General features: G+C 29.3%; 4 protein-coding genes across 4 annotated transcripts in view; 3 read left to right on the top strand and 1 right to left on the bottom strand.

The window, feature by feature from the left end:
* LOC135931310 (uncharacterized) overlaps window positions 1-2,020 on the top strand; it is an 18,723-nt gene extending 16,703 nt beyond the window's left edge. Inside the window, exon 8 of the mRNA XM_065468336.1 lies at window positions 492-2,020. Coding sequence (XP_065324408.1) covers window positions 492-1,890 — 1,399 coding nt within the window. The 3' untranslated portion in view covers window positions 1,891-2,020. The remainder of the gene's footprint in view (window positions 1-491) is intronic.
* A 15,846-nt stretch (window positions 2,021-17,866) lies between these two features.
* Window positions 17,867-25,594, bottom strand: LOC135930854 (putative uncharacterized protein DDB_G0282499). Its single transcript, XM_065467649.1, has 8 exons — window positions 24,696-25,594; window positions 23,084-23,250; window positions 20,986-21,204; window positions 20,782-20,857; window positions 19,978-20,055; window positions 19,235-19,428; window positions 18,267-18,535; window positions 17,867-18,159 (listed from the first exon to the last, which is right to left on the bottom strand). The coding sequence occupies exons 1-8, from the start codon at window positions 25,504-25,506 to the stop codon at window positions 17,934-17,936; spliced, it is 2,040 nt and encodes a 679-aa protein (XP_065323721.1). The 5' UTR covers window positions 25,507-25,594; the 3' UTR covers window positions 17,867-17,933.
* Window positions 25,595-37,090: 11,496 nt separating this feature from the next.
* LOC135931204 (eukaryotic translation initiation factor 3 subunit E-like) lies at window positions 37,091-45,309 on the top strand. The gene is made up of 11 exons (XM_065468150.1): window positions 37,091-37,219; window positions 37,321-37,429; window positions 39,265-39,530; window positions 40,397-40,522; window positions 41,368-41,492; window positions 41,673-41,790; window positions 41,879-41,980; window positions 43,401-43,510; window positions 44,105-44,207; window positions 44,364-44,573; window positions 45,179-45,309. Exons 1-11 carry the CDS (start codon window positions 37,130-37,132, stop codon window positions 45,209-45,211), a joined length of 1,392 nt encoding a protein of 463 aa, XP_065324222.1. The 5' UTR covers window positions 37,091-37,129; the 3' UTR covers window positions 45,212-45,309.
* A 14,779-nt stretch (window positions 45,310-60,088) lies between these two features.
* LOC135931421 (GPN-loop GTPase 3-like) lies at window positions 60,089-64,203 on the top strand. The gene is made up of 3 exons (XM_065468504.1): window positions 60,089-60,204; window positions 60,246-60,352; window positions 62,918-64,203. Exon 3 carries the CDS (start codon window positions 63,010-63,012, stop codon window positions 64,132-64,134), a length of 1,125 nt encoding a protein of 374 aa, XP_065324576.1. The 5' UTR covers window positions 60,089-60,204; window positions 60,246-60,352; window positions 62,918-63,009; the 3' UTR covers window positions 64,135-64,203.
* Window positions 64,204-72,089: the final 7,886 nt, after the last annotated feature.

The raw sequence follows: 72,089 nt of genomic DNA, 5'->3' as shown, positions 1-72,089 counted from the left end.
TCAAATTATTTTTAAGTAGAGGTTTAAGGGCTATCTAATGATACCAAATGTAGGTCTCTATCATTTATATTTTTTGAGAAATCTTTATTTTTATCGGTTTTTCGAACTGGGAATGGCACCATTTTTTAGCTTTGACCTATTATACTACTGGAACTGATTAGATAGAGCATAAAAAAATTAAATTGCATAGGTCCTCACAACTTATAATAATCAGCATGCTACGCTTAATTCGATTTGTCGTGAAATGATCCATGGATGTCTCAAAAATGCATCATGCCCCTCAAAGAGTAAGGAGAAAATGTATTTCTAAAAATGAAACCAAATACAAAATTAAATCAATTATTTTATGAAATTAAAAGCAAAATATTCCAAAGCAAAACATTTTTTGTGTTTGGTTTCTCCAGCTTTATTAGGCTTAGGAATTATTATAAGTATATATATTGTATCTTTCTAATCCTTTACTATTATTAAATAAAAATATACATATATAGATCGGAAAAAACGGAGGTTAAAGCCGAGGAAATAACGAACCTTGCTGATGATGAGCCTGCCAAAATTTTGCTTGAACCTAATAAAGACATTATTTACAAGCCAACAAAGGACCTTGAGATAATTATAAGTTCCTATGACAGGAACAAGAGATATTGGCAAGAGGAGTCCAATAGTAAACTTAGAAGTATTCGTAATAAGGACATTACGCCCAAAAAAATAAAAGGATCTTTCACCCCACAAAGCATGGCTACCTCGAGTTCTTTTACAAATGAATCGGCCAAGTTGAGAAATGATGAGTCTTTCAAATCTCCTAAGATAGATTGCAGTCTGAATAACATGGCAAGCAATAAAAATACATTAAATAATAAAAACGAGAGTAGCTTGAATAACATTATAACTGGCGAAAAACCTTTAGCTGATAAAACCATCCAAATTATTCTTACACCTATTGTGAATGATGATAGAAGTCCTCAGCAAGAAGAAACACACGACCTTCGACCAGAAATCAACACTTCAATTGCAAATAGTCTTAAGGTGTCACGTTCAATACAAACCAATAAAAAGTTACGTTTCTCCAACTCAAAAAATGACGACGTGGATGTAAGGGTCTTGAGAAAGAGGAACGCAGATGATGGAAGGGATAATAACGATGAAATATCATCTGTTACTCCTCGTGCCACCAAGAAAACGTTTCTTAAAGAGAAGTTAACTAAAACTCCTTGTAAAATAGCTGGTTCTTTTATTTCCCTCGATCATATCCAAGGTATTCCAGCTAAAATACTAAAAACGCCCAAGACATCTGCTATAATATCTAATTCTAATAGGGAAAATGCTACACCAATGGTTAAATTAAATAAATTAGTAACTAAACTTGATCCTGAAGTTATCAAGCTTGGAACCGCTTCAGCTTCTTCAAACTTTATCTGCAAGATTCCGCCGACTATACCCAAAAATCTTAAAAAGATCAAAACGCCTTTAAAAATATTATCTGATACTAAAAGTGTGTCTACATCATCACTCAAAAATAGAAAGAAGTTACTAACCACTGAAGTTACAAAACCTAAATTGGCTTCTCTCTCTCCCGATTTAATCGAAGAGATCTCTAACAAAATATCTGATTTTAAAAATAAGGTTACACCATCCGTTAAAAATGAGATATTACTAACCAAACTTCAATCTGAAGTTTCCAAGCCCATTTCTCACCTAATCAAAGGCACCTCAGATAAAGCATTCAAGGCGTCTAAAAAATCTGATGCTAAAAATAAATCAATACTGTATGTTAAGCAAAAGAAATTACAAACCAAGCTTGATAACGTCACCAAGCCTAGAATAGGCGATACTAAGGATAACTTGTCAGATGTTCTTGCAAGAACTTCTAGAAGAAATAAAAAGGCATAAAATAGTCTAATTTTTTTATATATCATAATAATTATAAATTTTTAAGTAAGACCCAAAATTTAAAATCGAATATTGTATAAATCCGATATCAATTTTTTCACACATCCATACGAAATAAATATGCTGTAAATTATTGGCTACAAATTTTAGTTTTTACTAATCATTTTTGGCATTAAATTATAGCGGATTACTTAAAATTTTCACCATTGGTTGACATAATTTTTAACAAAAATGGAGAAGATTGGAGTTAACCATTTTGTAAGAGAGTGTTCCATGACATATCACCCATTGTAGCAGACGACAATTCTTAAAATAGGAGCATATTTTATAAAAATAAAATTTTTAAAGCTCTAGCTCAAATAGAATCGGAATTATGGGCCTTTAAAGTTCAATAATGGCCTCATCTTGATTTGAATAATCTCAAATTGTAAATATTAGCCAAAGTCATAAATTATATATCATTTTATAGCCCTTAAAATTTTCCTTGATAAAATACAGATAGTTTTCTTTATATATAGAAAATATATTATAATTATTTTTAATAATGCCCTCTTTAAATAACATTTTATTTCTAAAGTTAGTTATATAAAACTAAATAAAATTTTAATTCCTATTTTAAACATTTGATGAGCTTTATCTTTTCTCAAATTTCACTCTTCTCAAAATAATTTTTATTTGTTTTACCGGAAATAACTGGTATACAAAATGATATATTAATTAGTGACTTTAGACTAAAAATATTTTTAGTAATTGAGATTCGTTAAAATTGGAAAAGGGTCTCATTGGTCTTTGAATGTCCATAAATCGTTTATTTTAGCTAAAACTTTAAGATTTTAATTTGTATAAAATGTACACACTATATAACCAATATGTCGAATGATTAAAGTTAAAATAAATAGATAAACAAACCCTAAACTTTAGTTTTTTAATAAGGGGTCCGTTCAGGTTTTTGCTTGGGATAAGTACTATAGTTTGGGTTTTTAGGCTTGATATAAAAAATACATTCATTTATTGCTATTCATTTTATAAATATAATTTAATTTCATCTCGGCGAATATTTTTTCCAAAAATATATATACCCCCTTATTTTTAGCCTTTTCTCACGGTTTTAATATAATTCATTATTCCATATTTCATCTACGTGTGAAAGTCGTTAACACGTAGATTTTTTATCTGAATAGCTTCCCATTCACCTAAATTTTCACTATTCTTAGCTACCCTTTAAATACCTTCTTTTTGTTAAAATCTAATTCTTTTTTAGCTAAAATTTTATTAATGCCATTCTATATATTTTAATTTTCAATTTATTAAATTTTTTATCTTAATATTAAAAGACTATATAAATAAAATACCATTTCACAGTTCCCTAAAAGGAACTATAATTATATCTAAAATTTCTATCTGAATTTTTTGACGAATAGAAATCTAACCCTAGTTTTCCCCTATATTTATTCCCTCCGATTTATCACTTAGAATTACCCCCCCCCCCCTCCGATTTATCTTCTCTTAGAATAAATTTCACCGATTTCATCATCTCCACGATATCCCCACCCTCCCCCGATTAAACATAGTTTTCATTCTCGGCAATATATTTCTTCACTCTCATATGCCAATATTCGCATAGTCCTCTTCTCTAGTTACTGGCACAAATACCCCATCATGAAAATACCCCCTAAAAACTACGCTATGGCAAATTCGGGTGATCAATCATACCCCTATGCCGCCACTCTTGGATTAATCTACAAATATAGTATCTTTACCCTTTCATCCATTATCACTTACAATGACTGCCAATTGTGACCCATAGAATTGTCATATTCTTAATCCCTCATTTTCTATCATTTTATTGGGCCAAATACTCCGATATTTGTCGTATTCCATCACCGAATTAGCCGCTCCTATATCAAATAACATGTACAGTTCTCTCGAATTTATCATCGACAAGGATCATGTACCAACCCCCTCTTGTATATCCCCTCCTATTTATTTAACTCTAGGACAGCAACCTACTTTTTCACTCATCGCCACGACCCCTGCTGCTATATATTCTTTGCCATCATACAGTCAAATTTCCAAATTCCCTCTTCACAAGTCCTCTTTTTCCGTCATCTAAAGCACACGTTTTGCTACCCATTTTCTTTTACGGGCTCGATTCTCGATAGTGCACGTTCGCAGCATTTTGCTCTATTCCACATACCGTACCTCACGGTTTTCGCCAATGACATATAATAATACCTAGACTGACGATTCATTCATTAAAATGCATTTTTTAAGCGTCGTTAAAAGCAAATCAGCTGGACCCGCCATTTTGGTAACCTTTATAATAATTATTTTCATGTTAAAAACTAATATTAAATTGATAACTTACTTTCTTATTATCTCGATGATGATCAGGCAATTCTTTAATAAAGTTTGCATCAGATATAATATAAAATTAGGCTCTCGTTTAAAATTTTAATATTTATTACAGTAACCAAGATGGCGTCTCTAGCTGATTTGTATTGACGTACACTTTTAATGAATGAATCGTCAGTCTAGGTATTATTATATGTCATTGGTTTTCGCTGATTAAACCCATACGCAACGGTTTTCTTATTTAATTTTCGTTAACACGGTTTAATTGTTATTCATAAAATTCCGACCACACGGCTCAAATGTTTTTTATAAGATTCTGAACACGGTTTAACTGCTTTTAATAAATCCGAACATGGCTTAACTGCTCTTTATAAAGAGTCTGAACCCACGGCGGCCATCACTATTATGTTACGTTACGTTTATCCTTTATTAGTCGGTTTATAGGTATTAGTGTTTTTCCCTTTCTAGAGTTCATTAAAAATAAATCCTACAAAATAAAAAAGAACATTAAGCAAACATAAAAAAAAAAAAGTTTAATAATTATAATAATAATTGTAAGAACAAAATTCGAAGAAACAATTATTATGATAAACGATAGAAAAAAAATAAGAATTTAAAAAATGACCGAAACTATAATAATAATTATAAAAACATTTAGCGGTAAAGACTATACAATAAACATGTCTAGCTTATAATGCATGCCACAAGGAGTAAGAATAGCCATAGCAATGTATTACAACCAACAAGTTGATGGAAAAATACAAAGAACAATTAAGTATAAATAAATTATATTACTACCTACAGAAACTTAGCAGGTGAATTATATAAGACTTCTAGACCACCTTCATTTGGAGAAAGAAGAACACAAAAATTACTTAGTTATTACAAACAATAAAAAAACTTTATTTTAATTATTGTAAAAATATATGGTGGATCTTTCTTACAGAGGCATTTTATGACATCAATTTAATTTATATCTTTTTAGTTTGCATTTTTTGACGCAAATTGCAATAAATGTAATAGTTAAAAATTAATAATAAAATGAAAACATTTACATTTTATTATATTATTGTGCTTAAATGCGTTTTTCATATTTCAGAGGGCTATTTTACAGCAGCGGCTTTCTAATTAGGTCTGACAAGTCAAGCTAGTAAGTTGTAAATTGTCCTTTGCCCAACTTTTTGTGAATCTTTAGGCCTAGTATTAATTTGCTTGGTCCTAAGATAATTTTGTGCTCAGTCTTGCTCTGCGCACCAACCTGAGGTTCAGATCCTGAGCAAAACCCAATTTATAGTTTTTTTGAACTTAGAAAAGTATATATGTTCAATATATATCAATCGAGAGCTAATCAAAAGATCTATTCATTAGGAGGATGAGCGTTTCCTCGATGGGCTAATATAAGACTATATTTTAATTAAACTAAATTATTATTCCAAGTAGATGGGTCTAGGTCTTTGGAGGTTGGAATATTTTTATCAATATGGGTAATGATTTTAATCGACAAAATTTAGTCGACTAACTAATATTTATTGAAAAATTTTTTAATTTGGATTTCATGGCTATTCACGACATGAAATATTTAAAAGTTTTATAATACAAATAATGGAAGAAGAAAATAGAAAAGAAATATAACTTAAATAAGGGATTGGTTTTGTTTTTTATATTTTTATACACAAAGAAAAATATTTTATTATTTATATAAAAAAAATTAATTATTAAATGGAATATACAAAATAAAATATTCGCAGGGTCCATAAGTCGAAAGGCTGCATGATATGAAAGCCAAAAACTAAAGAAAATGATTAATGAGAAATTAGCATTTTTAGATAGAAAATTTAATTCTGAGTACAATGATATAAAAATATTTGAAATTAGGTTTAAGATATTATCCGCTTCCCTCTGAATGTTTTCGTGACAAAAAAAATTTTTCGAACCGGAAATATAAAAAAATACATCTAAGCATTTTTAGACAGGAGATAATTACAATGATATAAAAATATTTGAAATTACGTATAAGACATTAGCCTTTTCTATCTGAATCTTTTTGCGATAAAATAGATATTTTTCGAACCAAAAACGTAAAAAAAATCACAAAATTTATATTTGTCAATTACTTCTTTATCAATGTTGAACAAGAGAAATAGCGTGCATACAAGAGACGAAATGGAAAGAACAGAAGACTTTGATGATTGGAGATGGGTATATATTGTACTATAATGGAATTGTTAGCAATAGACGGTGTCGGCATCATCCTCAGTCAAGATCTAAGCTCCTCAGTAGTACAAGTCAACAGGACTCTGATAGACTAATGAAGATAAAACTCTGCATTGGTCAATACTACACATCCTTTCAGTGTATGCTCCTCAAACGGGTTGCAAGGAAGAAGAGAAAGATGACTTTAGAGCTATCCTTGATGAAGCTATAGTGGAAATCCCTAAGGATGAGTTAGTCATAAATGCTGTTGACTTAAATGCGCATTTAGGGAAAGCAAGAGATAGCTACATAAGGCATCATGGTGGTTTTGGATATGGAGAAAGAAATGATGAAGGAGAGCAAGTACTGAAATTTGCGCAAGCATTCGACCTTGCCTTAACCAACACTTACTATAGGAAAAAGACAGTCATTTAATAACATACGAAAGTGGTACAAGAAAAACACAGATAGATAACATGCTAATCTCTCGCAGAAGATTAAAAGATGTAATAGACTTCAAAGTCATCCCAAGAGAAGATATCGCCGCATAACACAAGCTACTAGTCATGGATTTACACATCTTAAATAAATCCACTCAAAACAAGATAAAACTGGAACCATGCATCAAATGGGGCTAATTAAAAACAATGACAGATGCCTTTGCAATCAATGCAAATATTGAAACAATAGATTCCTCACAAGTCAGTGAAAAAATGTTGACACACCTTTCATCCAGATTAATAGACACTGCTAAATCGACACTAGGCTTGGCAAGGGGAGGCAACAATTCATACAAAGAACTATGGTGGTGAAATGAAGAGGTACAAACGACTATAAAGGAGAAAAAAGCCCTATATAAAATATGGTACAAATCCAAAAACCCAGAAAACGACAAGACTAATTACAAAAAATCCAAGAGAATAGCTACAAAGGCTGTGGCTATGGCCAAATCTATGGCATACGATGACATGTACGAAAATCTACATACCAAGGAAGGTCAAAATAAAATAGATTAGCCAAACAGCGAGAAAAGAACTATAGGGATATAAATGGAACTCCGAAAGTAATCAAAAATAAAGATGGGAAATTGATAATAAAGGAAAAAGAAATAATGAATAGATGGAAAGAATATTTTCAGGAGCTTCTCAACTTTAATCCTCACATACCACATCTAGACAAACACTCCCCATGTCAAAACCTTGTACAACCTATAACAGAACAAAAAATAATCACATGCCTTAAGCATATAAAAAACAACAAAGCTAGGGGTCCACACGATATTCCAATAGAAAACCTTAAAGCGCTTGGAATACATCTCCTCACAAATCTGTACAATAAAATACTTGGAAATGAAGAGGTTACCCAAAAATAGAGGCAAAGCTATTTAGTTCCTATCTTCAAAAATAAAGGGGATCCACACAATTGTTAAAATTACAGGGGCATAAAACTAATGTCACACTGTCTAAAACTATACGAAAAAATAATAGAAAAAAGATTAAGAGATATAAAAATAGGAGAGACTCAGTTTGGCTTTATGCCGCCTGGAAGATCAACAACCGATGCTAATACGCAATTAGGCAAATGAGTGAAAAATACAGGGAAAAGAACAAAAACTTTACATGGTCTTTCTCGATCTAGAAAAGGCCTTCGATAGAATCCCAAGAGAACCTATCTAGTGGGCGCTACGCCACAAAAAGGTTGCCGAAAAATATATAAGAATAATACAGGATATGTTTATGGGCCATACAACAATGGTCCGTAGCACAACAGGTACTTCAGCGGGCTTCACAATAGCCGAAGGAGTTCATCAAGGGTCGGCTCTCAGCCCACTTCTCTTCATTACAGTAATAGATGTATTAGGACAGTCTATACCTCAAACAGTCCCGTGGAATATGATATTTGCAGATGATATTGTGATACTTGCCGAATCTAAGGATGAAATGAAAGAAAGGAGTGTATGGTGATAGGAGGAGATGAAACAGAGAGTATTGATATAAATGAATGGCAGATATCGGCAATTGAAAGCTGCAAATATTTGGGCTCCACTATACAAACAAACGGCACGATAGAAAAAGAGATAAAGAGTAAGATTAATCAAGGGTGGTTAAAGTGGAGATCTTTATCTGGAGTGCTATTTGACAAAAGAATCCCACACAAATTAAAGGGAAAAATTTACAGTTCCATAGTACAACCAACTATTCTATATAGTTCGGAAACATGGCCAACCAAAGAATCAGACGAGAGAAGTCTACAAACTATGGAGATGAGAATGCTGAGGATGATTGCTGGGGTAACAAGAAAGGATAAAGTGCGCAGTACAAGAATACTAAGTAGTTTAAAGTTAGTGCCCATTAAGACTAAGATAATGGTAAACAGACTTAGGTGGTATGGGCACACAATGAGAAAGCCTATGAACTACATAGGAAATAAGGTTGAGAGTTTGGAAGTGATGGGCAAACGTAAAAGAGGAAGGCCAAAACTTCAATGGGGCCATAAAGTTAGTGCCAATATAAAGAAGTATATATTAGATAAAAGATTGTATGAATAACATAAAGTGGAGAGAGATGTTGAAGGAGCTTACCACCAGAAAAGGTGAAAGCTAAAAGAGAAAAAAAAAACTTCTTAATCCAGTACTACAAAAACTTTCTTTCAATTTAGTTTGGAAAAAAACTTTAGAACAAAAATATAATTTTAAAAATTTCATCTTTTTTTTCTATTGGAATATCGTCTGGACCCCTAGCTTTGTTGTTTTTTATATGCTTAAGGCATGTGATTATTTTTTGTTCTGTTATAGGTTGTACAAGGTTTTGACATGGGGAGTGTTCGTCTAGATGTGGTATGTGGGGATTAAAGCTCCTGAAAATATTCCATCTATTTATTATTTCTTTTTCCTTTATTATTAATTTCCCATATTTATTTTTGATTACTTTCAGCTCCGTTTATATCCCTAGAGTTCTTTTCTCGCTATTTGGCTAATCTGTATATTTTATTTTGCCCATCTTTGGTATGTTTGTCATCTGAGTTTTTGGGAACCATATTTTATAAAGGGCTTTTTTCTCCTTTATAGTGGTTTATGCCTCTTCATTCCACCACCATAATTCTTTGTATGATTTGTTGCCTCCCCTTGTCAAGCCTAGTGTCGATTTGGCAGTGTTTATTAATTTGGATGAAAGGTCTGTCAACATTTTTTCAATGACTTGTGAGGAATTTCTTGTTTCAATGTTTAATTGATTGCAAAGGCATCTGTCATTGTTTTCAACTTGCCCCATTAGATGCATGATTCCTATCTTGTTTTGAGTGGATTTATTTAAGATGTGTAAATCCATGACTAGTAGCTTGTGTTATGCGGCGATATCTTCTCCTGGGATGACTTTGAAGTCTATTACATCTTTTAATCTTCTGCGAGAGATTAGCATGTTATCTATCTGTGTTTTTCTTGTACCACTTTCGTATGTTATTAAATGACTGTCTTTTCCTATAGTAAGTGTTGGTTAAGGCAAGGTCGAATGCTTGCGCAAATTTCAGTACTTGCTCTCCTTCATCATTTCTTTCTCCATATCCAAAACCACCATGATGCCTTTTGTAGCTATCTCTTGCTTTCCCCATATGCGCATTTAAGTCACCACCAATTATGACTAGGTCATCCTTAGGGATTTCCATTACAGCTTCATCAAGGATAGCTCTAAAGTCATCTTTCTATTCTTCCTTGCAACATTTTGAGGAGCATATACTGAAAGGATGTGTAGTATTGTTTGACCAATGAGTTTTATCTTCATTAATCTATCAGAAATCTTGTTGACTTCTAATACTGAGGAGCTTAGATCTTGACTGAGGATGATGCCGACACCGTCTATTGCTCCATACAATTTATACCCATCTCCAATCATCAAAGTCTTCTGTCCTTTCCATTTCGTCTCTTGTATGCACGCTATATCAACTTTTCTCTTGTTCAACATTGATGAAGAAGTAATTGACAAATATAAATTTTGTGATTTTTTTTACGTTTTTGGTTCGAAAAATATCTATTTTATCGCAAAAAGATTCAGATAGGAAAGGCTAACGTCTTATACGTAATTTCAAATATTTTTATATCATTGTAATTATCTCCTATCTAAAAATGCTTAGATGTATTTTTTTCTATTTCCGGTTCAAAAAATTTTTTTTGTCACAAAAACATTCAGAGGGAAGCGGCTAACATCTTAAACGTAATTTCAAATATTTTTATATCATTGTACTCAGAATTAAATTTTCTACTCAACTTTTTAGATAAAGTGCAATCCAAATTTATCCAATAGTAAAATACTAGAATAAACAATCTTTTTTACTCTTATTACCGATTAAACCACAACTATCCAAAACATTTAACAAATGTCATTTGCAATAGAATATCTTAAGTTAAATCAAATCATCTTTTGATCAATGAAAATTCCTCAAATTATATTTTTACAAAAAATTTATTAAGTATACAAATCTTGATTTAAATCAAGTGAGACGGCAGGGGATAATGAATCCCCTACCATGAGTGATCACATGAATGGAATACCAAAATAACGGGTCCTTATAAAATAGCATTTTATATACATTTGCAACGAAAGCTGTTTCAATGTAATTTATACTTAAAAAAAAAATCAAAACAAGTGAGTTTGAAAAGGTTTCGATCAGAAAATGAGAAGAGCCAATAAATAAAGGTAGGGTTTGATCAATAAAGGCAAAGTTCAATGGAAAAAGGAAAAAAACGAATCGAAAAGGAAAATCATTATTTAATAATTATGTTTGTTTAAAAACTTGTAATTCTACTTAGAGGTCTGCATTGGGCGGTTTTAGCTTTTAAGTTTTTTTAATAATTGACGTATAATAATTTTCTTGGGTGGTTGTATATCCCTTGCTTCGTTTTGCGAGCTTCCCATGGTATGGATCAATAAACATTTGTTGGGGGCTAAGCCATAAAGTTATCTCACCACTTAGGGAAAAATTTGGCTAAGTCTATAAATGCAATAAGGGAAATATTTAGCTTTTGACAAAATTTTTATGATTTCTAAACATTTATTTTTGTTAATTTCTCCAAACATTTAAATGCATTATATTTTTTAGAGACATGCAGAGAAAACGATTTTCTAGGGCCTCTAACTAATTTCCCCGAGGAATTACTAGAATCCTAATTTTAGGCTGGGCATAATTTATTTATAAAATTTTAAAATATTTTGGCTGTATTTTGTAAATTATTTCACAGGGGAAATTTTATAGCTTAATTAAATAAAACAATGGCCATAAAATTTGACCTGGTATTTATAAATTGAATTAATACGCATGCGTTAATAATTTAATTGCATGTTTTTTTTTGTCACCAGATTTTTATAATAATCTTATGTTTAAAAATTCGATTTACGGTTAAAAAAAATTGATTGGGACAGTTACGGTTAAAAAAAATTGATTGGGACAGTCCTTAATTATTCTTTATTAATATGACAAATTTTTGGCCATAAAATTTGCCCTGGCATTTATAAATTGAATTAATTACGCATTCGTTAATAATTTAATTGCGTGTTTTTTTGTCACCAGATTATGATAATAATCTTATGTTTAAAAATTTGAAGTATACGGTTAATGAAAAAAATTAATTTTTTTTTTCAACGAAAAATTTTAATCGAATACAAATACCAAATTTTAAAATTATTTAAAGATCGCACGAAAATAAATGAAAGTTTGTTCAAAAATTCTTATTCGAAGTTATAATAATTTGTTAGTTCAATTTTATACAAAGCTTTGGTTGATGATTTTAAAGGTGCAAGGGATAATAATATACCCCCATAAACATATTCTATCATGTCAAAGCAAAATGTTTTATACCATGTTCTATGGGAGTTAGGGTTAGGGTTAGGGTTAGGGTTAGAAAAAAAAGATCCCGAATAAAACGTGGAGATTCAAGATCTTGAATCCCCACGTTGGGATTCCGAATCCCACATGATTCCATATTCCAATGCAACAAGCATTACGGATCTCAGTGTAATAGCTTTCGAATTAATCTTGAAGTAATTAATTTATACAAATGTATAATGTATATTTTTAATTATATATTTTTTTTTCTTAACAAATCACCACAAGGAATATACACACATCTGAAGTCGATCCTAGGGAAATGGCAGATGATTTAGTTTTAGAAATTTTATATGGAGCTAAAAAGTATTTGCTGGAGGACTTGATTTTAAAATGTCTGGAAGAAGTAAATAAGAAAACTGTTGATTATCATAGGGCTTTTAGAATATATTTAGCATCGCAAATTCATCCAGAAATCGATATCGACAATTGTTTTGATGTAAATATTGCTAAATTTGTCCATTATATTTAATAAACATTATTAATTTTAGTGTCTTAGATGTCATCATAGATCAATATTTGATTCAAACGAATTCCTAAACTCACCTATTGATCTAATACAAAAAAATATATCACATTTTTAAATGATAAAAATAAATAATACCGAAGCAAATTATTTTCGCTTTTTTGGCAATATGGGCTATTAAAAATTTTGGTGAATATATTAGCTATGTATTCCCATTATCTCAAGTAATATAATTATTAGAGCTAAAAAAAATAGTATATACAAATATTTATCGAAATTGAAAGGGGTGGTCAAAGGTGTTTAATTTAATATGGAAACCCAATAATTGCCAAATCACACAATAAAGAAAATCAACGTTATTGTGGAGCTATTACAAAATATAAAAGTGAAAATTTGTTTAAAATTACTTTTCATCAAAAACTCCATTTGGAAATTTTTACGCTATGTTAATACTAGGTTAAATGAAACCTTGCCAAGTATTACTTTTGACCATTCCAACTAGAAGTGGGCGCGGACCTAGTTTTTTATTCACGGTCCGCTCGCTCACGGTGGCAATAAAAAATATTCACCCACGCCTACCACTGAAAAATTTTTGACCAGACCCGTCAGCTCACGAAAGGCAATATTTTACGTCATACGTCATGATAAGCGCAATTGCCCTTTATCGCTATATGAAACAGCTGAGCTACGCTTGGACTATCTCGTCCCATCTAATTGGGTTAAGAAATTTGGGGGCAACCTATGAGATGAGCCCATCCACAATTTTTGGGCAGGCCGCAGTTACCTGTGCTCGCAAGAGGCGAAACCACTTGCTTAAACGCCTTCGGGAGATAAGAAGAGAGAGAAAAGCCCGTACCCGATTAAGTAAGATGTATATTATAGGGAGGGGTATTGGTAAATTTTAAGTTTATGGTCTATATTGAATTTGTTTACCAACTCAACTTTGCTTTTTGTAAATCCATGTGAAGGAATCTACTATCAATATTGAGATATAATGTTCATAGAATCTGTAAATAAATATGGTTAAAATATAATTTTATCACTTGAAATTTTTCTACCGGATCAAAGGCAATATTTTGATTCACTCCCGAAAATTCACGGTGTTTTTTTAATGTTTTCAAAACTTTAAATGCTATAATTTTTTTACACTTTCGTGATTTTGAATTTATTCTATTTATATTTCTTTAATTTTCCATAATCCATAATAACAAAAAAAATAAATAACATATTTATAAATCCAAATTTTTACTTGGCAAAAGAAGAATGTCTATTATATTTTTATTTCGATTGTGTACGCCTTTCCCCTAATAGGCGATTGGCTACAGAAAATAACCTTTCACTAGAAGCCGAATTTGCCAGGGCTGACAAAATTTTACTCCCTAATTATCTTCAAAAAAAGGAAAATAAATTTTTCTGCTTTCTAAAACTTCAAAATTATTGCCATTGTTGTTTTGTTTTTATGGGATGAATCTTATTGATTCACACAGCTTGGGTCGGTAGATATTGATGCTTCATCAGAATCATCTAAAAATATGTTTCATTTTAGAATAATGTAGGATGAATTAGGAAAGTGATAAATGACAGTTGGCATTGACTTATGCCTATCATCTAATTTTATATCATTTCTTTTTAAGATTGTTTTGTAAATATCTTTTCCTTTTCTTCGTCTATTAAAAACTTAAGGCTTTTGAAATTAGGATCTAGAATTAAGCTTACCTTAAGTGCTTGAGAATAAATTTTAAAGAAAAGAAAATAGAACAAGGAGCGCGCACCAGATGTTTTTTTACAAAATGCCTGAATTTTTTTTTTTTGTTTTCGAAAATTTTTCTTTTTTAAAAAAGAAACTAAAATTAAATTAGAAAAATATGTATTATAAATTTTAAAATTGCAAATTTATATTTATATAAAAAAAAAATTAAAATTTCCGTGATTCGCAGGGAAATTCATGTTCACGCCCGGGAAAAATTTTGGGAAGGCCCATCACCCCCAGAAATATTATTCACGGGTGCGGTCATTTCCGGTGAAACGCTTTTGGAAGACCCTGAAACACGACAAAAAGAGTTATTTATTATATAATTATATGTAACTCCTAGAGATACCTTCTATATTAATCACATTCGATTTTGTTCGTAGTGTTTGCTCAGTATTTCCAACCGACAAATTTACTTATTTAACATTATATATAGTAGTAATTTTTAACATTAAATAATTGACACCTTCCCTTGCCTTACAAAGTAAATATATATATACAATTTATGAGTGGACCGTATTCTTTGCCCAACCTCCTTTCAATCAGCCCCATAGATGTTTAAGCAATAGTCCTAGAAATATTAAGCGTATAAGTATCTGCTGCGGCTTACACAGAAACGCGTGAAGGACTCGTCGTTTTTTCCCCTATATTGAGTTTGATGGATCTGAGGATAACTTAGCGAGCTCTGTTGTTAGAAACTAGATGGCTTATCTCTGAAATAAAGTATTTCTTTTTTTGGAGTAATTTTAATGATATATCTCCCTTTTCCTATTGGAGGATTTTTTTAAAAAAATCTTATTATCTTTAATTTTCCCCTTTTCCTTTAATTTAATATTTTCAAACTTTTAAAGAATATTTTATTTGTTTTTTAATACCTTTTCGCCAAAATATTATAGCTTTCAAGTTCGCATTTAAATGACTTTATTTTTTTTATTAGCTTATAACTCTTATATATTGTGGTTTTAATACATGAGGCTAGCGATATATATAAATATGTGTTTTATAATAAAATTTAATTGTACGATATACCTGAAAGCTTATAAAAAATACATCTTTATATACTAATATATTCACAATTAATATATCATTTTGAAATAATAATAAAATGCAAATGATTCCGAACCAATAAAAATATAATAATACCTAGACTGACATCAATGAAAAACAGCTGGTGACGCCATTTTGATTATCCCGATTTATTATTAAAAATTTTAAAAGAAAAAGGCCAATTTATTCCTCTTCCCAACTCAAACTTTATCAAAGAATTGCCTGATTATCGAGAAAATGAGGGAAGCAAGTTACCAAAATGGCGGATCCAGCTGATTCGCATTCAACGACGCTTTCAGGTGCATTATTAAGAGCGTGTAATTGATCCGGACATATATACATCATATTTAAATATTTATTTTGCCCGTTTGTTTATTTTATTTATATTTTTTAATGCCTTTTAAAAAAAAAAATTTTTTGATTTTTCTCCATTTTGTTTTTTTTTTTTAATTTTGCATAAATTTCATATTATAATTTTTTTTTTGGTTAATATTTTATTGAACCACTCAATTTTCCCTCAGGTTCAAAAAAATATATATTTCTTGCTAATTAATAGGTGTTCGAGGTCCATAATGATTCCTTAAGAGTTTATTGCTCATCCTTAAGGAAGCTTTCAACCAAGGCAGCCCCCGGCTTTTTTTCCCTAGTGGAACATATACCATTTTGTCGTTCTCCAAATTTATGTGTGAAGGGGGGGGGGGGAAGGGGATTTGCACCAATACCCTTTATTTAGACCTGGCAAAATAAATGCTTATAGATTTATTAATATCAATGACATATAGTAATACCTAGACTGACGATGCATTTGAAAACGTCGTTAAATGCAAATCAGCTCGACCGGCCATTTTGGTAAACCATATTGTAATTATTCTCATGTTAAAAACTACTAATAAATTGATAACTTGCTTCCTCATTATCTCGATGATCAGGCAATTCTTTAATAAAGTCTGCGTCAGACTTAAGAATAAATTGGCCTCTCGTTTAAAAAATTTTATATAATGATCATGGGTAATCAAAATGGCGTCCCCAGCTGTTTTCGTTACACTTTTAACGAATTCATCGTCAGTCTGGATATCCGGTGTAGTTTAATAAACCGGGGGTCGGTCCGAATATTTAAAACCGCCATTATTAACTAAAAAAATTAAAAATGTAATATATTTTTAAAATAAATCCGGGGGCCGGAAAATATAAAACCTGGACCGGGCCGAATTTTTTTCAAATAAAGCCGGGCCGGTTTCTTCAAGATACCTCTACAGGTCTTTGTATAATTTGGTCCAAAACAATCATACTTGTTTAGAATATGCTACAAGTAAATATTCAGAAACCGACTAAAATAAAATATAAAAATCGACTATCGGTTCAACTTACACGCGCGTGTCGCATGAAATCCGCTAAGCAATGAGCCGCGAATTAATTTATTTACGCTTTCTTCGAAGAAGTTGAGTTATATTTTTAAGAAAAAAAATCTAAACTCACGGCTAAGAAAGAAAGAAAGGAAGGAATGAAAGAAAGAACATATAATATCTATAAAATTATAATCTAAATGTTGAATTACGCTAAAAAGTGTGGAACGTTAAAAAAATGCAAAGATGAGATATGAAAGAATGCTAATAACTTTTCCATAATCATTATATATAATCAGTTATTTTAGTCATCCTAATCCTAACCCTTAACCAACCCTATAACCTTATACTAGGATTATTATTTCTTGACAAATATTTTTTAAACCTATGTCATACTTGCACTTGGAATTAAGGTGTATTACTTATCCCATTGTTTGTTTATACTTCTTATAAAATAGACATGAATGCACATAGCAATTGTATATTTAAACAACATAAATTAATGTTGCCGCAAATCCATCTAGGAATCAGTGTTTTAATGAAAATATCAGCCGATAATATATTTTAAGAGAAATGCCATTGAGCTCGATCCAATGTCCTAGCTATAATGTCGTCATGTTGTCAATTCTAAAATAAATTCGGTGATGTAGACCCTATCATTCTAAAATATAAACATAACCTTATCAACATGTCCGTGTTTATGTGGGAGGGGGGGGGGGATCATGCAGGTCAGGTGTCAAATTTTTCGTGCTGAATTTGATTCGATATTAGATGCGAAGTATCTCTTCGGTGAAATGAGCTGAGCTGAGAACTTAGGAATCAAATTTGTTCCAGAAAAAAAAACTAAATTCTTGTAAAACATTATTTCAATATGTATTATTATATATATAACGACTAATTTTTCTCTACAACCATCATTTAAAATTTGTAGCTTATTCATTCAAAAGGTTAAAAATGACAAATATTTTTTTTCTCCGCGAGGATTGATATAAAAAACAATATATATATAATTTTTTTAAATATTATTTAGATGCTCTATCTCCAATGCTTTGAGTTTGAGTATAGGTGTCAGCCATCCCAACGCTTTGTCTAAGTAATCGTAGGCTATATGACATTGTTCCTTCAATACGTTTTCTATCACGTCAGATATCTCCTTATTGTCAGGCACGCGTTGCTCCTTTATGTCAATCATAATTTTCGTATTATAATCCAGTAGAAATTCTTTAAACGTGGCCACAATTCTGCAAATATATTTAAATATTTATTTAGCTTTTATATATAATATATTTCTTTCTCATCTATTGGCTCTAATATTTGTTATGACTATGACAAATATAATAATATTAACTTTTGCAGCGATCTAGCTTTTCCCAACATGACATCTCCCTTCGTGCACCTATCGACCGGAAGCAACAACAAAATTTGCCCGCCCTTATGCAAGTATTCGAATTGAACGACCATCAATTTCGACATCGACGATAAGAGGGGAATATAAATATCCATTTTGTAGAACAAGGAAAGTCCTTGGTGCGTTGGTAGGATAGAGTCGTAGGATGCCTTGTTTTCGATTAGACACTTGGATAGGTGTTTAAGGGTCAGGTCTACTTGAACGCTGGCCTTTTTAGTACGAATAAAACAAATCAAATGCCTTTATTATCTTGATACAAATCAATAATAACATAAATCTAAACTTTTGTTTTTAGTGTAAACGATTTTAGGGGAATCAAGATATAATACATATGTTTTAAATAAATAGGGATATAAATTTGTGGGTATATTATAAGCTAGGGAAATAAGGAGAAAATTTAAATTTCAAAAAAAAAATATATGCAACGCAAGCAAAAATGATTATTTTTTTCTCTCTTAGACTATCAGCCTATAAGATGTGCTTATTAAACGGCTCTCCAAAGAGACCTGCAGGTCCGGCCCTAAGCCCGGCCAGGGTCGGGCCGGTCCGTATTTTAGTTTTTTTAAATATACCCAGGTCGAGCAGGGTAACTACTAACACCCAATACTAGCAAAAATTCTTGATATTTTTCTTATCATCTTTGTAGATAGAAAATATATTTTTTTTACGAGTTAAATATTTTTAAATCGTGAAAATACTAGACACAGTATATATTTATAACTCCACAAAATAAATAAATAAATGAAAGAAAGAAAGAAAGACGGGAAAAAAAAGGAAAATAAATAAATGAATGAAAGAAAGATTGGAAAAAGGTAAATAAATGAATGAAAGAAAGAAAAACGGGGGAAAATGAAATAAAAAGAGATCCGAAAAGAATTGTGATAAAAATTAATTGAATTTCGTTTTACCGCTAACAGTTTATTGAAAACGTTAACGACGCTTTTAGACATGCTGTCAATGGTGTCAATCGGGAACAAACTAGAATTCAATTCGGTCAATCTTTCGATAAATTCTTCAAATTTTTTAAGATCTTGGGGTGGGATCGTTGCTTCTTCGTTCCTCGGGGACAATATTTCGTCAAATTCATCTTCGATGAAGGGACCTTATATGTTTGCATAAATTTAAAAAAATCGAATCATTTGATATCGGTATATGCCTTTATATAGAAGTTTACATAAAGAAAGATTTTCTTTCTTGCTAATGCCAAGGGTCATGAATAAATTATTCACTCTTCATTATAAAAAATTCGTATTTTAGGAAGGAATATCTAATATTATTACAGTTAAATATATATGTATAGTGTTTTGATTAGTGTTGTTAAACGGCTCATTTTGAGCCGATTTCTAAAAACGGCTAACTCGATACTTCATCCAGAAAAATATCACCTAAGCCTGAAGATTTAGCTCATAGAAGGAACAAAGGTCTAGACATATATTATCGAAATTTTGATGCTTGAGTTAGCCGTTTTTTAAATTCGTCTCACAAAGAGGCGTTTAACAACACTAGTTTTGAATATCGAGAAACTAGACTAGATTAATAATATCACACGGTACACTGATATGTTATAAGATTCATGGAACAAAAAAAAAGGCCTTTAAATGAAGAAAATCTCTTCTGTAAATATACGAGAATAATATGAAAACGATTTTACTGTTGTTGGTAGCTAATTTGCTGTATTTCTGGAGAGATTGCTTGGACAGCATCTCCAAGGCCTGAAATTGAACGAAGTCTGTAAGTGATATAAGAGTTTTTAGTTAATAGAATTTAGAAATAAATGGATTTTTTTGTCAATTATTATCGATATTCACAAAACCGGTCCGGTTTTAAAACTATACCAGTTAGGTCAGGAGAGAAAAAGGAAAAATCCCCATTCCCACCATCGATATTTTTTTTTTATTTCACAATTTAAAACAAAGTCGAGATTCAATGCCGAGTAGTTGGAAGTTAGACTAAAAAAAAGGATTCCATTTCCGGTTTCGAATATTCTTCTATTATGTTCACTGTTTTCTTAAAATGTTCTTAGTGTGGGTTTTTTGGTTAATTCAACCCATTTCTGTAACTCTGTTCCCGACCATTCCATAAACAAAAATCTTAGTAAAGTTACAATACATACAATCAATCAAATCATGATTTATTCATAAGATAATCTACGATTTCCCCATCCGCGGGTCGAGTCTAGCGAACCGCTACCTTCGTCCGTGCTCCTCGAAAAAAATCCGATAACTTTCGTCTCCGGAAAGATTTCGGGTATTTCAAAAACCGGTACCGAGTCGGTTTTTTAAATATCTGCCCGATCGTTTTGTAACTTTTTTTCATGGTCGGGTTTGACGCCATGAATAAGTTTACCCCATTTTTTTCTATATAAACCTCAACGCATGTTTGTGCCGATCCACGATATTTATTGAATATACAAAAAAAATTTTTATAGAATTGGCGCTAAAAAAAATTGTATCACCTGGACTACTCTCCATCAATTCGATCAAAGTTGGACTATGGAAATAGGAGCTCAGGTCAGGATGTCCATTGGAATTCTATATAATATTAATAAGTTATTTGAATTATATATCATTATTATAATATTATTTCTTTCCTTTCTTTCTTTTTTTCTTTCTTTCTTTCGTTCTTTCGTTCGTTCTTTCTTTCAATTATATAAATAAACTTTGGCATTATTTGACGGGCCATTCGATACCGAAACCTCTTTGAGCATTTGGGAGAGCGTTTGATTCCCGAAATAATCTCTCTCGAACAATTTGATCTTTTCGTTAAAATTTGACGATGACGACGTCGTTTGAGGCGATTCGGTGTTGTCCAGGGCTTCCAGAGTTTTCTTTCCGAGCATTTCTAAGGCATCTATCCCATGCGAAAATACTCTTTTACCCTGTATATGAAGGAGAATTGTTTAGATACAATTACACAATTAATTTATTAGTATAAGCCGGGGATGTAGCTTATGGTAGAACATTGCGGATAAATGAACCGCCTTGGGTTATTGGTGAACATTTTCCGACATTCCCAAAAGCGTGAATTAAAACGTAACGCGTTTTCGGAATCGCGATAATAGCGAAACAGCTGACGCGGGAGGATGGATCCGCTTCAGTTTTACCTAACCCCCCCCCCCAGATTTTTAAAGATTGGGAGATAAAATGTGTGTGTACACAAGGATGCCCAATAAAACCCCCCCCCTTTTAATGTGTAAGTTAGTTAATTTATATTCACCATTATCTTGTATCAAGTCGAGTATCAATTTATTTATTAAAAACATAGGCGGATACCGGATAAAATATTGGGTCCGATCCGATATTAAATTGGGGGCCAACTTGGGATGAGTGAGGTGATAACTCGATTTACCACACGCATAATTCTCACGTGACGGATCTAACATCATTAATTGACAGTTGAAAAATGCTCAGAATATTGTGCGGAAGCTTGTTTTTTTCCCCATTATTTATTCGCGGTTTTTTATGCCTAAAAAATATTTTCTTTTCTTTCGTTTTATTCATTTAAAGATGGATTACCATTTTCCGGCGCGGATTCTTTTTTTCAAAAATATTCTTCGGTCCGACCCGGGTTTTATATTTTCCGGCCCGGATTCTTTTTTTCAAAAAGATTCTTCGGTCCGACCCGGGTTTTATATTTTCCGGCCCGGATTCTTTTTTTCAAAAATATTCTTCGGTCCGACCCGGGTTTTATATTTTCCGGCCCGGATTCTTTTTTTCAAAAAGATTCTTCGGTCCGACCCGGGTTTTATATTTTCCGGCCCGGATTCTTTTTTTCAAAAATATTCTTCGGTCCGACCCGGGTTTTATATTTTCCGGCCCGGATTCTTTTTTTCAAAAATATTCTTCGGTCCGACCCGGGTTTTATATTTTCCGGCCCGGATTCTTTTTTTCAAAAAGATTCTTCGGTCCGACCCGGGTTTTATATTTTCCGGCCCGGATTCTTTTTTTCAAAAATATTCTTCGGTCCGACCCGGGTTTTATATTTTCCGGCCCGGATTCTTTTTTTCAAAAATATTCTTCGGTCCGACCCGGGTTATATATTTTCCGGCCCGGATTTTTTTTCAAAAATATTCTTCGGTCCGACCCGGGTTTTATATTTTCCGGGCCGGATTCTATTTTTCAAAAATATTCTTCGGTCCGACCCGGGTTTTATATTTTCCGGCCCGGATTCTTTTTTTCAAAAATATTCTTCGGTCCGACCCGGGTTTTATATTTTCCGGCCCGGATTCTTTTTTTCAAAAATATATTATATTTATTTTTTGATTTTTATAGAGAATATTGGCGATTTCAAATATTGGGTTATAAAATATAAGGCCGGGCCCGGATGTTTGTTTTAAAAAAAATTTTAGGCCCGGGTATATTTTAAAAAAAATTTGTTTCGAATAATTTTAAAAAAAAAAAATTTTCGGTTAAATAACTATAAAAATTTACATTACTTCATTTTTTTTTAAAGTGAATTTTTTTTAAAAAAATTCCGATACATTTTTCTTGGGGAGTTACAATTGGCATGCATTTAAAATTTGGTAAATATTAATCAGGAGTAGATTAGTATTTTTTTTTATTTTATATTTTCTTTACTGATCGCTCCACTAGGAGAACTAGTAAAATTTATATGTTTATTAGTATAAACAACAAAGTAAATTATTTTGGTCTGTAAATAGAACATATTTTTCTTTAATTAAAAACGATAAATAAATCTGTAATAAAAATGCTAATATATCGAATATATTTAATCGTGATTGAATTTTTTCATCTTACCATGTTTGATATGAAGCTGGGCGTATAAGTTGCTTCTTTCTTGGTCTGCACTTGTGCTGGTTTATCTTGAAGCGAGTAAGTTGCTTCTTTCTTGGTCTGCGCTTGCGCTAGTTTATCTTGAAGCGAGTAAGTTGCTTCTTTCTTGGTTTGCGCTTGCGCTGGTTTATCTTGAAGAATAATGATAAAAATAAAAATATTATATTTACATTTCGATAGGATAGGGGGAAAACGTCATGTAAGAAATTTAAAAAAAAAAAATTAGGTAAGTATAAATAATATAATAAATGGCTATACTTTTTGCTAAAAAAAAATTATGATATTTAAAAAGTAACGAAATAATGTAACGCTTTAATTATTTTGTTTACTCTTTAACTTATATTTTTATTATTATCTTAGATATTTTTTTTAATCAAATTTCCTGTTTTCGAGTTATTCGCTGATTGGTGGAACTAGGAACTGTTGGTAAAATGTCAGTTCCCTTGATGGGCAAAGCCCACTTAACCATTTTGGGATCGAAATCTGAGATTGTTTATTGTGGAAAAAGTTACTGCTTCCCAACAAATTTAGCATATCATCAAATATGCCGCCCTTTACTGCCTAAATTTTATGATATCGATCAAAATACTTTGATCCTATGACCGTCTCGTAAAAATGTCTAATTCTTGAATATATCACGTGATTAGTTAAACTCGCCACCAGTAAGATGCGCCCATTTAATATTGGGGATCTAATAAATACGCGGCATTGTGATCATACCTTAAAAATTTTTTTTAGAGTATTTGACAGTAATCTAATTGGTCAATTGACCAAGTCGCTGCCAACCCTAGAACCGACAAACATAAAACATATGTTCAGAGATGTACTACTGAAATATCACATCAGATTTTTTTTTAAACAAGGCTAGTCATTATATAAATTATTAGAAAAAAAAGTTAGTAAATTAGAGATGAAAATTTTATTTTTATAAAAATCCAATAGAGCCAAAGGCCTAAAAATATGTGGGACCTAAAGATCTCCAATAGAATTTATGAGGAAGACCTCATCTAATAATCCACCACCCGCTTTAACAAAATCCCTGATACACCTACCATTATTTATACTATGTTTATTTTTTATAATTTATTATGTTCTCCAAACCCTAAACACTTCTCTTTTTTTGACAAAGGGTTCACACCCCTGGTTTTTAGTTAGTTAGATATATCATACAATTGTAATTTAAATACATACTGAAATAGAGAATTTTTATATATAAATAATTTTGTTTTATTAACAAATAAAATTTGAGTCGAGACTTACAATAACTATAATTTAAAAATTTTTACAACAAAGATCATTTTTTTAAAAAAAATTTCATCTTGAGAATGCTGTAGCTTTTAGTCAAATTTTGCCTAGAATTCCTTCAATTTTTGGATTTTCAAAGATTTTACAAAAAAAATCTTGATATTATTTTCTCAAACTTTGTGCAAAAGTAACATTTTTGCAGAGAAATACAAAATATAATGACGTTACTAATGAAGATCTCTAGATATGTGCCATAATTTATTATATAAAATAGGAATGAACATATTAAGAGTATATATATATATAACTATTTAAAAATTTATTTATGTACCAATATTGGGTAAATTTTTTGAATCTTGGGCTAGAAGTTCTGGTGAAGGAATAGACATAGTCTTCTCCACAGATTCTAATATTGTATTAATATTTTTGGATAGATGATTAGTCAGATTTGAAATCTCTGAGAACATACTGAAAAATGAATCTCCTCCAGATGAGAGGTTTTGATTGGTTTCTATTAAATTTTTCTTCTCTTGAGATTTGCATGTTTCAGTGCCAAATGTATTCGAAAGGCTATCATTTATCCCTTTGTCTGTGGGTACATCTTTTTCTTCATCTTTTAAAATGCATTGATTATCTTCGGGAACTGTAGAATTTATATGATCAGTTTTGTTTTGAGTAATAGTTACCTTTTCATATTTGGCTTTCATATTTATACCTTCATTCAAGGCTTTTTCATTTTTATTAATTTCTTCTCCTTTGGTAAAATCTAATTTTTTGACATTTTCATTACTACTGGAATCTATATTATTATCATTTTTAGATACTTGATTTGATGAAATATCAATTATATCAGCTGTATCATTGTTATTGCTTTTGTTAAATTTTTTATTCTTTAAATGTCTTTTATTTGAAGTGTTTTTATTTTCAATTCCTCCTTCATCCAATTTAGCTGCTTTTTTCTTGCTTTTATCTAAATTTCCTGATAAATTACAAGGTATATTAGAACTATTCTTTTCATTCATTTTCTTTTCAATGTTACTTGGTGTAAAATGTGTCTTTTCATTGATTTCCTTTTCTTTATCATCTGTTAAATTTTCCTTTTCATCGGCACTCATAAATTCATCAGTATCAGTACCCGACATTATATTTTAGGAATCTCTGTTTCTCCTCTCAATCACACGTTCAAAAATATTAAGTAAACATATGTTTAAATGAATGGTGACTTACATTTATTTTTTTAACGTTGACGACGACATATTTTTCTTAAGTGCGTACGGTGTAACGTGATATTTTAACTTAAATTTAAATTAACTCCCTTTAGTAATACTGACATTTATGATTGACGTTTGACTGACATGTAATGTTAAAAGTTTCTAATATTTAATAATATTGACATTTATGACTGACATGTAATGTTAAAAGTTTCTATTATTTAGTAATACTGACATTTATGACTGACATGTAATGTTAACATTTTCTATTATTTAGTAATATTGACATTAATAACTGACATGTAATGTTAAAAAGTTTCTATTATTTAGTAATACTGACATTTAAGACTTACGTGCAATGTTAAAAGTTTATATATTGCAATATTAACACTTATGACTGACAGGTGATGCTTAAAGTTTATATGTTTAGCATATAGACTCTTATGAGTGATAAATAATTAAAATTTTCTAATATTGAAATTTATGAGATAGATAATATTTTAATTTCTGATATTTAGTTATATTAATATCTAAGTTATACCTATAAATAATTTAACGTCGAAAACGTCAGAGCTTAATTTTAAAAAAGTTTGATTGAAATCTATATACACATGGTAGGTTATATTTATTCATATTTAAATATAAATTACATATCATTCATCAAATGATTCAATATCGTACTTTTTATAAAAATATCTATTAATAAAAAATATAAAAAGCTATATAATATAAATTAGCAATAGAATAGGACTTAACTCATCAAAAAGATGGCTAACTATTGTTGTTTTTTTTATAAAAATAACTATTAATAAAAAATATAAAATGCAATAAATATATTGTATAAATTCGCAATTGAATAACATTTAAGAAAAAGATGAAGTATTAAAAAAAATATAAAATGCAATAAATATAATTTAAATTTGCAATTGAATAGAATTCAACTTATAAAAAGGATGTCAAACTATTGTACTTTTTATAAAAATAACTATTAATAAAAATATAGAGAATAAATATAATGGAATAAAAATATTAAAATAGATAATCACATTGATATAATTCTAACAAAATGATTGTTATTTACATTGCATAAATAAATATTTTCTTTAAATATTTTAATATTAATAAAAAATTTCATGGGCGAATAATAAGCCCACTTATATTGGGTATAGATTAATATATTTGTCTATAACAATGTGGCCATAGATAATATTTCTACCTCTGTTGCCCAGACACCGTTTCCATAACATTTCTGTAGGTATTCCTCTACAGGATATCCTATAAATTTTCCCATTTTCAATTTGAAATCTTCGCTCCTCATAAAAAGAACGCATTCCTCCTAAGGTAATTATAATTTTCCTGGCTATTTGATATCTCTTGACTTATACACCTATAAACATGGTAAATATTTAAATATTATATATAGATACTAACCTAAAAAAACAGTTCCCATCACCCACAATATGATCTGTTGTGAAAATCTCTTTTAATATACCACATTTTATCTTGGGATAACCTCCAATTACTTTGATTGAACCGTTTAGAGATATACATTCCAGTTCCTTGTTGTTGGCAGAAAAAGTTCACCAATTTTCTTTTGGTATTATTGCTTCCACAATAATTTGGTCATCTAAATTTGATAATTAAATAATAACATTTATTTATAAATATTACTACCCTGATCTTGTACACCTATATATCCTTCCTCTCTCACTATACTTTTAATAGCTATTATTGGATCTTCACCAAAAGTATCTGTATCCAAAAAAATATATTAAATAATTTTATATATTATACCCTTTCTCTTGACACTTTTTATTTTAGTATCCTCCTTTCTAAATTCCAACCCTAGAATTTTAGATTTATCAAAAATAAAAATTTTTCAATTTTTAAAAAATAAAACTTTCTCCTGAAACTTTTATTCCACAGGACATTTCTTTAAATAGTGCTTCTTCTAATGAAAATATAATAATTAAAAATATATTTTCCTTTTTCCCAAATGCATTTGTTTACCTTCTCCTTCTCCACCTATAGTTTTAAGAAGCCTCCAAACTTAATTATTTGTTCAATATTATTTTATGAATAAACTGATATTACCTTGATCTTGAACACCCTCTATAGTTTCACAATGTGCAATTTTTTTGACTGTATCTTTACCATTAAAAAAAGTTATATTCATATATTTAAATAATACCTTTGTTCCCCTCTATATAGTGCTTTAAATTACTTATATTAGCCTAATTTTTCCTGTTGAAGAGGATAATTCTACATTGCCTAAATATGTATAAATATTTTGTTAAAAAATAATAAATTTACTATTAACAATTTTAACAATTGTATAAGGGCCTACCCAAGGCTGCAACATTTTCCCTCCTTTCCTGTCAGCCCGACCCTTATTCCACACAAGCACTTTATCATTTATGTGATAAAGTGCACTCTTAGCAGCATTACGAGTTTTATAATCTCGTTGCTGCTTAATTCAGCTTTCCCTATCAATTGAAAGAGCTGAGTATATTGGTACTGCTTGATGTATAAATTTTTAAAGTTATAAATTCTTTCTAAAAGTGGTGCAAGCTTTTTGGGTCATATCAGGTTAAAACTGAGCAATATTAACTACCTGATTATGTTAAAGTACATTTTAGAAGTGTTGCAAGCTTTTTGGGTGATATCAGGCTAAATTTATTCTATATTTTAAAACAATATTCTATTAATTGAAAGAGAATTTTATATTGAGTACTGTATTCTAGCTTATAAATTGTGGAATTTATCAGTAATATTCATAAAAATTTAGAAACAATACTTAAACCAGTTTATATAATTATGTTATAAATAGTGTAAATATACCTTTCAACTAGTTTATCATGTCTTGTTGATTCCAAAGTGACCTGATAATGTCATTTCTGTGAGATTTGTCTCACATACTCCATGGAATGAGACTAAAAGTTTTTGTTGTTGGCTAAAGAGCGAGATAACTTCAGCATGATGTAGACGATGGTATAATTTGTCATTCTCTAAGAAAAACTTGGCATATGACTCTAAGGTTTCTTTTTAAGCCATGATCGCCGACATAGGAGTTTGGGTAGGTTTTGCATTTAACTTAATTATAAATATCATTGATAACATCGAGATTCACTATTTAATATTTTTATATTAAAATAATAAAATATTTTACTTTTTACGTGAACAAGTTACTTTTTGAATAGGATGTCTAATTTCACAAATTAGATAAATAAAATTAAAATTCGATTCAAAATTTAAATTCAAAAATCAAATTTAATATATCAAAAATTAAATTTACAAGAATTTCAGTAATATTAAAAAAAAACTGCATGATCATATAACTCTCCCTATCAATTTACATTGTAATTAATATCTTTGTTACTAATCAACTCCCTCCTTAACACTATTTATCAAAGGGGGAGTTAATCTATCATAGTTATTACTTAACTCAGAGGTATGTGTTATGTTCTACCCCCCCCCCCTTATTTCTTTTATTTTTGTTTCTCCTTGTTTCTTTTGAACGATTACTGAATATGCGGAAGCTTTGATAGCTTTGGCCTCACAATGCGATCTAGGCCCCAGCTGGGACCTTTTCCTGTCCTCCCAATTCGGAGCGGGGATACAATCCTCCGGAATAAGAGGTCACGTAATAACGTCCGATAGTATGACGTTTAAAGGAAAGTTAAAAATTGCGCAAACCTGGGAAATGGCCGAAGCGCTTAACCAAAATAATGCGACGAACCACGCCTACAGCAACCAAATAAACATACCCACAAAGTATACGCATGTACAAAACACCCCGCAAACATTGGAGAATTATCATCAACCCCCACATTGAAATTTCCCACGGAATGAAAACCCAACCTGTTACAATTGCGGAAACGTGGGGCATTATAGATACAATTGCCCAATAAAACAAACTTTCAACAATTATTACTCCTCTCAGTATACTCCTCGAAATATACCTACGACTCAACCCAATTTCCCGGCAATCGCCTACCCAGCGACTAACAGAGTACTACTCGAGACTAAAAAGATTGAAAACAAGGAGTACAAACACATAAACATGATGACAAATGAAGCGGATATCGACAAAAACTATTCATTCCGGGTAACGGTAAAAATAAATGGTATACCATTAGAAATGGTTATAGATACAGGCTCAGATGTAACAATCATTAATAATCAAACGTATAATGTACTTTTCAACCGTATCCCAATGGACGACACCAAGGTAGTTCTAAAATCATTTTCAGGACATGACATTCAACCCATAGGGCACTTCCCGGCAATAATAAGCTCCAAGACAGCACACATTCAACAAATATCCTAGTAACTAATAACTCCCCCACCTCCATAGTGGGTAGAGATGTTCTAAACAAGATACCCGAGATCCTACAAGACATCACCTACAAGGATCAAGAAATTAAACAGCTTAAAAAAAATTTCCCACTTTCGGATACCTTAGGAAGTTTCCCAAGCAAAATAGACCTTAATCTCCTTCCCAACGCACAACCCCAGTTCGTTAAACCCCGTTCGGTACCCTATGCACTAAAGTCACAAATTGAACAAATACTTAAGGACTGGGAAAACCAAGCGATTATTAGTAAATGCCGATACAGTAAATGGGGATCTCCAGTTGTGCCCATTCAAAAGTCGGACAATTCCATACGCCTTTGCATTGATTACAAAGTTACTCTGAACCCATGGATCAGGCCCGAATGTTATCCTATCCCCCGAATCGAAGATATTTTTGGAACACTACAAGAAGGTACTATTTTTTCGGTCATAGATCTAAAAGAAGCATACACCCAAATACCAGTCACAAAAACTACAAGCGAACTGTTAACAATTAGCACCCATCTAGGCCTATTCAATTTTAATAGACTTCCTTTTGGTATTTCCTCCGCCCCAATGATTTTTCAAGGAACGATGGACATTGTAACAGCCGGTCTAAAAAAGACCGTCACTTATTTAGACGATATTCTAGTATCAGGGAAAACTCCGGCGGAACACTGGTTCAATTTGCATCAGCTCTTCACACGATTGGATGATTTTAATTTAAGAATAAATCTAAAAAAATGCAAATTAGCGCAACCCTCAGTGGAGTATTTGGGCCACATCATTAATGCAGACGGGTTAACTCCTAGTCCTAGAACAACAGAATCTATCAAAAATTGTCCCGTTCCAAAAAACGTTCACGAAGTGCGATCCTTCATTGGTCTCGTTACCTATTATGCAATTGTACCAAACATGTCTACCATAGCTAAACCGTTATACGATCTATTACACCAAGGGGTAAAGTCAACTGGAGCCAAACCACATCTGACAGTTTCAATTCCATCAAGACCCTATTGATTTTCCCCCAAATCCTTTGCAACTACAACCTCAAAACCACCCTCACTCTATCTTGTGATGCTTCCGCTTATGATTTAGGAGCCGTTCTATCACATCTATGGGATAACAATATCGAGAAACCTATAGCCTATGCTTCCCGAACGTTATCGAAGGCCGAAATTAACTATTCCACCGTAGAAAAGGAAGCCTTGGCCATTGTTTTTGCCGTTAAGAGATTCCGACAATTCCTGCTAGGAAGACCATTTATCATAAACACAGACCATAAGCCCCTACTAGCCATATATGGAAAAAAAATTGGGATCCCAACCATGACTTCCGCAAGATTACAACGATGGGGAGTAACATTATCGGGCTTCAATTTCAACATCCAATACAAAACAGGGCCCACAAATACGAATGCCGACGCTCTTTCCCGACTACCGCTCCCTAACATCGACCATCAAGATGAAACCGAGGTAAACCAAATTCTACAGACCCGTATTAAAGACCTACCCTTCACTAGAGATAAAATAGAATCCATAACAATGCAAGACCCAGAATTATCACAGATCAAAGAAAATATACGAAATGGCTACCCCCCCCCCCAGATAACAACCACCGAATTACAAGAATATTGGAACATAAAAGATGAATTGTCAATAGACGGGGAGATAATTGTCCTGGGAACCCGGTTAATCATTCCCAAAACCTTACGACCCGCTATCTTACAAGAGATTCATAGTGGACACCCGGGAATTGTTCGAATGAAGGAAACCGCAAAGATTTATGTCTGGTGGCCCCAATTAAATAAGGATATCACAAAAATCAGTGAAATATGCAACCGTTGTCAACTATTCAAAGAAAACTTCCCCCACCCGTCTCCCGCACAGTGGGAGAAATGGTACACATCGACCTCGCTGGACCCATACATCAAATACATTGGCTAATTCTAGTAGATGCCTATTCCAAATGGCCAGAAATAGCCCGCTTGAATAACACTACATCCAAGGGACTCCTAATAGCGTTAGAATGCATTTTTAATCACCTAGGCTATCCGCGAAACCTCATAACCGACAACGGACCCCAGTTTGTCAGCCACGAATTCAACCAATATTGTGAACGCCATGGAATAACCCATGTCTACACCCCCCCCCGTACTCCCCCCAAAGTAATGGAATAGCGGAACGATTCGTACGAACCTTTAAAAATGCTATAAGAGGATTTCCCCGCACAGAAATTTAAACCCAGCTTACCAACTTCCTAATAGCCTATAGAAACACTCCACATCCAACCACGAAGCAAACCCCAGCCATGCTATATCTAGGACGCAAGATCAGATGACCATTAGACCTCCTCCATGAAAAATCAGCATTTCACACCACAAACTACCCGGTTCAGCCCGATCTAAGGAATGGGGATCTAGTATGGGTGCGAACACCCCCAAGCATTCCTAACCCACGATGGGGAAAAGGAACTATAATAGAGGTTCTAGGATCTGTCGTTTATTACGTGGAAACAGCTCAAAAAGCCCGACGATACCATCGCCGAGATATCCGACTTCGACGGGAACCCGAAAATCAAGAAGAAGAGCGTACAAACAAATTCAACAACCTACCACCCCGGGATAGCCATATTTAAGAGGGGAGGAAAATACCGTATTCCCACAAAAACACCTTTCTTTTTTTTTTGATTTTATATATATTGATTATTTATTTTTTTGTGGTCTTCCACCTATTACAAATCCCTTTTTTTTTATTATTAGTCGTTTTTTAATCCGCTCTGAACCAGTGGTGCGGCGAATGCCGTTTTAGTTATTTTATTGACTTAAGGTAGGGTTTACCTTTGTTTTTAAATCCGCTCTAAACCAGCGGTGCGGCGAATGCCGTTTTAGTTATTTTATTGACTTAAGGTAGGGTTTACCTTTGTTTTAAAATCCGCTCTAAACCAGCGGTGCGGCGAATGCCGTTTTGGTTTATTTTTGGTAGGAATTAAAAATGAAATTGGCGCCGACGGCCGGGTAGCCGTATTTAAGAGGGGAGGAGTGTTATGTTCTATCCCCCCCCTCCTTATTTCTTTTATTTTTGTTTCTCCTTGTTTCTTTTGTTTTCCCATCTTCTTTTATTTTGTTATGAAATTAATATATTATACCTTATTTTTATATTGCATTTGAAACTGGTTCTTACCAGTTTCATGAATGATTATATCGCGATTAAATAACAACTTTTTCTTTTCCCCCTTTGTTTTAAAAATTATAAAGGTGGAAAACAAAACACCATTAATCATTTTAATATTTTTTTTTTGTAATAGAATTTCTTTTTTTTAATTGTAATTTCTCTGATTCGAATAAACTTTAAAACTTACGTTGTCCAAGTGATTCCATGACTAAATCGATAAAACCCGGCCCCCTGGATCCAGTCATTGACCATCCCGGACCCCCGATCACGGACTGTATTATTCCCCTTTAGACTGGGGGACCCATCGGTTCAAATACAACAGTATGTGATAAGGGGAGTTAAATAATCACGCTGCACCGACTCTGGTTGGTGGACTTGAATGAGATGACTACCTAACCTAATGAGATGACCAAGAACCAAGAAAATTCTCTAGCACGTTCTTTCACTCCAAAAGCTTCTTTATTCATGGTGCCCCGGCTCTGGGTGTTGGACTGGAATATGATAACCAGCACCTAACCTAATGTGACAACCTAGAAAGAACTGATATGGAAGTTGAACGATAGGCTATGAATTCTATATAGTGAAACCAATGATGATTTACAAATAATTCTAAAATCCACGTAAGAAGGAAAGTTATTATAAATTAAATTTTATGCCGAGATAAAGGCATGGTATAAATTAACTTATTAAAATAACTTAAGTAAATCAATCATAATGGACATATTTGAATACATAAAAGGCCTTAAAAAAATATTTACTTAATAATGAATTAACAGTTGATTTTCTTAGTGAAATGCCTATTGATATTTTTCATATTCTTGAATTATGACCAATTGTGTAAATTAATTGAGTTATCTTATTTTTAAATATAATTAAAAATATGACAAAGTTAAACCATTAAAAATCCTAAACAAGAAGATAACACTAAGTCTATATCAAAATGTAATAGAAACATATGTATTAAAAGATTAAAAAGATAAAAATCATATAAATTGATTTAAAAAATTATAAAATTAATATAACTCTTATAAGTAATACTTAATGTGATAAAAAGTTTTTGAAATTTAAAGCTTTGAAGACTAAAGGTTATGTAAAAACTAAACATCTTCATTTTAGAAAAATATTTAAAAGATGTGATGAGGAGATCATTTTCTAAAAATTATCTTATGAAGAATTATTATTTTAAAAAATAACTTTTTGAATTAAAACTAGGGTGTGAAATTTAAATTTTTTATTAAAGAGAGGGAAATGTGCATAATATTTATTCGCATATTTTAACCTCAGGATTGAAAATATTAATATATAAATATAAATATAAATATTTAAACATTAAAACGCGAAAAAATAAATGACACTAAAACGCGAAAAAATAAATTGGACACTAAAACGCGAAAAATTAAAACGCTGAAAATATTATATAACAATCTTATTGATTTATCATTCTTCACTTTTTTATATCCAACTGAATGAATTATTATTTCTAATTATTCGTGACTGACGTATGATAATAACAATTTTGAAAATTGATAATAATAACAACTGGGCAAGCTATATGACAAATTCACAATTCATGAGGACAACTTTCGTTAAGGATATCAAGCTTACGATTTAAACAAACCAACGACTAGGACAAACCAACGATAGGGACAAGCCAACGATTAAGATGACTTATGCGACAACTTGCTCTCTAGGACTGCTTAGATGAACTTATGGGAAGGTTTTTTTAGAAGAGGGAGAATGTTATATTATAGAAATTAATAAATTTATATTGTATAATTTGGTTATTAAATAGTATATGTTTATTATGTAACGCGCATTCATTTAACTTATTTAAATTATTTATTTTAGTATTACTTTTCGTTTTATAACTTAACCTTTTAATATTATATACTAATTTTAGTTTGTAAAAAATTTATAAATAGTAGATTGAAAAAGTAATAAAATGAACATTTTAATACATTCTTTATTTTAGTGTTCTGAGGACTTCTTCTTTCTTCAGTCTGGCAAAAATATTATTTATAATTTTTTTTTTTTAAAAAATGTAAAATTATATCTAGAAAATAAATTATTGTTTATTCGATTGGTTTATGATTTTTTTTCAGACCAATTTAGTATATATTTTACTTGTCCTTGAAATTATTTATCGAAGAATTTGAAAACATATGAGGGCCATATTTAAGAAATAAAAATGTTATTCATTTAAATAATAAAAAGTAATTTTAATTCTTTAAAATATTTCTAAAGAAATTTATTTTTCTTATCAACCGATATAAATCTAGGGCTACTTAAAAAATAAATAATGAGTATTAATTATTATTTTGTCTATCCGTTAAAATTGAAAGAATTAGATGCTACTATGACTAGTGTTGTTACACGGCTCGTTTTCCGATATTTAAAAACGGCTAACTCAATATTTTAGCCAGAAAAATATAGCCTAAGCCCTGAGATTCTGCTAATAGATGTCTAAACCTTTGTTCTACAAACAAATTCTTCAGGTCTTGTGAATATTATTCTAGATGAAATATTGAGTTAGCCGTTTTTAAAAATCGACTCAAAACGAGCCGTTTTATAACACTAACCATGACTATTGGTTTATTTCAATGTGAACAATAACATAATTGCAAGTTGTAAAAATAATATTTATTCTTAAGTGAAATATTTATGTTTATATATTCGAATAAAAGTAAAATAAAATGAGAATTTAAAGAGAATAATATAATTAAGATAATGTTAAGATAAAATTTAAGGATAAATATACATTTCTTCAAAATAATAAATATATATATTTATAAATTTTTCATTTAGGACACTGCCTAAAAAAAACGAAATCATTTAAGTTAGGCATTATATAAAAGGCCCAAAGAAATAATATTAAAATCAGAGATATGCAGAACCGACCCTAAACCCTGACAGGGCCTAATTTTAATATGTTTTTTATATACCCAGGTCGGTCCTAAAAAATTTTTTTTTAAATGCCCGAATCGGCATGGGGCTATTTTAAGAAAATTCTCGAATTAAAGATAAATAAAATATATTTTAAAAAAAATAAGGCCAGCTGATCTTTTCTAAAATCCGAGAGTGGCAAAAAAAAATTTTGAAAAAAAATCCCGATGTGGTGCAAATTGTACTTCTGCAGCTGATTAAAATAATAGTAAATTGAGTTCAATTTACTCCTTACACAAATAACCAAAATAATATTAAAAAAAGCATTTTTACCCTCAAGAGATTAGAGTCTCATTATAAAAACTTTCTACGTAAAATGGGGTCTAAATTGTTTTATTTTATGCATATATATATATATATGGTTAATCAAAAAAATTCCCCAGGATAACACTATCCACTGTTTCTCTTGAATTAATATTATAATTTATTTGAAATTAATTTTATATTATATTTTTATAATTATTATAATTTATTCAAATTTTTTATTTAAATTATTTTTTAACTTTATTATATTAAATTATTTACTTTTTTAAGCAACTATAGCAGATATAATTAAGAATCATCAATTTTGTAGAAATCAAAATATGCTTGACTGCATTAAATTAGCGAATGCATATTTCGGCTCTTTATTAAAATTTTCGTAAAATTATATCAGTTTGTAATAAGTCCTTGAGCAAGAAAGAAAGATAGCATTTTTAGGCATATGACATACGGTACGAGCATCATATACTAAAATAGTCTAGTAAAAAAATAGTAATAAATTTTTAACCTAACATAAAGATTTTTTTTTTATATTAAAAACAAAAAAATTCAATATAAAAACATATAATTAAAAGAAGGGAAATTAAGAAAGAAAAAAATTAAAAAAAATTATTTAAAAAAAAAAGAAAAAAAAGAGGGATATCTAATTAGGTGTGGTCCACGGGGCATAATATATTAATTTTATTTAATTTTTTAATAGAAATTACAAAGAAAACAAATGCCTTTTATTGAAAATTTGACACTAATTCTTGATATAATAAAAGATATAATCTGGTCGATATTTAGTACATTGTCTACTTACATTAAGTTATAAAATAATTATTTCATTTAATCATATAAGAATGGCTGAATATAGTTTGTTCTCTAAAATTACTCCATATCTTGATAAACATTTACTGTTTCCTCTACTTGAGAATATGACTAATAATCCAGTACTTGTGAATAAAAATATAATTTTTTAGAAAATTTAATAATTACCATTAATTGTATTCAATCAAATATATTGCAAACTATTATTTTAATATTTTTTAAGAATTATGACCAAAAGGTATTAAATGATGTCAAGCTAAGGCTGTTGCAATCAACTTTTATGGTTGATTATGCTATCGAATTATATAACAATCCAAATGATGTGCCACAGGGTATTCTTGATATACTATTTTTATTTTAACTATTACTAACATACCAAATAATTATATTATTGCCTAACTAAGATTTTTGAATAAGCGACTACAATATTTTGATATATATTCTACCTGAAATTTGTCATTGATCTCATATTATTGCAATATCAATATGATATTTTATTTTATTTATCATCTAACTTTGAATCAATGCTATAATAAAAAATTTAGTACTTTCTATCAAAAAAAAGTAAACTAACTTTTACAAAATATTAAGATATCTGTTTTTTTTCAAAAAAAAGTTAATTATCTTATTTAAAATATGGGCAATGTTTATGGCTGACTATAATATTGTTGATTAAGATTTTCTTCAAAGTATTATTACAGAAGCCTTAAAATTTTAACAAATGTTCAAAAACGTTTGACCAACTATGCAAAATCTTCAAGCTTGGTTCTTATGTCTAACCTAGGTCTAATTTTTTTTAATATTGTTTTGACCATGATCAGAACCAAAATTTCAACCTTCAAATAATTATATTTCCAGAAGATATTAAGGGGATTAAAGTGGGAAAATTAACCTATTTTTTTTACTATTATTGATTTTCATTTATTAAAAATTTACTTAACAAAGCCTTATTGCAAAATATAGTGTAGATAGGGTTGTAAGCCACATTCTCAGGAGATTTTTGCCAGAATAATATTATGTAATTGGATTTTTTCCAAAGATAGTCAGTTATTTTATTTATTGTGCAAAATCCAAAAACATTGTATTGATGAGAGGGTAAAAAATATTTTAATTTTTTTAAACTAATATCACTCTACTACTACACCTTTTATATTTATTTTAAAAAATTGCGTGAGGTTGACAAGGCTACATATTTCCAAAAATTTTTAAAAAAGGGTATGAATGACAGTAAATTCCTAATTGGCATAATTGTAAATGATATAATGTTTTTTTTGACATATTAGATATAATTTATTATTGTGTAAATATTTGATTATAAAAGTTTTGAAACGTTAAAAAATATATATATGTCTTGTACCGATAAAATCAATTTCAATTATTGAAAATTTGAGTCAACGAAAAAACAATACTAAATTTTAAGCAATCGAATTATTTAATTTCAATCTTGACCCATTTGACCTTTTTTTGCCTTATTTATTTATTTTTTAAAATTTCTTTAAAATTCTTCTTTAAACAAATAGAGTGGATCCACACACTTTTTAAAAAATCCGTTTAAAAATAAGTTAAGATATGGAATATCATTTTTTTTGATAAAACATGGTCGCATAAATATTTTTATCGATTTTATTTGACTTCAAAAATGATATTAATTAAATATTTTTGGAAATTATTATAATTTGCTTCATGAATTTTAATTTAACTTTTCGTATATATTTATTAAAAAAATATAAGGTATAAAATTTATTCATAAAATACAACTTTTTTTAAAAAAAAATCTAATCTAAATAATAAAAAAAAATCAATGATTTAAATAGCTTCCGATTTTTTTACTTTATGTTTGGAAATTGACTTTAAATCAGTATTGTTTAATTTGATAAGTATTTCATATTCATCATTTTTTTAAAAAATATAGTTTAATAGAATATAATATATAAATAACAATATCTAAATTATTGTTGAATAATCTAATCAATGATTGCCACTTGACTCTCAGCTGATAATATTGATTTTGTAGGAATCTATAACTAGATAATTTTCACCCCCCCCCCCCTTCCCCAAGAACTAAAATGTGCATAATGATCAGCAAGAATATGAGTTTAAGGCATGCCAAGTATGCTTCTCCTTATTATATACATGTATTATATTATTGGTTTTTTTTAATGCGCAGAACTGTTAGAGAAGCGTAGGACAGTGTTGGAAATTCTGGCGGAAGCCGTAAGTGCTGCCGAACCCATAAATCAAATCATATCTTTACCGGAGGCAGTGGCACTGATCAGTAGGGAGAGAGAGTACACAGTCCTTTACCAAAATTTGAAAATAGAATTTAATTTTGACCCCACCATGTTGGAACATCTTTATAAAGTCGCACGCTTGCGTTTTGAATGCGGGGATTACTTATACGCTGCCAACAAACTGGATGCCTATCTTTCACTTGTGAGTTTTTGAAAAATATTATTATTCTCCCTACCTCTACATTACATAGGAAGTAGTGTTGTTTTGAACCGATTTTTTTAAAAGCGGATAACTCAGGATCTCCAGAAAAAAAATGGTGCTTAGGACCCGAGATTTTTGCCAATATATCTCGGGTCTAGAATTGGAGTGCTCCACTCGACATTTTCAAACATTCACTGAGTTAGAAGTGGATGATAACTTATTTATTCCCAACATATATATAAAAATAAAAACTAGATTAAAAAAAATATTAATTTTAGCCCAAAGTTTTTGTTCAAAATTGATCGATAACTTTTTTCCTATAATTTTTTTACTTTAAACTTTAATGTTGATTTTCTCATTTTAAACATTTGCGCAGATGGAACACTCCAATTCTAGAGCGACCATTTGTCTAGAAGACCTTTGTGCCTTCTATGAACAAAATCTTTAGACTCGCATAACATTTGCGCAGATGGAACGCTCCAATTCTAGAGCGACCATATGTCTAAGACCTTTGTGCCTTCTATGAACAAAATCTACAGACTAGCGTAGCATTTTTTCTGGAAAAAATACCGAGTTTGCCGTTTTTTATCGCTTCGAGTAGTTTTAATTCAAAATTTTCACGCGAAAACACATGTTATCGATAACTTTTTTTCTCCGAATTTTTAGGTTCAGTCTGCCTCGTCACTTAATTTTTTTGTTTTTTTTATTATAAAATGAGATCACGTGCATAAACGTTAAATTATATTCTTTAAAAAATGGCCAACTTCCGGTTCTGATGTCTAGCTCGAAAATTTTTTCCCCCAGATTTATACGCTTCTAACACGTAATTTGTTCATGATTTTTATCATCCCTATATATTTTATCAGATAACCATGAACCATCCCAATTTCAAAACCGCGCTTTGGGGTAAACTGGCCTCGGACATTTTGAACCAGTTTTGGGAGCATGCGCTCAACGAGTTCAAACAGCTGAAGGAAACTATAGATAATAAAGTATAAAAAAAACGAACAACGATATAAGGGATAAACTGGTGTAAAGAGAGAAAAATTTTGGGAGTAAGGAAAGTGAGGATATAATATGTATTTTATCCAAAATTTTTCTAGATAATCTTAAATTTCATACTTATTGAAACATTTATACTTATTTGTAATTTTAAATACATGGAATTACACAAAAAAATAAACTCTATAAGTAATTTAAATGCATGGAATTAAAAAAAATAAATAATAAATTCCATTTTGTAATTTAAATACATGGAATTACAAAATTTTTTTTAAAATAAACTCTATAAGTAATTTAAATACATATAATTACAAAAAAAATAAAAAAAATTCTATTTGTAATTCAAATACATGGAATTACCAAAAAAGAAACAATAATCAAAATACAAGACTTACTTTAAACACTGAAACACAATTCAGCAGTTCTTTATGTCACCTTTAAAGATTCGGCTTGAGTTTAAGGTATATCGGACTTAGAAATCCTCAATTGGAATTTTTTTCAGCCAATACCGCTCTCCCACTCGTTATTTATTAAAAAATATTTTTTTAACGCGCCCCGATTGGTTAAAATTCTTTAGAAAACTCTACGCCCTCCCCTGCTGGAGAATGGGCTGGTGAACTAGAAATTCGCCCTTTCGAGTTAGAGGTTTGCAAATGGCGGACGGGTTTTTAGCCCGCAAGCACGCCCGTCCAATATTTAAAAAATTTTACCCGCTAACCCGTCCGCCAACTTAGATAGGCGGGAGGGCTAAAACCCGGGGGGGGGGGTCAAGTCGACAGACCTCTAATTCAAGTTACATCATTTATTTACACTATACATAAACGTAACAACGCAGGTTTATAAGAACGAAGTGGAAAGCTTGCAAGAAAGGACTTGGTTATTACATTGGAGCCTCTTTATTTATTTCAATCACCCGGACGGAAAAGAACACCTGATCGACTTGTTCCTCTACCAAATACCGTTTGTGCATAATAAATAATCTATCCGGCTTTTATTTTATTTTAAAAATTTAAACGCTTTTGGTTTTCGAACCCCCAGAAAAAATAAAATAAAAATACGAACGAAAAACGCGCACGAGGAAAATTGATTTTAAATTTTCTAATTTTTATTTTACATATATATATTATATCTAATTTAAAGATATTTGAACATAATTCAAACGGTGTGTCCCCATTTGCTACGCTATTTGACGGCCGCTGTCATAACCAGTAAAAGGAAGAAGCAAGCCCTGAAAGATCTGATTAAAATATTCAAACAAGTTGTTTTTTTTTTATAAACAAATAAAAGTTTTTTAATTAATATTCGAATAATAAAAATAATTATAATTTTTTATTTGATTCCACTAGGAATATTACGCTCACAACGATCCCTTAATCGAATTCATGGTCAGTTTATTCGTCGATTGCGATTTCGAAAAGGCCAAGAAGAAGATGTTGGAATGTGCCATCGTAAAAATATAATTTAAAAATATTTTGTAGGGAAACAAGGGAAAAATAATTCCTACTCAAAAAAAACACTCAAATTTTTTTTTTTTTGTAATCTGAGAAAGGGTGGGATTTACATCTTAAGAAAGAAAGAAAGAAAGAAAAATATTAACTTTGGGAAAAAATTGAGGGTTCCTTTTCCTTATTTTATAACAACACTCTTCTTTACTATAGATTTATTTTTCCCATAAATTTTGGTCACGGCACCATTTATATGTATACAACATATTAAAGTATATATAACATATAAATAGAATAATGGAAAATGTTAATATAAGATTACCCTTTATTGTGTAATGATTAAAATCTGATTTCCAATTTATATCACGATAAAGTTCAACTAAAAATTAAGAAAAAATTAAAAGTAATATCCAAATTGAAAATGATAATATAATAATAATAATGCGTGTATGTTCTCAATTTTCCCTTTTCTTCTTTCTATTCATCACCATATGTGTATATTTGTAAAAAATAATCTCATGCATAACTAGGGACCTGGAGTGAACAGTTAAACCATTATAAACCGTTATAAATATCAGAACCGAAATAATTATTTTTTGAAGGAGTAAAAAGAAGCTTTATAAAGAAAGGTTATAAACCGGTTCAGATTTTAATATTTTAGGAATCAAAAAAATTTGAATATCCAAAATTATATTAACTTGCTCCTATAGTACTGGCGGTTCCCGCAACGCCGGTTTCTGTAGAAAGGACCTTTTCGAGGCTAAAATTTGTGTTATCGTGACAACAAACAAATATTAATCCATTTACATTAGAAAATATATTATACTTATAATTATATTTAAAAATCAATTATTTCGAATCTTATATATTTTTTTTTATATTATAATTCATAGATGCTTATAATAAAAAACAAATTAGACGATGGCGTTGCTTCAATAAAACAAAAATTTCTAAGCGTAATTGAACAATAATGAACCTTTATAATTAGCCTAAACCCTAACCGAACCTTTGTAAATTTTTTCTTCAAGAACCGTAAACCAAAACGTATCCATTATAATTTTTTACATTCTGAACCGTAACCAAACCGAACCGTTATAGCCGGATCGGGTAGAGAATTTACATAAAAATTAATGCCGGGACGGGTAGAATTTGAAAAAATATCAAGGCCGGTCAGGTCGAGAATTTATAAAAATAAAATGGGACAAATTTGTAACTCAATATTACTAAATGGTATATAGTGTAGTGGGTGGGTAATGTAAATTTTTTTAAATTTTATTTGAAGATAAAATAAATACAAAAAAAATTATAGCAAACTTGGTTTATTAAATCGTGATTTTTTTATTACAAAATATCATTGATTTAAATCACGATTTTTATTACAAAATATATTTGATTTAAATCGTGTTTTTTAAAAAAAAAACAGTTATTAGAATCGGATTTTTTTCTCTGTAATCACAAAGATGAATGCATGGAAGCTATACGCCAAATGACTTTCGAAAAATATACCAAAATTCACCAATGCCTTAGTTTGAGGTTTGTATCACATTTCACTTTTATCGAGAGAAGGCTTCCATGTTGAATGACAAAAAAAAAATATTATTTTTAAACTCCCAATTAGATAATTATAAGTAAAAAAAAAGTCTGGTCTATACCAAAAATTTTTTTATAAACCTAGACCTGGCTTATAAATTCGCCGGTTTTAATTATAATACGGGATCGGTATCCGTTTTAATATTCGGTAAATTTTAGCTAACCGAGATTGCCCACCATTTTGAATACGAATCGAATAACGAATTATTCCTACTCGATTCTTTTGAGCGTATAGAGAATAGTTTATTATTCGTTATCAAATAATTTGTCCTGCCCAAGCCCTATCCGGAAATCATTTTTTTTTTATTTGTCCTGAAAACCCCGACAAAAATGGAAATTATTTGTCTGCCCGGCCTAGACCGAATTTTTTTTATAACAATATAACCCGGTTCTCGTAATTCGCGTATCTCAAATACGAATAACCGTTAATCGATTTTTGAATGGGCCCTAATTATAATATAGGTTAATTAGGCTAAGATGCCATCTATTATGTTATTTTGCATTGATATATAAAAAGTGAAATTTTAAAAAATGAAGCGTTGTCGCGGAGAAATTGAATATGAATGTCGCGGAAGCGGAAAAGTGGATCGGCAACCTCGTCGCGACCACCAGGGTCGATGTTAAAATTGAATACAGTAAGGTTTGAAAAACTATTTCTCTTCTTTTCCCCTTCACCCGATTACCAATATTGTTATTTTTTTATATCTCCGAGGTAAATTTATATATATATAAAAAGAATAAAAATAATTATAATACATGTTACGTATATATTTATACAATTATTTTTTAAATAAAGGGTCACGTACTAATGAATACGCAAGTTATTCCGCCGTACCAAAAGATAATCGACAAGGCCAAAACCCTGTCCTACCACACTCAAAACATGGCTTCCTTGATAGAGAATAGGGCCCTGAGTAATATAGCCAACCCGCCCATGAATGACAGTTCGTCTGCCATGGTCTTGGGTGGAGCGACGGCCCCATCAAGTGGCTTCAGCAAAAATAACGTAATTTTAAGCTGCTTATTCTTTAATGCTAACCGTCGTTATGTTGGGGTAGGAATGTGACGCCACCCAATCCATTTTTATTTTAAAAAATGAACAGAGTTGTTAAAAGATACTTTTTAAATGGATCTAGATACAGATACATCGTCTAAAATAATATCTTGATACAGATATTTTGATCAAAAATCTATCTAGATACAGATACCACATTTTTATATCTAGATACAGGATCTAGATACTTTAACAACTCTGAAAATGAATAATCGTAGCATAGTCTAGGGTTGTTAGACAGAGCTCGTTTTGAAGTCGATTTTTAAGAACGGCTGACTCAATATTTCATCCATAAAAATATTACGCAATCCTGAAGATTTTGTTCATAGAAGGAGAACAAAGGTTCTTAGACATTATATTGTCGAAATCTCGAGACTTGGTCAATATTTTCTGGCTAAAATACTGAGTTAGCCGTTCTTAAACATCGGTTCATAACCTTTTAACAACACTAGTTCTAGTCTATTCAGCGAATTACAAAATTAGGATATAATATTTAAGTAGATTTTACCTTTTAATTTTAAATATTATTATTTTTTTTAAAAAAATAAATTTTTAAGGCTTATTACTGGAACAATCTTCAAGCTGTCTAAGAAGTCTAAGGAAAAGAAAAATACCCTTAAATTTTTTTATAATAATTTAATTTTTCGATGTATTGGTCTAAATAAAACATCAAATCTTGTCTCACAAACAGATATTTTTATATCAATTTCAACTTATTTGATAGATTTTTTTAGTTATATATATATATTTAATTATTTATGCCAATCATTTTATAAAAAAATTTTTCCCAAGCCTGGTCAACCCATAGCAATTTTCAATATTTTTTCCCAACCCGGGAGATATGTAAATCTCTAAAAACCATTTTAACCCAGCTCACCTCTACTTCAGACAAAGGCCAACCCATTAAGACTGAGAATGAATACTATTTTTATAAAAATATATTTAAATTAACTTTTACCTGAGGGCCCTATAAATATTCTGTGTTAAATATTACACCTATACCTAATTAAAAAAATTCACAAGCCAGGTCCACCCACTTGGAAAAATTTTCTCAAAAAGACCATAATAATTTTGATAGTTGAGAACTGAAATAAATAAAGTCACAATGCATTTAAAAATACAATCAGAATATGAAAGTTGCATGGGCCTTGGTATTTGATCAGGCCTGGCCATGTCTCCAAAAGAAATTTTTAGGCCAATTTTTACATATTTAAAATTAAAAAATTTTCAGGAATCTAAGACTATATTAATTTTAAAAAATTTTTCCCAAGCTACTTCCAAGTCCATATTAATTGTGAAAAATATTTCCCAAACCCAGAATAATTTATTTTTTCCTTAGATCCAGAAAAATAGGTGTGATGTAGGGGTTTATAAGAATTAAATCTGTCTAATATGTATATATTTTTTTTCATTTATATTTTTGGGAAAATTTTTCAAAATTAGGATCAAATGAAGGGGAAATATCTGATTTACCAATCATTCTACTGGTTAGCTCCTGCCTGTTATTTATATGAAAATCATGAATACATATTAAAGTACCATGCTAAAAATATGTTCTAATAAATTTTAAACAAACCATTACCCTTCCAAATGATTTATTACTTAGTTATAAAATATAATTTTTTGTTATTAAATTACAATAGAAAAAATATTATAAGTTAAGAAATAATAGGAGGTTAACTTTAATCATAGTCAAATTATATTTAAGTTAAGCAAAAAAGTTATATATTTAATCAAAAAAGTTATGAAAAATATGCATTCTACAATTAAATTATGAAGTTATGAGAAAATAAACAAAACTATGGAATGCATGTAGAAAGGCCAATTTCAGAAAAGATAAGAGAGATGCAAATATTTACTCATGCATAAAAATTACCTAATTAAGAGATATAAAGTTGTATAAAATTCAATGTGGAATGGATCCAGAAAACTCTCATCTGCAAGAATAAATTTTTAGATTATAAAATACAAATGAATAAAAATTTATTTTAAAAGACTTTTTAATTGTACACATAAATTAAAATTACTAAATATATACCTTATTAACATATTTTATAAAAATAATGGAAAATTTTTAGAATAACCCTAAATAAATACAAATTTTTAAATAACGCCTCATAAGATGGGAAAAGTTCTGATTCATCCCTCGGCAAATAAAAGAGAAAATTCTGATTCCCCATATAATGGTTTATATTTTAAATTATACATAAATTCAAGAATTAAAAAAGTATTTAAATTAATCTCGTACTCTTTGAATCGTATCTATTTGATAAATTTTGTCAGATTAAGAAAAAAAAAATATTTTTCCAGATTAAGAAGAAAAAAAAACATTTGCCGGGATTCGAACTCAAGTCCAATAATACATCTAGATTTGTAAGCGGAGTTTTTGCCCGATTGGGCCATAGGCACTTTTCAAAATTAACGATTTTTTGAATATATATTATAAAGTGGGACATGAAAAGTGTGACAGTTGTCAGCGTAATGGTATTTTTGTGACAAGGCTTTTATATATATTGTAGATCTCATTTCTCTTGCACAAATTTTTAAGGGACAGGAAGTTAAAAATCCTATTAAATGGAGGTAAAAGAAATGTTTTATATATAAATAGAATTGTTATATTCATTAGAAGTGTTTAAAATTTAAATTTTAAGGTTCGTGTACCCAGATACATGAATTTGGGATTTTTTGGTTATTTTTTTTAATCAATTAAAAGTTCTTTATTTGCTATCTATAGTTAATCCTACTGTATTCCAGAAGATGGTTCTGATCCTAACTTTAGTGGTTCATTAGATGAGGAAATTCTTGATTCAAGATCAGCAGATGTTGATTCTAACGGAAATGCGGTATTTCAACACCACTACATTCCAATTTTAAATTGTCTTTTGATAAATGGTTTCTGTGGTATAGAACTTCAAATATCACTCGCCCAAGAGGGCTAGTCTCCAGTGTGGCTACAGCGAGAGCTAATAGATTTTATAATTGCCAGTTTCCAAATGAATAAGAATTTCTTAAAGATGGAGCTTGGTTTCACATAAGATCACGTAAATGGTATCACCGTATACGTATAGTATTCCATAAACTTGATATGATGCTAATAAATCTTGGTTAACGTATATGCGAAATTTTGTAAAATAACAGATTCCATTATTAACATTTAAAATTTCAATAGCAGGTACTCAGTAAATGTAACAAGAATACGAACGCTAGGCTAAAAAAAGGAATATCAATTGACACCAAATATAAAGAAAAATATAGCAAGGGGCCGACAACGAAGAAAGAAATATGATAAGATTTAATAGCACTCAGGCCAAAATATAGTAAAATGGCGCGATGCAAAAGACCTGTGTTTTACTATTAAAAACGATTGTTTTTAAAATTATTTCATGTAAATTAATATAAATTTGTTTTATTTACATTATATTTATCAAAATAATAAAATTAGATTTCTTAATTTTGTAATAGGTTTGAAATTGCACATGGTATATTTAAATACACACACTGAAATTTTTTTTTTACGGTTAAGGGCCGGCCATTTAAAGACAAAATTAAGTTTTTTTAAATAAAAATTATACCAATTATTGATATGTCGGGCAATATAGGGTTAATCACAGAAACAATTTAGATTTTTATGGTTCATTATTGGGAAACGCAACTCAGCTCAAAAATTAGTTGGCACTTTTATATCGCGTCTGTTTTTCAATCAAATATTTAGTAATTGTTGTATCGCATAAAAGTAAATTGATTTTCGATAGAAACGCGATGAACACCAAAAAAATTGGAAAAATTTTATTCAATTAAAAGTCTATCAGCTTTCACAAGGCTGCTTTTTTATTTATAAGATTTTTTTTTTCAAAATTCCTAAAATTCTCTACTCACTACGATAGAACCCAATGTTCTTAGAGAAATAGCATCTATCGGGAATCAAGATGAGAATAAATGCATCAACTAGGCATAGCTTGGCATCAAGCCAGGATACCCCTCCAAACATGTTGATCTTGGGTATAATATACCTCGCTATTGATATCAAATCCACCTTCAATTTTTTTTAAAATTTGGGCAAGCAAAGACACTATGATCTAACTAAGAAATTAACTAAAATTTTAAGCCTCCTAACTGTCTCAAAATCTCTTCATTTATTAATTATATAATGATTATTTAATTTTTAACGTAACCCATCAATCAACAAATATTACGTATTTTTGATTGGACGAAAATTATAATAATGTGTCTTTGTTTTTGAATATATTATATTGATTATTCTTAAATTTAGACTAAGATATTAGATTAAAAATCCACTTTATGCATCAACCATAGTAATTGTATAAAAGAAAGATAAAACATTAGGAATTTATGGGGATTTTAAAAGAACTATATTTCAAAATATTAATATTGATTCATACCCAATACCAAGAAGAATCCAAGATTTATTATACCCAGTTTGGGAAAAGCAGAGTAATTTTTAATATTGAATCTCTCAGATGCCTATTTTAAAATTAAAGTGGGGGAAGAGTCTCAAAAATATCTTGTAATCAATACGCAAGAGGATTACTTAAATAAACAAGACTATCTTTTGGTATATCGTCTTCTCCAGCAATATTTCAACGAGCTATAAAAAGGTTTTGAAGGAGTAGCTCGTTATTTAAATGATATTACAATAACCGGGAAAAATGGAGAGCAACAAGAAACAAATTCCTAAAAAGGTAATAAAATGTCTAGACAAAATGGAATCAAACTAAAAATTAAAATGTAAATTTTTCAAACAAAATGTCGAGTATACTACTTAGGACACAATATTTCAAAAAACGGGATTACAACTACAGAAAAATACTGGAGCAGTAAAAAAATCACCAGAATCAACAAATCTAAAACAATTACAGTTATTTCTAGGGTCAGTAATATACTATTCAAAATTTATTCCAAATTTTGCAGACAAAGCCAAACCATTTTACAAATTATTAGAAAAAGCAGTAGTTTGGAGATGGACAGATGAATAAAGCAAAAAGTATTACTTGAAATATTACAACATTATGATCCAAAATTACCCATCATTATATTAGCAACAGATACGTAAGCCATAAATTGGGAAATTAATATCACGGAAGAGGGTAAGGAGAGACCATTCGCATTCTCCTCAGGAATGCTAAATGCAGCGAAGAAAAATTATGGTCAAATAGAAAGAAAAGCTCTTGCCATCATGTTTGGGGTTACAAAATTCAAAGAATTTATATAAGGAAAAGAGTTCACATTAAAAACAGACCACAGGCCATTAATGAGTTTATTTCATTCAAGAAAAGTATACCAACAACATCATTATTAGCAGGTTACCAATATGAAATAGAATTCAAAAGTAGTAGAAAACTAGCCAATGCTGACATATCTCGATTACCTTTGCAGGGAAATGTAATATTAAAGGAAGAATCACTAGATCAAATATAGGTGGGAGAACAAACACCATTATACGCAAGCGAAATTGAAAGAAAAACAATGCAACATGATTTACTCTCTAATAAAGTATACTGGTATACAATAGACGGGTTGGCCAATAAACTATGAAACATATTTAAATGAGTATTGCCAAAGAAGAGAGGAAATCACGACAGAGAGAGGGGTTGTTTACTATGGAGAACTAAAATGATAATACCACAACAATGCCTAAACAACGTGTTAGACATGATACATCAACGACATATCGGATTGGTAAAAATGAAGATGAGAGCAAGACAATACGTGTAGCGGCCTAATATAAACCAAGATATAGAAACATGAGTCGAAAAATATAGAGAATGCCAGGAACAACACGATATGCCTCAAAAGATATCATTTCAAAATTGACCAAAACCACTAAAAGCATGGCACAGAGCGTCTACATGAGCCGGGGGGGGGGGGTGGTAGGAACAGTTTGCATCCTAATATCTATAAAGGGGTAAGGGGTAGGGGGTAGGCATTTTGGGGGGTAGGTTATAATAATCTCGAAAATTTTCTATTACATTTTTAAATTATCTATGGATAACATTTTGGTATATAGGGGGGGTAGATATATATTTTTGAGGGGAGGTTTGCATCCAGTAAATATACTGTCATGTAGACGCTGATGGCACCGAAGTACATATTGATTATGCTGGACTATTTCAAAATCATTAATGGTTGGTAGCGATAGATGCTGTCTGTCGTTGGCCAAAAATAGTTTCCATGACTAGTGCAACAAAGAAAGCACGATAAAAAAAAATTAAGAAATATTTTGCCAGACCATCCTCAGACTAACGGCATGGTCGGACGTTTAGTTAGAACCTTTAAACAGAGCATGGATACAAGAAATGAGAGGGATTTGGAAACGAGTTTAGCTTTTTTTTTCTCTACAATTACCAAAATACACCAGGGGTAGAAATTGAACAAAGTCCAGCAGAAATACTACTTAAAATTAAACCTAGAGGATTGTTTGACCATAAATTTGTACGGGGGAACAAAAAGGAAAAGTTAGAATACTACACTCAAAAATTAGAGGTGAAAAAGTGTGGTGGCGCACTTACAATAATAAAGAAAATAAATGGGAAAAAGCCTTTTAAAAACATACTAGAATCACTACGATATGAAGAAAATATAGATACGTCATACCGATTAATTAAGGAAAAGAACCGAAAATATATTAACTTAAGAGTACGAAGTAGAAGAGAGAAATGAAGAGATTTTAGACAATAACGATGAATTGAACCTAAAGGAGAGGGAGAATAACGATACAAGTCAAGAATCTGAAGGAAGTCTTACACAAAAGTTAGAAACTACAAGTAGTCAAGATCGATAACCTAAAAGAATATGAACTAAACCAATTATATTGGGGAGATAAATGTTATGTTATGTATTGTATATTTTATTTTTGTATTATTTATAATATGTTTATTTTCTTTATATATATTTATTATATGAATTTGAAGAAAAAAAATGCGATTTGATGACGAATAAAATAAAGATATATTTTAAGAATTACAGCTATTAATACATTTCATTTTTTCTTTGTATTGAATTTTATCTCACAAAAATTTTAAGTTTATTTTCTTAGATAAAATGTAAACTAAATAAAAATTCATTCAATTTATCTATTCGGTAAATTTCTAATGAGAATGAAATGTGCAGATATCCAAATAAAAGTATTTGGAAATATAATTATATTTCTAAGGTATACTACAGGAAGAAAGAAACTGCAAAAAGCTGCCCAACAAGATGGAACCTTCGACATCAAGCTGTTACAGCATTTTGAATCTAATTAGCATATTTTGAATGCCCTTTGAGAAATATCAGAATGGGCTTAACTAGATGTTTTATCAGGATCAGATATATTACAGAATTTCCCAATCAAAAAAGGAAAAGTGTCAATCAAAAAAGAAAAAGTGTCAATCAAAAAAGGAAAAGTGTCAATCAAACAAAAGGTTTAGGAAAAAGTCTTATCAAAAGGAAAAGTGTCAATCAAAAAAGGAAAATGTCAATCAAAAAAGGAAAATTCCCAAAAGGAAAGAAAAAGTGTCAATCAAAAAATGAAATTTTCCATTCAAAAAAGGAAAATCGTTATTTTTTAAATTTTCTTACTATATCTTTTCTCAATTTATTTTTCTTCTCTTTTGATAATCTTTTTCTTTGTCTTTTTAGACAAATATTTTAAAAATTTTTCCTGTTATTTTTCTTCACTTCTTCTTACTCGATTTTTTTTATGTTATTTTTTAACAGTTTTTTTCCTCTTTTTTCATCCTGCATAACAATATTTTGATTTTTTATGATTTTTTAACCTTATATTTAGAGCTGTAACTTACCCCGGAAAATTGGTTCAGAAGAAATTTCCCTGGGATTGGGGGAAAAAGGGAAAATTGGCTGGAAAAAAGGAAAATTAGATAACGGAGAATTAAAAAATAACCACAAAATACACTTTAAACCTTTCAATTTTTTTTTAAAAATAACTTTATTAATTAAAATAAGCATACAAATTATAAATTACATTTAAAATTCACAGAATGCCAATGTAATAGCAAGCATCATCAACTTTATGGGATGTAATTAAAATTCTTTTGATATCCCGAACATGATGTAATTTGTGTGATCCTTTAAACGTATGTTATGCCTTCTTATTGATACTAATTTTTGGACTCTTTCTTTCTTAATTCTATTTTCTAGTTTTTGAAGGAATTTTTCCAAATGCTGACCCAAACTCTTTCTGAGAGTCCCTAAAGGGTGGCATTGAAAGACAACTTACTGCCACTTGACAGAGGGGTTGATTTGAATACAACCTTTTTCACCAAATGAGTAGTTTGGTATGGATTGAGCTCTCCCATATGCCAGCTCCTTCCTTTATAGAAACCTTATTTTGAACGATTTTCTCCTAATTTACCCATAATTTTTCCAAATAGCACCATTCAATTGGGCTGAAATAATATTAAATTTAAAGCTACTGTACACTCCATAATATATGGGATTCTGAAAATTTGTTTCATATATTCTTGGAAACAAAATTTCTTTCGTTTTTTTCAAATCTTCATTAAAAATAAAAGTTATGAATTGAGTTTATCTTTTGTATCCCAAAATATTTCTGGTACGATTCTACAATTATAATTTTGTTATAAATAAATTTCATGAAAGTCAATCCTACTTTGTCCAATATGATCAAAGTTGTTAAAAGATACATTTTAAGATACAGATATTTTAATCAAAAATCTATCTAGATACAGATACAGATACAGATACCACATTTATATATCTAGATCCTTTAACAACTCTGAATATAATATGTCTTCTTGTTTGTCTATAAATAAACTTGAAATTGCAATTTCTTGCAAACACTTTTTTATTTTTTTTACAACACTTTGCAACATTATAACAAAACTTCACCATCTTGTCGGACTTGGAATCGAAGATTTACATCCTTTCAATATTCGCCTTTCTTTAAAAGTTGTCAATAAAAATACCATTCAATTTTTTTTATTTAATTATTTGTTTGGTTTTTTTGATGATCTTTCAATAAAACGGTATTTGGCATTAAATCTTTAATAAGATGATTCAAGCCATGTGAGGCACATTCAAAGCATTCAATATAATTATATTTTGCCCAAACAAGACTCTAGGTTCTTTTTCATATTCTTTGCATTATCAGTTACTAGTGAGATAAATTTTTTACTACAAATTTGTTCAATTACCTTGTTCAGCTCAGATGCGATATAATCCCCCGTGTGAGCACTAGATCCTGTATCAATGGGTTCAAAGAAAATGGGTTCTGGAATCTTAATTATGGAATTTAAATTATAAATCATAATTTTTGCAATAAAATATTATATTTGTATTAAGGCAAAATTTCCCGTTTCCCTGCCTTTACATCTCTACTTATATTTTAATCTTTTATACATTTCTAACCTTTTCACTCTCTTTAAGTCATTTTTAATTTTTATTTTTCTGATCTTTTCTCAATTTTTTTTTTATTATTCTTTTTTGCTTTCTTAAAAATAATTTTATTTTAGATTATATTTTATTAATTTACATATCGTTTTTTGATATTGCAGTTCAAACTTATTTAATTGTAAAAAGGTATATTATAATCAAACGATTAATTTAATTCAGCAATTGTAATTAAATAATTTGATATGTAAAAAAAATTCCAATATAAAAAAAATTGTCTGCCAAAAATTTAGTGAAAATTAAATATAATTACTAAAAAAGAATTATCAAAAATGAGAGAAAAAAATTGAGAAAAGATCAAAAAAATAAAGATCAAAAATGACTTAGACAGATTAAAAAGGTTAGAAGAAATTTATGTAAAAAATTACAATATAAGGAGAAAAAATCATAAAAATTCAAGATATTGTAATGTAGAATGAAAAAAGAGGAGAGAATTGTTAAAAAATGGCATAAAAAATTGAGTGAAGAAAAATAAAATTTATAAATTATTTTTAAAAATACAAAAGAATTATGAAATATGAGAAGGAAAATAAATTAAGAAAAGATAGTAAGAAAAATAAAAATTTATAAATTTTTTAAAAAAAATTTAAAAAATAACCATTTTCCTTTTTTGATTGGGAATTTTCTTTTTTTGATTGACACTTTTCCTTTTTTGATTGGACCTTTTCCTTTTTTGATCGGACTTTTTCCTAAACCTTAGGGACTTTTTCTTTTTTGATTGGACTTTTTCCTTTTAATTGACCCTTTTCCTTTTTTGAATGGGAAACCCTGTATTAGATTCAATATGACTAAATATCAATTCTAAATTATAAACTAATCTCAATTTTATGATGCATAAAAAATATTGAAATATTTTTAAAAATTTAATATCTTTAAATTAAATTTTTATCAATTGAGAAGACCAATGGCAGGTTTTGGCGGGATACTTATAAGCCATTTTAAAGAATAAAAAAAATCCAACCAAATTTCTAAAAACATTATAAGCTACTGGATTGTCTAAGGGCACGAATGACGTTAGATGGACTTATTTTTTGTAAATTTTATGACAGTTTTAAGTGACAAGTTCTTCCAGGTGATATATAGTTATAGATGATCCAGCCGTAATAGGAAGAAACCCCCTGAAAAAAAACCCATTGAAAACCTCTGTCCCAATCAAAATAAAAGGAAAAGTTTCAATCATAAAAGGAAAATTATCCGATCAAATAAGGAAAATTCCCATTCAAAAAAGAAAAATCGTTATTTTTTCAATTTTTATTATTCCTTCTTATTTTATTTCCAACTTTTTACGATTTATTTATTATTTTTCTTACTATATCTTTTCTCAATTTCTATTTTTCTTCTCATTTTTGATATTCTTCTGTCTTTTAAAACTAATTTATAATTTTTTCCTGTTATTTTTCTTCACTACTCTACTCCATTTTTTTTAACAATTCAATATTTTAACTTTTTATGATTTTTTTCCCTTATATAGTAATCGTTTACATACATTTCTAACCATTTCAATCTCTTTCATTTCATTTTTAATCTTAATTTTTCTGATCTTTTCTCAATTTTTTTCTTCTCATTTTTGATAAATCTTTTTAGGAATTATTTTAATTTTCACTTAATATTTTAGTATAACCTAGCAATAATTTATATTGATAAATAAATTTATGGGTGTCCATGACATTATATTATATTGATGAATAATTTTATAAGCGAATATCACAATCATTGACAGCTAATAAGATGTATTATCTTATTGTTTATCATTAAGGGTTTAAATTTATATTTAATCAACAGAATTAAAATTGTTTATCAGAATTGAAAACGCTATAACTCCTGATATTTAGACAATTGAAAGTTAAAAATTTTATTAAAAAGTATAATTGCTTCAGCAAGTATCTAAACGAACAGCTATTAAGATGTATTATCTTATTGTTTATAATTAAGGGTTTAAATTTATATTTAATCAACAGAATTAAAATTGTTTATCAGAATTGAAAACGCTATAACTCCTGATATTTAGACAATTGAAAGTTAAAAATTTTATTAAAAAGTATAATTGCTTCAGCAAGTATCTAAACGAACAGCTATTAAGATGTATTATCTTATTGTTTATAATTAAGGGTTTAAATTTATATTTAATCAACAGAATTAAAATTGTTTATCAGAATTGAAAACGCTATAACTCCTGATATTTAGACAATTGAAAGTTAAAAATTTTATTAAAAAGTATAATTGCTTCAGCAAGTATCTAAACGAACAGCTATTAAGATGTATTATCTTATTGTTTATAATTAAGGGTTTAAATTTATATTTAATCAACAGAATTAAAATTGTTTATCAGAATTGAAAACGCTATAACTCCTGATATTTAGACAATTGAAAGTTAAAAATTTTATTAAAAAGTATAATTGCTTCAGCAAGTATCTAAACGAACAGATATTAAGATGTATTATCTTATTGTTTATAATTAAGGGTTTAAATTTATATTTAATCAACAGAATTAAAATTGTTTATCAGAATTGAAAACGCTATAATTCCTGATATTTAGACAATTGAAAGTTAAAAATTTTATTAAAAAGTATAATTGTTTCAGCAAGTATCTAAACGAACAGCTTTTAAGATGTATTATCTTATTGTTTATAATTAAGGGTTTAAATTTATATTTAATCAACAGAATTAAAATTGTCTATCAGTTCAAATAACGCTATTATTCCTGGTATTTATAAAATTAAATATTTAATAATTTGTATTTTCTTTATACGGTATATAAAGACAAAAAATTTTTTTTTAAATATATTTTAATTTGATAATATACAAATATAATATTTAAGTCATAAAATTTATATTTTATAAAATAATTTATGTATCTAATTTATCCTGGAAAAGTTGTATTTGAAGGTTACTCATATACGATCCATAAAAAATGCCTCAACAAGGTAAGATGGCGCTGCTCAAAGTATTCATCTTTTAACTGCCGAGTAATATTATCATTAACACTAGAAAATCAAGACCCGATACTTGAAACTGCTCATAATCAACCATTAAATATTGATGGAAGTTGAGATCATCGTTTTTTAATGTGATTGGGAATAAAAACCTAATAATCTGGATATTGATTAAAAAAAATGAAATTCTAGGTGGATAGTGATGAAACCAAACTTGAACTATGGCGTGTAGATAGTTGGACACCGAAAAGAAAATCTACTCAAATTCGGCTAAAGAAACTTTGCGAGGAATACTGTGATGGGATGTGAAGCCTTCCAGATTTTATCAAAGCGATTTCCTTCAATATTCGATGTCAACCCATATAATTATAATTTTAAAATATTAAATTAGTATATACATAATAATGATTTCCCAATAAAATAAACATATTTTATCGCAAAATTTTGTCAAATTTAGTCAACTTAATATAGTAATTAACAGAGTTGTTGTATCTAGATCCTGTATCCAGATACAAGTATCTAGATCCAAGTATCTAGATCCTGTTTCCAGATATAAAAATGTGGTATCTGTATCTGTATCTAGATAAATTTTTGGTTAAAATATCTGTATCTAGATATTATTTTAGACGATGTATCTGTATCTAGATCCATTTAAAAAGTATCTTTTAATAACTCTGGTAATTAAGGATGGATAATGTATTTATTACTATAGCAAATCGAGATTTTTTTCTAGTGGTTTTTCACTGGGGGTATTATTTCCTGGGTGGTATTTTTCCGGGGGTTTTTTCTGGGAATCAGGTGCCTCGGGTGTTTTTCATATTTCTTAAATTTTAATTTTTATAAATTTCTACCTTAGATAATTTGCTAATTTATTTTTTATAGCACATAAATTTTTTATGGACAATCCCGGTTAATGATGCTTACTACCAAGTGAATGTATGGCAATATTTTAAATACCAATCTAATTTGCTAAATACCGACCAAAATTTATTAAAATGTAATAAGACCCTTATTATTTAATATATTAATACGGAATCACGTGGTCGAGTCCGGCCTTCTATATATCATCCCCCCAAGGATGGAACCACCAAGTTAGAATAAGAAAAAAAACATGATCATTCCCGGGATTCGAACCCGGAAGCATAGGATAAGTAAGCCAAGCTCTTGCCTACTAGGCCATAGAGGCTTTTCAAAAATCACGATTTTTCAAATATATATTATAAATATATTTGGTAGTGCCTATCCAAATGAAAAATGAACAAAATTCAAATTTGATAGATGGTACCTTAAGGTACCAAGCATCATTAACCGACAATCCCGGACCTCTTACAAAATAAAATATTTTATTTATTACAATATATTTATTTTTTTATTTAGATCCTATAATATCAGGTGTTTCGTTCTAGCGCATTTAAAATTACGTTAATAATTTCTGAGATACAAATGAAAGTATCTCCCTCAATCAAATAACAAACAATATTATCGAATATATCTCTAGAAGTTTTACAAACTAAGACAAATTATTATAAAGATATGGAATTTAAAAGATTACGTTATATTAAATTCTTAATTTTCATGTAATCAAATCAGTGTTGTTAAAAGATACTTTTTAAATATATCTAGATACAGATACCACATTTTTATATCTAGATACAGGATTTAGAAACTTGTATCTAGAAACTTGTATCTAGATTCTTTAACAACTTTGCAAAACTGTATATATACTTTATTAATATATTTTGTAAAAATACTGATTTATCTATCATCGAATAAGGGAGAAAAGTATGAACCCGTTTTCTTGAAGGGCAAAATGAAAAATATATAACTAAGAGTACCAGAGCTCCCGTTAGTCAGCATTGCTGATTCCGTCAAAAATGACGGGGAATAAGAATTTTCTCCTTACTCTTATAATTTGTTACCTGTTATTTGAAAATAATATCCAATTTTTATTCTTTATAACCCCCTCCCACCTTCAGATCAAGTCCAATCCATTAAAACTAAGTTTAAATGCCATCTTTTGAGACAAAATATATTTAAAGCTTTTCCTCGATACCGATATCGATATTATTTGTTAAAATATTACTGATCATCTATGCCTATTATTTAATATTGGAAAAATTCCCAAGCAAAGGTCCAAGGCCATAATAATTTTGAAAAAATTTCTCCAACCCCAATTAAAGATCATAATAATTTTGGTAGTTGAGAACTGGAATAAAATATTTTAAAAAATCATAATGAATTTAAAAATAGAATCAAAATTCAGATTTTATGGGCTTTGGTTTATTTGTTATGTCTGATCCATAGTTAATAATAAAAAAAATTCTCAAGCGTCCAAGCTGATAATAATTTGAAAAATTTTCCCCAAGCGTAGCCCAATATAATTTATAAAAATATTTTCCAAGCCCAGCCCGACCCATTATAATTTTAAAAAATTTTTCTTAGGAATAGCATAAAACATATAAAACTATATTAATAAAAATAGAATGAAATATCATACAAAGCGAGAAGAAAATGAGAAGTCAAAAGAGTCTAGGATAGCTCTTTGGGAAGTAAACTAATATAATAGTTTTAAAAATTTTTAAAAAAATTAAAAAATTGACTAAACTGAGAATTCACATCATAACTCCAAAAATAATGATGGAAACTTAAAAATTTTTTTCATTTTATGTTTATATAAGTTAGTTTACACTAAATGAGTCAAAAAAATAAAATATTTTTAAAACAAAAATTTAAAAAAAAATTAAAAAATTGACTAAACTGAGAATTCACATTATAACTCCAAAAATAATGATGGGATCTTAAAAATTTTTTCATTTTATGTTTATATAAGTTGATACCAAATCAATTAATCCAGAGCGAATAATTAGGCTCCTATAATTCATATTATTTTTTATTAAAAACTAAAATTTTAATAATTTACGCTACTAGCGTAATTTTATTTATGATATATAAAATATATTATGGGTGTTATATTTTCTATATAATAGATCTGTTCTATACATATTATTATGGACTACAATATCTTCTATTATTTAATTTATATATTTAATTAATTTTAATTTTGTATAGATTTGATTTTTACTTTAAAAACATTTTGTTTATATATTTAAATATAATTGATAGGCAATAAAATAAAAATAAATTTTACCTGTCAATTCTCAGTTTAATGTCGATAACCCATGCATAAACAAAAAATTGAATTTTTAAATGGCCAAGGAAAAGTTAATTATCAATTTTTGATTAATTTACATTTATATTATAGAATGACCTTAGTTCTGCTTAGTAGCCTTGCTGGAACTGGACACAAATATTATTTGTTTAGGCCTAAACAAACCGAAAAATTACAAAAAATTCTTTTTGATCCTTATGGTTAAATTTATACATTAAATAGTTTTATTATTGAATTGCATATAATGCTTTGGCATTTTAATGCCCCATTATCTTATCCCTCGGTACCTAAATAATAACATTCAAAATTATATTTATTTTGTAAACCCCATTGGATCTTCAATTGAAGTAAATTATAAAAAATCCCTTCAACACTCAAATTCTCATACTTCACATCAAACCTAAAAAAATAATGATAAATGGTTAAAAAATAGCTACATGTTCATTCATCTTAGATTAATAGAATATTAAAAAGCTTGTCCAAATTTTTTTTAATTTTTAAAATAAATTATTTTTATTAAATTTAATATTTTTCAGATATTAGTCCCTTTTTGACTAGGTTAGTGTTGTTATTACCTCTATTGATTTAAAAAATTATATTTTGACCTAAATCCTATGGCTTAGATAAGATAGGCATAATTAAATCAAAGTGCTAGGTCTAATCCATTCAAAATTTATTCTTTCAGTTAAATAATTAAGTAGGATTAACTGAATGGTGGCTACTAGAATATTTAATTCAGAGTAAACCTCATATTGATCATCATTTTTGGTAGAATGGTATTTTCATTCAAACTTTGTGTTGTTTAGGAATAGAACTTGTAGAGAAATTGGTTTTCATTTTAATTAAATCTAAATACCAAAATTAAGAATATAGACTTCTTTATGATTTTTGAAACTGATTGTCTTTTACTCTATAGAATATAAAAAAATTGAGAATAAAAGTTTTTCACTGATATCAATTATTAATTTTTTTTTTTTTATTTAACTGGTACTTGTTTTTATAATGTTATTCATTAACGATTGTACCTCAAAATATTCAACTATTTACTTAGCGATGATTTATGTTATAATAGATCTAATGTTCATGCATGCAGTACTTTCAGTTACATCAAAGACTTTCACTAGTCTGGATTTTTTGATCAGACCTGCCCCAGGCCTCCAATAAAAAAATTTATGAACCCAAGCTTGCCTTATATTTATATTTAAAATCCCAAGCCATAATAAGTTTCAAAAAATTTGCCCAATCCCATAAGATCTAGTGTTGTTAAACAGCTGAATTTGAGTCGATTTTTAAATACGCAAACCCTAAAGATTCATAGGATTGAACATCTGTTGGCAAAATCTTGACTCTTAGGCAATATTCTCCTGGCTCTAATGTTGAGTTAGCCTATTTTAAAAATTGGCTCAAATCAAGCCGTATAACAACACCACTAAGACCATCTCCAAAAATTTAATCGATATATTCTTCAATGAAAATAAACAATGATTTTTAGCATTTAATTTATTAGAAAAAAAAATTTCAGTATCCAAACCAGAGACCTGTGGAGGTACCATTTGTATGGCCCGGCCCAGATTAAAAAATTTTTGGCCTCTGATTTTTCTTTCAAAAATTTTTTACGGCCCTAGCCCGGATTCAAAAATTTTAGGACCGGCCTGGATTTAAAAAAAAAATTTTTAGGCCCGGCTCGGAATTTTTTTAAAATTATATTCGACCTGGTATACACAAAAAATTGATTATCTCGTATTTTAATCATATTTTTCGACGAGTATTATCATTTAATAAGCAAGTATATTAGCTAATGTTGTAAAACGGCAATATTTTCGCCAGAAACATATTGACTAAGCCTGGAAATTTCGATACTATATGTCTAGACCTTTGCTCCTTCTATGAGCAAAATTTTCAGGCTTGCATAATATTTTTCTGGATAAAGAACTGAGTTAGCCGTTTTAAAAAAATATTGAGTTAACCGGTTTTTAAAAATATCGAGTTAACCGGTTTTTAAAAATATCGAGTTAACCGGTTTTTAAAAATATCGAGTTAGCCGGTTTTTAAAAATCGGCTCAAAACGAGCCATTTAACAACACTGTAACATATTTTATTTTTTTAAAATCTAAACAGATATTTAGTATATTACAAAATTGATACTACAAAAAATATGTGTAAATAATATTTTGAGAATATACTATGTATTTATAAAAAAAAATGATATTTTGATTAATAAAAAATATAACATATATTATATATTTTATATGTATGTATTTAATCCTTGGTTAATTGATGCTTACTATGAACGATTATTTTTTTCAAAATCCATCTTTTGGAAAAATTATAAATTTTTAAATAAAAATGATACAATTTTAATAAATTACTAGAAAGAATTGTTAGGCTTCCTGGAATCTAAAGATTAAGAATTTTTTTTGGGAAATTAAATTGATTGCATAAAATATATTTTTTTTAAAATCATTAAAAAGCAATATTTATTTACTAAAATAATTCTTTTATTTTTTAAAATGTAATCATAATTTAAAACCAAGCCTCTACGAGAAACTTTTATTTATATGGACAGTTATAAAATATGAATAACAACACATACACCAATTTAAGAAATCAAAAGCTAATGAGAATAAGTAGGCTAGGGCAGTGAAATTCTTTAATAGGCATAATTTACGTACGAGATCTTGAATTAAACTTGCTTATAACTCTTAATGGGATTATTATTTAATATTTTTTTGTGTATACTATAATATATATTTTTACATATTTAGTTCAATCCAACGTTTTATACCGAGAAACAAAAAAGATTAAATCCAAAACCTTTGAGAAGAAAAACTGAACCCGTTATTTAATCAATTAAAATATGCCTAAATTTGGTCAATTAGTCATGGGTCCCGCCGGCAGTGGAAAAACAACTTACTGCAAATCTATATCAAATCACTGCAGAATTTCACGAATTGATCATCGCCATATAAAATTAGTTAATTTAGATCCTGGATTAGTGGATTTTGTCGACCTAAATAATACTGATCCTAGCACACAAAGACACGAAGAAAATTTGACTTATGACATTGATATTAGAGATTTAATATCCGTACACGATGTGATGGAAGAATATTCCGATAACATAGCACCTGACCAGACAGATCTCGATAAATATCCATCGTCCAATGAGCATGCCGATATTATTGGTCCTAATGGTGCATTGGTATATTGTATGGAATATTTAGCGAAAGACAATTTTTTATGGCTCGAAGAAAAATTTTTGGAAAATTTGATCGACGGAGATTATGTTTTGTTTGACTGCCCAGGTCAAATTGAATTATATACGCATATACCGGTCATTAAACGTTTAGTAGATTTTTTGATAGACCGTGCAGATTTTAGGATATGTGGCGTGTTTTTAGTAGATTCTGTTCATTTCTTGGTAGACATTAACAAATATTTTTCGGTTACGTTAACTTCTTTATCCGTAATGATCAATATGGAACGTATATCATTCGTGAATATTTTTTCTAAAATGGATTTAATGACATCGAAATGTACGACCAAAATATTGCCACTAAATAATGAAAAAATGATGGACGGTTCAAATGATGACAGTGACACAGATGATGAATGTTTTACGAATCAAGATGTTATTACACAACTGTCAGAGCCTTCAATCGAGCTGCACGATCATTTTAGCGATTCATCGCCAATCACCTTACCACCCAAATACTTAAAATTAACTAGGGTTTTGGCTTCAGTGATCAATAGTTATGACCTCATAAAGTTTCACCCGTTAAATATAAATAAAAAAAATTCTATCGAAAATATCATGTATCATATCGACCTTTCACTGCAGTATGACGAGGAACGCGAACCAAAAGAGATCATTTTTACCGGAGCGGAATCCGAAATTAACGATGACAAATCATATGATCGTTTAGACGAGGAGAATCAATTTTCTCACCAAGAAAATGAAATGTTTTACGGAATTGATTAATAATTATTCATTCGTATATTATTTTTTTATTTTGGAGGCAATTGGAATTAAATGTAAATGATATTTGTATCGTAAATTTTGTCCATAGATTTCAGGGAAAGAAAGTTCTTTCTTTCTTTCTTTCTTTCTTTCTTTCTTTCTTTCTTTCTTTCTTTCTTTCTTTCTTTCTTTCTTTCTTTCCTTCTTTCTTACCGATATTAATATCGTAATAGGATTATCTCCGATTTCGATCTTTGATAGAAAAGATCCGATTTAACACTAGGTGTAGATATGTAACTTCTAATAGAAAAGCAAATTGTAACTCAAAAATAATAAAGATCATATACAGGGCTTCCATTCGAAAAAAGATAAAAAGTGTCAATTATAAAAGAAAAGTCCGATCAAAAAAAAGGTCCCCATAGGCTTAGGAAAATGTTGATCATAAAAGGAAAAGTCCCAAGTTTCGATTTAAAAAAAAAAGTGATCATTAATAATTCATAAAATAAAGTCTCCACTCTATTTTTTTAACACTACCATTAATTCCACTTTTCTCATCAATGTCACCTCTGATCCATTCAACTGTCGGATCTTTAGCTCTTCTTTTCTAATCACTTCATCCGGTCAATTACTCAGATACTTATCATACCCCATCACCGAGATGGCCACTCCAGCAACATATACCTTTAATTCCACTTTTCCCATCAATGCCACCTCTGATCCATTCAACTGTCAGATCTTTAGCTCTTCTCTTCTAATCACTTCATCCGGTCAAATACTCAGACACTTATCATACCCCATCACCGAGATGGCCACTCAGTAACATGTAACATTTCGCACTTTTATCCTATTTTTTAACTGTAGATTACAGTCCATTCATTAAGACAAACATACTTATACTTCCCTTGGATGATTAACCAGTATAAATCATTAACGATAAATTTGCAGTTAAGAAATTATATGCTTCAAACCATTATCACATTTCAACATTCTCATTCCAAATGGAATATATTAATAATGCTGTTCTCAAACATCAAAATGATTCATTGCTAGTGCCTTTAAAGTAAGAATGTTACCTTTTTTGAGAAAAAAAAACGCGATTCAATAATCGCTTTTAAAAGGAAGGACTCTTTTTTTAGAGGTAACGGAAAACTTACTTTAAATTTTTTTCTAAATTTTGATCGATAGCTAATTGTAAAAATTCTTAATCGATATTCGATAGAGTTATTGTTAAAATATGGGAAAAGGGGGCTTTTGTTTTACTTCGTTCCTAAAATTTGACTTCTTTTTTTAAATAGTCGGATGCAATCCATACATTTTGGATAACATACGTTGTGAAGTAGGAGATATACTCCCTTGGATGATTAACCCACATAAATCTTTAAAAAATTAACTATAAAATTTGCATATCTGTCGCAAAAAAATTGCATGCGGCAACATTTCTTTCAACATCCATATTTCACAAGGAATATATCATTAATTCATTAATAGTAAGGTCGATGAAAGGATCGGATTTACCCTTTTTGAGGAAAAAAATGGCACTAGTTTTAAAAGGTAACGCGTTTCTTTTTTTTTTTTGAGTAAGGTGACGCAAAACATTTTAAATTTTTTCTTAAAATATATGGGAAAAAAAGTATATGGAATTTTGGATTTTACGAATAATGTAAAGCAAGTTTTTAATTCTCAGTCAGCAAAGTTCTTTACCTGGTAAATTCATCCCGTATCAGGTCAATTCAGTGAAACTTTTATCGCGAATGTCGTTTATCGCGAAAAGATTTTATAGCGAAGGTAAAATCGCGAAACCAATTCTGCTAATTTATCTCCGCGAAACATTTATAGCGAGAAAACAATTTTCCGAATAGGGCGAATACATTTTAGCGATAAATTTTACGCGAACACTTTACAGCGAATTTTTTATCGCGAGTGCATTACCGCGAAACAATAAATATATTGAGAATGCATTTATTTTAAGGAAAACAACATGTTATTTATTATTTGATGTTTTTTAATAAAAAATGATATGCTACTATTGTAATATTATTTTTGTTACAATTTATTAGTGATTTTCACGCCCAAGATTTTAAGTAAAAAATATTTCTTGAAGAAAAAGATTTTTGAACATATTTTGATAAAAATTTTAAATCTTCTTTGTAAATGTATTTTTTTTGAGGAATTCTTTTGTGAAATTTATTATAAATATACAATTTAAGTGAAATCTTTTATAGTTTTTTATCATTTTTGTAAAATTATCTATTTCTTAATAATATTAAAAGAGGTGGGTTTTTTTAATAATTTTTTTTTAAATATTTATATTCAACTTATTTATGTTATTTTTGATCTTTTTAAGGAAAATAATTTAATGTGACAATTGTCATATTCGTTATTTTTAAGATTTTTGAAATTTTGATTCAAAAAGGTGAAAATATCATTTATATTGTAAAAATATTAAATTTAAATTCAATGAAGATGTTCCTTGAAAACATAATCGGTATTTTTAAACATGATTTTTTTAACGTTAATGGGCAAAAAATATGTATTTTTATTAAATTATAATTTCAATTAAGATGTACCATATAAAAGCGACAATTGTCATAATCTTTATTTTTAAAGTTTTTTTACAATTGTTACATTTTAAAATAAAATTTCAGTGAAGATGTACTATAGATATAAGTTACAATTGTCACAATCGTTGTTTATAAAGTTTTTTGAATTTTTTTGTTGCAAATGGGTAAAAATATAGATTGTAAACATGTTAAATTAAAATTTCATGAAGATGTACCATTGAAAATGACAATTGTCAAAATCGTTATTTTTAAAGTTTTTGAATTTTTTTGACCAAAATGGGTAATAAGTATTGCTAGCATGTTTAAATAAAACTTCAGTGAAGATGTAACCTAGATAAGTGAGAATTATCATAATCATTATTTTTAAACTTTTTTTGACGTAAATGGGCCAAAATAAGTATTGATAACATATTTAAATAAAACTTCAGTGAAGATGTACCCTAGCTAAGTGACAATTGTCAAAATCGTTATTTTTAAAATTTTTTGTATTTTTATAACGCAAGTGGGTAAAAATATAGATTGTAAACATGTTAAATTAGAATTTCATGAAAATGTACCATAAAAAAATGACAATTGTCATAATCGTTATTTTATAACTTTTTTTAATTTTTTTGACGTAAATGTGCTAAAATAAGTATTGCTAACATGTTAAAATAAAATTTCAGTGAAAATGTTCCCTAGATAAGTGACAGTTGTCAAAATCATTATTTTTAAAGTTTTTTGATTTTTTTTTGACGCAAATGGGTAAAAATATAGATTGTAAACATGTTAAATTAAAATTTCATGAAGATATACCATAAAAAAGTTACAATTGTCATAATCGTTATTTTATAACTTTTTAAATTTTTTAGACGCAAATAAGCAAAAATATAAATTGCTTACATGTTAAAATAAAATTTCAGTGAAGATGTACCATAATAAGTTACAATTGCCATAATCGTTGTTAATAAAGTTTTTTTCAATTTTTTTGTTGCAAATGGGTGAAAATCATGAAGATATACCATTGAAAAGTGACAATTGTTATAATCGTTGTTTTTAAAGTTCTTTGATGTAAATAGGTTAAAATATAGATTGTAATCCATTTTAACCATAGGTTTATAAAAATAAAATCTTAACATTAAATTTATAGGATGTTGATTGTATCATATTACTAAATAATATTCATATGGTTTTTAAGTTCTTTCTATAAAAATCGTACCCTTTTACCGAGCTTGATACGATTCCCAATTCAGTTACAGCATGTTTGTATTTTTAAATTATATATACATCTCCTTTATAACTTAAACATTTAATTAGTGTTGTTATAAACGGCTCAATATTTTAGCTAGAAGAACGTTAGGGCAAATCCTGAAGATTTTGATCATAGATGGCACAAAAGTTTGGACATCTATTAGCGAATCTCGAAACTTGTGCTGGCTAATATATTGAGTTAGCATTTTTAAAAATGGAGTCGTTTTAACAACACTACATTTAATAAAAAATAACAAAATGAAATTGAAAAAATATATATATATATAACTATATAATAACCAATGTCAATCAAATAATGTTTTAAATGTAGATTATATTTAGTAAATTATAAATGAAATTATATATAATATATTATGACAATTATAAATATTACATGATATGCATGTAAGACATCGGTCGATCACTATAAATTAGTGAGAGAAAAGTGATAATCGAGAAATCAACTTTGTTTAAATTTTGTTATATTAAGTTTCTTCTGGTAAATTGAGCAATATTTTTACTGTGAGTTAAATATGGTGTTTCAATAAACTGAAGGAACGAAAAATGATGATACATGTTCATTGGATAAAGTATTGAATGAGTTGAATAAAGATTCCGTTTCGTAAGATAATTCCTTGGATAAAGTAATGGATTTGGAAAGTAGCTTAAAAGGTAAATTTTAAATGAAATTAAAAAGTGGTTTAAAAAAAATTAAATGCCAATATTAGTGATCATCCAGAAATGTTCTAGAAAAATCCGTTGTTATCCTAAAAGATTTAATAGATTTGATTAAATTTATCAACACATTTACAAATTATATTACATCGCATTACATATTTCATTAAAAATGTTAATATCAAAGACCAAAATTATATCCCATGACTAAAATTTTTAAAAACAAAGGAAAAATTCATAAAAAACAATAATATTCTCCTCGAAAAATATATCGAAAAACGTCCCTAAATGTCAATTATAAATCGACAGATACAACAGTTATATCCAAGGATGTATATAAATTTGTCTGGTAGAGAATGTCATAACAAAAAAAATTGTACTTCGAGGGACAAAAAATTTAAGTACCAATTTTAATTTTAAAAAAAATAATGCTGATAATATTATTCGTAACCGATGTTATGTTTATAAAGGACATAAAGCTGAAACTTGGTATCGTAGAATGAGAAATTTTTGTTAGTTTTTCCTTTTAAGAGAGTCCATATTAGTAGATTAACAGCTGTAAAAAGGATTTCCGGTTTATTTTTTCCGCCCAATAAATTTAAATTATTAGTAATCGGATGATTATTCGTAACCGATGTGGTGTTATAAAGGGCATAGCGCTTTAACTCGGTATCGTAAAAAAGGATGAGAAATTTTTGTGTTCGTTTTTCCCTTTAAGAGACTCCATATTAGGGGAGACCGGGGCTAGTCGGTGCCATTTTTGTCAAAATCCCTAAACCCAGGCCCGAATTAAATATTCTACAAATAAAAAAAAAAAAATTTAGACCATTGTTACTACCAAGAGAATTTTAAAATATGTCGATTTATTTGAACAAAATGTATATCGAAAATTTAAGTTAGACCCGGCCTGGCAAAAACCCGTCCAAACTCGACCCGAAATTATTATTTTTTAAATAAATTCAGGGCCGGGTTTAGGGCGGGTCGGACCGGGCCGGGCCGGGTCGGATTTCTAATCCCTCTATCAAAAAGTAATGAAAATCCTAGCATTTTAACTATCCCCGAATATTAACCATAAAACGTTTTTTTATCAAAAAAATAGATTAAAAAATTATTTTAATTTTTATTATTTATGCTTAAAATTATAAGTATTATATATTTTCCTTAAAATTTGATAAACATCATATTCATTACGTTGATGACGATAACATAGTCATATTAAATTTAGCTCTGATGTAAATGATTTAAGTTTTGTTATTCCATTATATGGATTATATTTTTTAATGAATGATAAATATTTGATAAGCATACTGTTCTTAATTACTATTGTGCACCAATCCAAAAAAAAACAATTAGAAAATTTCGAAATATTTTAATAACTAGATTTATATGGATGCCACTTCAACTAACGCGATATGCTAAATATAAATCTGCCCAGTTAAAGAGTGAGTGTTTCCTTCTGAATCAAAATCTTAATCTTTAAAAATGGGACAAAATTGAATCCTCTTGCTAAATGTTTGCGACTTCAGAAAATTACTTTGTCACCTTTATAAAGTATACGAATATACCTAAATTGTGACTACGATATGGATGGGAAATCCTTCTATTACCACCAAATAATTTTTGTAAAAAAAAATAAAGTAATAACAATTTAAATGTTTTGCTTTCATTTCATTTCCTACTTAATTTTTTTTTTTTCATATAAATAATCGCTCGCGTTTTTGCTTAGGGACAAAATACCCTTGACCAACATGCCCCTTAACACTTTACCCAACTGATAGAAATCATCTTAAATCCTTAAAAACTTTTTTTTATAAAGTTATAAGACTCCCTTTGGCTGTATTTTTTTAGCCCAGAAAGAGTTTAGGAAAACTTGCTTTTCATATGTTAGACCCGCCATATAAATTGTACTTATCATACACATTTGTGTTGGGCTTATTGGTGTTAGAGACTTTTATCTTTTTAAATTACTATAAACAATATTCGAGAACAGTTGGAGATAAAACTTAACCCTAACCCCCCCCCGACCCTTTCCATGCCAATATAAATTCTGGATCCGTGCTTGGTTTATCTCGTTCAAAGGATGATCTTTAACGGAATATTCGAGAACTGTTAGCTATATAATCGCTCATTGATAATAGTTGTGGTGATAATTCGCTAAAAAAAATAATAAATTTTTATTAGAGCCCTTCCATAGACTTCGAAAACTCTGAACCTGGCCCCCTGACCTGTACTCTTTTTTTTTAGAACTAGGGGTTCAGACCGTTAGTTTAGAAATTTTTTTCATTAGTTTTGATTGGTCAAATGAATATTAATAAATAGTTTTTGATAGGTGATTTTTAATATATCATATCCAAATATTCGTTATATATTTTCTAATACGTACAACTTTGTACAATGGCATTAAAAAACAATATTTCTAAATATGATTACAACAATCGTTATAGTAATTTTTCTATAATTTGTTGATTATATTTAACGTAATTTTGATTTAGCGAAAGATACTTTTGAAGATACATTTTATTAGCTAAAGAAAAGTAAAACACATTTTAGGGAAAGTGGGTCTGTCTCTAATATGTTGTAAGATATAAAACTGTCGAAATTTCTAAGTAATTTTAAATTATTGAAGATGTATTTATTTAATTTTTTTTTTAGGTCTCTGTGTAAGTGGATACTAATTTGAATAAAAATGTTATGGGGACGTCAACTTAAATGGCAAAGACGTGGTAATTGATAGCAACACTTAAGTGTAGAGAAGAGATCCAAGTTAAATTTGATTAATTATTACATTTATTAGATATACTAAGTTACTATTATGAATCTAAATAATAAAGATAAGATAAGATCTTCTACCGATCCTTTCGATTCCATTTCCCCTTCCCTATGATCCCTGCTTTTCCCATGCCTTCCCTTCCGATCCCCGCGTATCCGATCCCATCGTTTTCGAAGCCTTTATTTCCGATCCTACCCCATCTGATCCTGCAACTTGCGATCTCTTCCCATTTCTATCCTTCCTATCCACTCATTCCGATCACTTAATTTTCCACCTTCCCCATTCTTTGCCCTTCCCGTTCCATCACGTCTATTTCGGTCCTGTCTAGTCCAGAACCTTCCATAGCTCTCCTTTCAAGTAAAAAAAATATTTTAAAAAGAAGAAAGATAAGATGAGAAGAAAAGAATAGATAGAAAAAGAAAAGAAAAAAGAAAAGAAAAGAAAAGAAAAGAAAAGAAAAAGAAAAGAAAAGAAAAAAAGAAAAAAGAAAAAAAAAGAAAAAGAAAAGAAAACAAAACAAAACAAAACAAAACAAAAGAAGATATAATAAAACTCATGTCTTATTTATATCGCATATCTTATTTATATCTATCTTTATAACTCATGTCTTATATATATCTTATTTATATCGTATATCTTATTTATATCGCGTTTATTTATATCGCGTTTATTTATATCGCGTTTATTTATATCGCGTTTATTTATAGCGCGTTTATTTATATAGCGTTTATTAATATCGC

Source organism: Gordionus sp. m RMFG-2023, chromosome 1 (genome assembly GCF_954871325.1).
Source record: "Gordionus sp. m RMFG-2023 chromosome 1, tfGorSpeb1-WG-v2, whole genome shotgun sequence".
Classification (NCBI taxonomy): domain Eukaryota; kingdom Metazoa; phylum Nematomorpha; class Gordioida; order Chordodea; family Parachordodidae; genus Gordionus; species Gordionus sp. m RMFG-2023.
Note: the sequence above shows the minus strand (reverse complement) of the source record. Positions and strands in the feature narration are given on the sequence as shown.

Coding starts and splice junctions, on each gene's coding strand:
- LOC135930854 (XM_065467649.1), bottom strand. CDS start 25,506: ATGTCGGGTACTGATACTGATGAATTTATGAGTGCCGATGAAAAGGAA. Junction 21,205..23,083: donor CCAGCTTCATATCAAACATG/GTAAGATGAAAA, acceptor CTTCATATACAG/GGTAAAAGAGTATTTTCGCA. Junction 19,429..19,977: donor CAAATTAGCTACCAACAACA/GTAAAATCGTTT, acceptor CAAACATATAAG/GTCCCTTCATCGAAGATGAA.
- LOC135931204 (XM_065468150.1), top strand. CDS start 37,130: ATGGCTGAATATAGTTTGTTCTCTAAAATTACTCCATATCTTGATAAA. Junction 37,430..39,264: donor TCCAAATGATGTGCCACAGG/GTATTCTTGATA, acceptor TTTAATGCGCAG/AACTGTTAGAGAAGCGTAGG. Junction 41,981..43,400: donor AGATGTTGGAATGTGCCATC/GTAAAAATATAA, acceptor AAAAAAAAACAG/TTATTAGAATCGGATTTTTT.
- LOC135931421 (XM_065468504.1), top strand. CDS start 63,010: ATGCCTAAATTTGGTCAATTAGTCATGGGTCCCGCCGGCAGTGGAAAA.